Raw genomic sequence first — 71,887 nt, 5'->3', positions numbered from 1 at the left:
GATGAGCAAAGTGGAGCACAGAGAAGTTAGTTAATTTGCTCACAGTTACACAGCACATAAACGGCAGAGCTGGGATTTAAACTCAGAAAGTTTGTCTCCAGAGCCCACACTCTGGGCCTGGGCCGCTTCCCTTAAGTTTCCGGAAGCTGTCTGGGAGTCTGGTCTGTGCCCACTCCTGTCTCCTCCAGGTGGATCCTAGCTGAGGGAGGATAGGGGTATTTCTGCTCCTGACTCTGTCTACACCACCTCTCACTTGGACGCCCCTGCTCGGAACCTTCAGCTCATCAGCTTGTCTTTGCTCATTCCTGCCTAGGGTGGGTGGAATTCCTGGCAGCTTCTCAGGAAACCATCAGGGAGGCTCCAGCCCTCAGTGCCCAGGGGCCTTCCGCCCAGCCCACTCGGGGTGGGGTGGGGTGGGGCCGTGCAGGCCCAGGCAGAGCTGCTCCTCCTGCACGGCCCCCAGTTCTGCTGTGAGCCCATCTCCACTCTGTCCCCACTTCCACCTCTGCTCAGCTAGGGAGAGTGGGAAGAGCCCAGAGCGGAGGAGGGAGGAGCCCTTTATTCTTTTACCATCAAGACACAGGGAGGCGGATGTGCCCAGGCCACCTCCCTTGACTCTCCACCAGGGAAGTTTCCCTCTGCCATGTTTGCTGAGGGACAATACATTGAACACAGATGACCTTACCTGAGCAGCTACTTCTCGGGGCTCTCCGGACCCTGGCTTCTGGCAGCCGGCAGTCGACTCAGCAGGCAGCTGGAACTCATGTCAGACCAGAGAGGGTGTGTGGGGAAGCCTGTTCCTGGGATGGAGCCTGCAAGTCTCAGACAAGAGCCTGCAAGTCACAGACAGCCTAGGTGTGTCACTGGCCTAGGAAGAGGAGGAGCCGCACCGAGCATGGCCATTGGCTGGGGCCAGCCTCCCCAAATGGCCCAGAAACTTCACTCTTCCCAGGGTGCTGAGCCCAGAATCCCAGCATCTTCTCAGGAGAGAACCACCAGTCCATTCTCACCCTCTACTTGTCCCCCCAATCCCTGGCCTTGTGCGGGAGGAACCCGGAAATTCCCCACTGCTACTTCCTGGGGCTCCCTGCTCTCCAGACTCTCCTCTCTCTCTGGTTGCTCCTCAGTGGCCTCCATTTCACAGCTTCAGTCACCTCTGGAAATGCCGGGACTCCCAAACACTATCTCCAGCTTAAATGCTTTTGCTTCATCAATTGTCTTCACTTGAATGCCTTTTTCTCACCTTTCTCCTCATCTGGCTTACTCCTCCAAGAAGACTTTCCTGACTGGACTGTGCTGCTCCAGGTGGCCTCAGGTCCCATCTTTGGGCTCCCTTGGCCCTGAGCTTCCACATCATCAGACTGTATTGGAATAGCTGATCTTAATCAAGCTTTTCTAGGTAGACCTTTCTTCTGTTAAACGAACATAAAATGGACCAGCCCCTGACCCCAGGAACTCCTGCTTGACCTTGGTTATCATCTGATAAAGTCTAGTACTTGCACAGCCTCTTGTGACTGCAGAGAAATCATGGAACAGCTTCCCCGTTCCCTGCCATCCTGTTCTGCCAGAATCTAGTTCCATCTTTGTACCCCAACACTGAGTGCATGAGAGGCTGCATGGAGAGCCACCGTCTCTCCTGCACACACAGCCCCACCTTGCCCCAAATCATACTCGAGTCCATTCCCAAACTCTGCATGTATCACTGCCCTTCTACCCCACGGGGCTGCTCCCTATTCCCAACACCATACACATTGGCCTTTCCACTAACTCTTATTTAAAATTCAAGAATCATCACTGAGATACTGCTGTGTCCCGGGGCCTGTATTTCGTTCTGGGCTACACAGAAGAAGAGAGGATCAGAAGAAGATGGACACCATCTTCCAGCCTGGGGCGGACACACAGATGAGGGGCCCAGAGACACACTGATGTAAGCGGGTCCTTGGGGGCAATCTCCAGCAGGAAGAGGCTGGACTGCACAAGTCCTGTCCAGAGAAGGTGCCCTTCCCATTGGCTGGGAGAGGCATTTCAAGGAACTGCCTCAAGGCAAGGGACCTCTGCATTTGGGCCCCAAAACTCTGCATCTGAGCCCTCCACCCCCGCATCTGGAGTCTCATCCCCCTGGATTTGAATCTCACCTCCGCTACTTTTAGATTTGGCCCATCTCCCTGATTCTCTGCTGTCCAATGAGCCACGTCATGCCCGTGAGGTATCCTGAGAAGACGAAGAGTGTGATGCAGGGCAGCGACTGAGCACAGGCTGTGTGGCCTGAATCCCAGCTCCTTCCCTTCCTTCCCTTCAATGTTCCGTTTCTTATCTGGAAAGTGGGCCAGTAACATCGCCTACCTCGTTGGGTCGGTGTGCGGATCACCCCAGCCGACAGAGGTACAGTGCTAGGACAGTGCCGGGCACAAAGGAAATCCTTTCCACGACGACCTCTGAGATATGTGAACTGCCTGTGCATGCCTGGCACATGGCTAGTACTCACAAAAAACGACTTCCTCCTCCTTTCCTTATATCTGTTCTTTTTCCCTCTGAGGTGTAGGGAAGGCAGAGAAGGGAGGAGGAGAGAGATACATTCACCACAGAAAGATCCCATATGGATGGATGTTGTCTTTGGGTTAAAAAGGCAAAACCCAGACCAGGCAGTGACTGTTGGAGTGGCGGGGAGCACCCCAGGAGGGTTTCTTGTTAGTGATAGACATAGCCTGTTGGCCTAATTAACTCTAAGATGCCTTTTATCAGTAGTCACGTGGGGCTGGAATTCAATGGACAGTGTGTCCAAGAGCCACAAACACCACAGGTCCACAGCAAGCTCAACGTAGTCCCACATGTATACACTCTTACCCACGGGCCGCGCTATGGGCTTGGTGTTGCACACACATGGGCCAGTGCTTTGTTTTGTCGCTGCTGCACCCTTGGTTCCTGGACTGGTGCCTGGTACCCAGTTAGGCCTCCATTTATGTTTATTGAGTGGACGACGTATAAAACGCACACACCCTGCAAAGGGAGTCGTGGACATCTATCCCCCCTCCACGTTTTCCCCGAAAAACTATTGCCAAGTACGGGAGAGAGGAGACACACAAATGGATCCGGTGCAAGCTTATGAGAAGCACTGTGAGACATATAACAGAGAAGGGAGTGTCAGGATCTGCCAGAGGGAGACCCAGACCCAGACAAGGTGATGTGGAAGCTGGGTCTTGGTATTTAATGGTAGAGACTACAGTGATGGCCAGTATAGCGGTGCCATCAAGAGGAGATGAGGAGGAGAGGCCTTTGAGGCAGAGGGCACGGAGTGTGGAGAGGACCCCAGAGAAGGGCGGTCAGAGAGCTTTGGGGAGTTGCCTGGGGTGGGGAGTGGTGGGGGCGCAAAAGACAAAGTGCTTGGAAGGCCAGCAAGGACCTTTCGGACCATGAAAGACCTGGAACACTATGCTCAGGAGTTTGGGTTTATCCGTATGCAGAGGGAGGCTTGGGAGTAGGAAGGAAGCTCCCTGCTCAGATTGGTACAGTCGATTCTCATTATTCATAGTAGTTATGTTGTGTCAAGTCACCACAAACACTGAATTAGCAAATACTGAAACTTTGCCAGTGTGGGAAAAAAACCAGGGTTGGGTTCTTGCAAGCCTCTGGTTGCAACATTTGAGTCAACTGAGCAAACATGACCTTGTTTTATGTGTGTTTCTGTCCAAAGACACTTTATTTAATATACATTGTTGAATCATTAACATTGAACTCATGGCCAACAGCCTGAACAAAGCTCATCTAACACATGTACTTTCTCCCTAAGGCACACCACTGCCTTCCTGTGCTTAGGAACACCAGACGGCACTACAGCACTGTGCTTGGGGGCCAGTTTAAGTAGCAAAATCACCTTCTAAGAGCATAAAAATGTGACAAAGTGGCAATAAATCGACCCAAAATGGAACACTTGTTTACAGCATGATAGCCGCAACAAGAAGGCAGAGCGTCTGCCTTGTTCAACCTCGGCTGGGAACATGCTCGTTAGGTGACTCAAAATTTTCACTGCTCTGTGCATGTCCATGAATGACTGCAAAAGCACCACGAGTATTGATTTAAGAGTTAATACAAATAAATTTTAGTGAGTATACAAACTCTCGAACATGGAATCCATGAAAAATGAGTATCGACTGTATGTTTAGAAAGCTCTCTCTGTTCGAGAGAGAGGAGGTGTGTGAGTCCAGTGAGAAAGTTATTGCAATGATTTAGGCAGGAGATGAGCCCGAGGGATGGACCTGGGAAAGCTGGTAACTACAACTGGCGGTGTTTGGGGTCTGACGGCATGCAGGGGGAGACAGGAGGAGGACCCACGATGGTTCCCAGGTGGCTGGTTTTGGTGAGATGGCAGGTGATGGGTCTACTGATGAAAGTGAGTCATACAGGAGGAAAAGCAGGTTGTCCGAGGGAAGAGGGAAGGTGACGTATAGGGTCCTCCCAGATGTTTGAGAGTTAGCGAGTTCAGAGCAGCATGTGCTGAGTAGGAGTGTGTCGGGGACAGCCATGTGGGCTGTCCACAGTCAGCAGGTGGCAGCAATGGCTGGAGTCCTCAGCCCCAAGAAGGTGGTGGGAGCCACTGGAGTGGACGAGGCAGCTTAGGGAGACTGTACTGAGTGAGAAGAGAAGAGGGTACAAGCAGAGGTCTGGGGAGCACTGGCATTTTAGGAAGCAGGCAATAAAGAGTTGCCTGTGGAGGAGAAAGAACAACCAGGGACAGAGAAACCGGATCAGGGGGCGAGGGGCGGTGGTGTTGGAGGACGTAATGAAAAAGCCATCCAGGAAACCCACCTACAGAGAGGCCGGTTGAGGTCCCTGGTGACTTTTGCCAAAGTAAGTCAGCAGAGGGGTGGGGACAGAAGCAGACTGCACCTTTTCAGAAAGCTTGCAAGGGAGGGGGAGAGGCAGAGCAGTGGGCAGAGGGATCAGGGCTAAAGAAGAATTTACTTTTTCCAGGGAGTCAGAAAGAGATTCATAGACAGAAGGGAAGGAAACACAAGACTGCCATTCGTGCTCTCTATGTCCCCCCGATCCTCAGCCCAGGTATTTCTGACTCTTGTCATCGTCTTGAACATGTTCTGGCTCAGACTGACTCTTCCCTCAACCCCAGCTTGAGGAGAAGATCCTGGTCTTTCTGCTTCCTGCCTGTTCTCCCTGTTAATGGGTGTGGAGTTAATGGGAGTTGGATTCTCTCTGGAGACCAGCCCTCACCGCCAGGCTCCCTTCCGAATGCAGCAGGCCAAAGGCAGTACAGGCACGGGTACCCCTTTCCCTTCAGCCAACCATCAAAACTGCTGTTCCCAAAGGTGAGTAAACTTTTGGTTCTTGGGGACAAGATAAGTTGGCCTGTGGAGCCAAGGTGTTTCCCATTTACTTTACTCAGGAAGGGTAGAAAAGTGAATTGATGCCCTTCAAGGAATAGTCCTCAACCAATAACTGATGGAAGTTAGGGGATGCGTCTTCCAGCCTCCTCACCCTTCGGATGAGACAACCGTGAGGCCCATGTCCTCCTCCTCTTTCCCAGAGGTCCCCAGCAGGATTAAGCTCCGTTGCCCATGGAGGTAACTTGCTCCATTGCATATTCTTTATCAACTTCTTTCCCTTCTCTATCTTACTTCCCATCTCCATGCTGCTGTTTCTTGGGATCGTCTCCCAAATAAACAACTTAAATGCAAATCCACATCTCAGACTTGCCTTTTAGAAGAGCCCAAACTGAGATATCTCTTGTTTGAACAGACAGCAGTCTAATTTCCTGCAGAATTCTCCCATCCTTACTCTAACCACTCACATCTCTTCACAGAGCTTGCTCTCTCATTGACCGTTGATTGGCCCAGGGATAGGATTAGCCCCAAATTGAGCTCATCAGTTATACTTGCCTTGCTCAATTGATTGGCCCAATGTGACAATGTAATCCATGCTGATCTCCTAAGTGTCCTTCCCTGGGACTTTTGAACATAGGACAAAGCGAATGTCCATCGGATGATAAACACAGTGAGAAATGAGGCTCTCGACCGGCTGGCTGGTGGCCTGCTGTTCGGAAATACTGCTCTGCTGGATGAGACAAATGATTCTGGGACATTCAGAAAAGGAAGCAGAAATAAGACAGAAGCCAGTGAGTGCTTGGAAGGCATTCGTGTCTTGGACTCCATTTATCTTCGAAGTCCACTGACTTGTTTTCTTTCCTCGCATGCAGGTAAGCCACTATATTGTTCCTTTGCTTGAGCCTGCTTAATTTAGGTTTCTGTCACTTGCAACCAAGGATACTCTGTGTAACCTTGGATTTGCCATTTAACAGAGCCTAGTGCACAGTTTTTGGTGTTTAATAAGTATTTGCTGACTGGCTTACGCCCTCTGGGCCCCTCTTTCCTCCCTTGGGTGTTGGGGTCAACTATAACTACCTTACAGGTTGTTAAAAAGATAAATGAGAAAACGAAAGCGATTGGGTTTGTCAACTCTGAAGCATCGGACCCAAGGAAAGAGCTCAGTTAACTGGGGAGGGGAGGGAGGCATCTTGGGTGAGGTGCTCAGCACCCTGGCTGGGTCTGTGGGTGGACAGGGCTTGCAGCTGGTGGCCAGGGAGGGCTGCATGGGGATGGTGATGATGGGAGTGGAATGGGAGGAATGGCTTGGAGAGACTTTTTTTTTTTTCTTTTTTCTTTTGAGAGAATCAATAAAAAGGGCAGAGAAGGGAATGAATGTTTATTGACTTTGCTATGAGCATGCACTGGGCCCAGCTCCTTGCATACATCAGAGTACAAACTAGTGACCTGGAGGCAAATGTTTTGTTTGGCCTTCATGATGCTAAAGAAACACTTCAATTAATTGCCAACATATACAAATCTGGAGATTTCATGTGAAGACATGGTTGAGAGCTGCACTTGAAAAATTGGAAGTTCTGGCAAAATAGAGTATGCACCAATAGCTGGAGCGATGAACAGCTGCCCCTTTCGATGGGGCGTCCACTCTCCAGTTTGCCACAGAACCCACCGGGCCCCTTCACTCATATATGTGACTTGCCTGGCCCTTAGTCATTTGAGATTATAATCCTGGACATTTTCAACCAACCTTCCCAATATCCCTGCAAGGTGAGTACTCTTAACCCCATTTTACAGATGATAAAACCGAGTCAGAGGGGAAGTGATCTGCCCCAGGTCACACGGTTAGGGAATAATGGAGCTGGGTTGTAACTCAGTTCTTACTGACGCCAAAGCCCATTCTCTTGTCATAGCGTGGGGACTATTTAGCTGCATGTGTGGGGAGCAGGAGGAAGTGAAGAGCTTGTATCGTCGATGGGAAGTGGGAAGTGTCATGGATAGAGGCGGGGAAATTTTGGGGCAAGATAGTATAGTCAGATTGGGACATTGCCACTTTGAGGGACCACAGGCTATCCAGGTGAAGGGGCCAGCTCCCGGGTGACTTTTAGGTCATGGAACCTGGGCTGAAGTAAACAGAGAAACGGATGGTTGTGGCTGAGTAGCCAAGGGAGTGAGGCGAGAATGGTGTTGGCGTCTCACTGAGGGCCTGGGTGGCTGGTGCTTCGGAAGATTAGGAGTGGGGAAGGAGGGTGGGGGTGGGGTAGCAGGTCTGGTAGAGGGAACGGTGTGTCCAGGTTTGGGTTGTTGTTGGGTTTGAGGGCCTGTGAGATGTACCCAGGAAGATGTCCTAGAGAGAACTGGCTGAACAAAAGAGACCTCCTGGGTGGAGATAAAGCTGTGATGTTCAGGACAGACAAAAGGACCTAGGCCTGGGGGTGGGGGGTCGGGACCTTAGATTGGGGGGAGGCTGAAGAGATGCCCCCTACTCACTCTTTCTGAACTTTTACAAGCTAATGAGGATACCCAGGCTTCCTCACCCAGCAGGCCCCTCCGTAGTCGCCTTCCCTGGGGATGTTTGAGAGAAATGGATGAGAGCGAGGCAGGCAGGAAAGGAGGGAGGGAGAACTGGTTATAGCTTCCCTTTGTCTCCAAGTGGATAATTACACAGCAGTCTGAGCCCCAGGACAGGGCCGGGTGGGAAAATCCATAGAGACAACCTCTCAAAATTAATGAGACTTCAAGAGGTTGGAATGGAGGGAAGGCCATGGCGAAGAGAGGCTGAGGTGAGATGGACCGGAGATAGGAAGACACTGTTTCTGATGGAAAGCCTGAAATGCAGGGTCTGACACAGATGGAGAGAGATAGAGGGAAACAGCAAGGAAACTGAAGCCCAGAGAGGTTCAGTCACCTGCTCAGAGTCACACAGCAGTGAGGCTGGAATTTGGCCCCTGTCTGCCTCCAGAGTACCTGGCCTTAACTGACTCAGTGATTTGGCCTTTGTCTTCACTGGGAAGTCAGTGGGAGATGGGCTTGCAGTAAACTCTGGGTCAGTACCAAGGTAAGAGCATTGACTACTGGAGATGGTGAAGGAGGAAGAAGGAGCAAACACTACTTGCTCTTGAGGTCTCAGCTTGGTCTGGGACCCCTCCCCCACCGGAACCAAGGGCTTCGCCTTTGCCCCACCTGCAAACCTTCCTTATTCTATCTAGATCCTGTTGAAGGGTAATTGTCTCATTCTCATATCTGTTCTCTGCTCCCCCCGACCTTTACCCCAGGCCATGAGTCCCTGAGGGCAGGGCTGGGCCTGCAATGCCTCTATGCTGGCACAGAATGCTCAATAAATTTAACAATCAAGCAGAAAAGGGACATTAGTGGAATTGGAGTCTGAGCACATCCAGAGTTTGGTTTACAGTATTGTGCCGATGTTGATCCCTTGGTTTTGAGACACATGTCACGGTTATGCAAGATGTTAACCGTAGGAGAAGCTGGGTGCAGGGCACAAGGGAGCTCTCTGAACGGTATTTGTAATTTTTACATTATGCCCAAATAAATTTTTTAAAGAAAAACAACAACAGAGCGGACTCTAGCTGTCGTTTGGGGCAGGGAAGGGCGTTAATGAGGGCCGGGCAGAGTCAGGGCTGCAGAGGGGAGCTGGGGTGCAGAAGGCTGATGCAGGGGCTCCACAGCAGAATTCTCACCAGATGGGGCACACGAGGCTCGTGGCATCCAAGGCAGCCCAGTTAGGGCAGTATCACTCACTTAGGAACCCTGCTGGCCACCTGCTGCCAGGGCCCAGCCTGAGTCAAAACCGTTCTCATCCAGGATTCGGTTCAGCAGGAGGGTAGGGGTGAAGAGAAAAGCACCCAAAATATCCTGACAGTCTCTACCATTTACCTCACACCTATGATGTGCTGGCAGCCTCCTAAGCTGCTTCACATATGGTATCTATTTGAATTCTCACAAAATTCCATTTCTTGGAGTAGTCTGAGGCTCAGAGAGGTTAGGTAACTTGCCCAAGGTCACACAGTATGTTCTGGCCAGAGCTCTTCTGAGAGTCAGGATGGGAGACTTTTTCAAACACACTCCATGAGGGGACTTATGGTAGATTCAGCAAGGTCTGGGTCTCTGAGGACAGGAGCTGTTGGACCACCAGGCCTCCAATAGCCTGGAAATCAGGGCCGGCAGGATCGAGGTTGTCTCCAGGCCCCTCTCCCGATAGCTTCTTGGTCCTCTCATCTTGGCTCTTGCAGGCACTGCTGCTCTGTCCTCTCTGACACCTGGCCCTAAAGGTTGTTCTGTCCCCAGTACTTTGTGGCGACAGCTTCTCCTTTTGGCCTCTGTGCTTTTTCCTTTCAGTCTAGCTGAAGGAGCAACTGATTGACTGAGCTTCTTCCGTGAACTGGCCACCCTTGGGTCCAGATGGCTGTGGCCTGGGTGGGCAGGTCACACAGGCCAGTATGGTTCAATCTGCACTCTGCTGATGGACTGCTTGGGTTTAAATTCCCAGTTCCTCCCTATGTGACTGTGGGCAAGTCATTTCACCTTTCTGTGCTCTCAATTCATCATTGGAGGCAATTATAGTACACTCCTTATGTGGTTGCTATGAGGATTACGTGCCTGGAAATGTCTTAGGACAGTGCCTGGCACAGAGGAAGCACCCTCCTCCTGCTGCTTATTATTATTATTGTTATTGTTGTTGTTGTTGTTGTTATTATTATTATTATTATTATTATTATTTCCATGATAGAATATGGTGTGTCTACTTGGCAGGGGCACTGAGTGTGGCAAGCAGCGATGGACATGTCCTCTCCACCCAGCCAGTCCATGGACCATTGAGTCTAGCAATCTCACTCTTAACGTGTCTGCAATCCCATGTAAAGGACTTATCTTAAGGAAAAGGAGAGTCCAGGCTTCAGAATAAGGGTGTGTGTGTGTGTGTGTGTGTGTGTGTGTGTGTGTAAAGTAATTTTGACCCTTTCCTACCACTGCGACTGAGACTTTGGGCTATCGCCCTGCTTTGCCTCATCAGGGCACAGGGGATGTGTGGGCAATTGGTAGACTTTCAATGGAAAGGAGCTTTGTTCGAGTATCGTACATCTTCTAGGATTGTAGGGGACTCTTGCCAGATCTGTGTTAAGTTAGCAAGTAGGTGATAGGAAAGGAAGGCAGAAATTTCAGGGGAGAGGGGCAAAACCTGAAGTCCTTCTCCCATCCCCATCTGTGGAACACTTTTCCCAGCTCAAAGTCCCATCTGGAAGCCTCTCTGGACCCCAAGCTACTGAATGCACCAGTGGAGATCAGGGGAAAGAGAGACCAAGGTAGCTGGTAAGTGGGTGGCTCAGGCCTTCATATATCAGGTCCAGACAGGATGTGGGAAGAGAAAGAGAGGCCAAGAGAAAGCTTGTCCTACTATTCATGTAATCCAAAAAACAATGCAGTGAGGAGCTGTGATGATCGTCACCCTCATTTTACAGGTGAGCAACTTTTTCCTGTTCATTTTGAACATGCCAAGATTACGTCTACCCCAGGACCTTTGCACCTGCTCTTCCCGGTCTTCAGCCTTCTGACCTCGAATCTTCACAAGGCCAGTAAATTAATGCTGTCTTGCCATGTAACAAATTACCCCCAAATCTAGTAGCTTAAAATAACATATATTTATTATCTCAAAGAGTCAGTCGTTCAGAAATTTGAGAGGAGCTTCAGGCATATATTACGACTTTTATGAGGCTTAGGCACTTTTGCCTTTGTTGGCCCCTTCTTTCTTAAAAGAATGTAAAAGTTATATTTCATGATAAAGCATAAAAGGCATTGTGCCTTTTGCGTTGGTATAAAGATGGATACATTCATATTATATATTACATTTTCGTTGACTTGAAATCATTTCCCCCCCCTAATTCTAACAGAAATCGAGACATTTTTGTGGGTCCTAAAAGTATTGTGGGCCCTGGGCAGTGTGCCAGCTTTGTCTAGTGGATGAATTGGCCCTAAGTGGCTTTGCCAGGTAGTTTTTACTCAGAGTCTCTAATGTGACTGCAGTCAGGATGTTGGCATGGGGTGCGGTCATCTGAAGGCTTGCTTGAGACTGGAGGATCCACTTTCAAGATGGTGCACTGACCTAGCTGTTGGCAGGAGGCCTCAGCTCCCAGCCATGCAGGCTTTTCTGTGGAGCTGCTTGAGTGTCATGGCATGACTTCCGACTTCCCCTAGAGCGAGTGATCTATAAGAGAGACTGAGAGTCAGGAGGAATCCACAGTGCCTTTTATGCCCTATCATGGAAGTCATATATAGTCAATATACCATTACCTCTGCCATATTTTTTTCCTTAGAGCATGTCACTAAGTACAGCCTGAATTCAGGGGGTTATGAGGAGGGAAATTAGATTCTAGTGTTTGAAGGCAATGGATGTATTTTAAAATGATCACGCCTGGCTTTAGAGAGGCCATCCTTGACTACCAATTTCTCTCCCCGCTGCCATCCTCCTAGTGATCTCTAACACATCACCCAGTGTATCGCCCCTGAAACTACCTCATTCATTTATCTGGTTGTTCATCCGCACAATTAGATGGTTAGCTCCATGAGATGGGGATCTGGTCTGTCTGTTCGTTGCTATCGCCCCAGCGTCTAGCATAGTGCCAGACACCTATGAGTCTCTCGGTATTCAGGGAATGAATGAATGAGCAAACAAATGTGATGGTGGTGGTGGTGGTGGGAGAAGCAGGAACCATGTCGGGCAGGTGGTGGAGGGGGTATACGTGGACAGGCTGAAGTCGTCCTGGCGGTGTTCGTCCTGGGATGCTTCCCAAGGACACAGGGGTTTGGGAAAAGGAGAGAAAAGTGGAAAAGGGATGACAGGCTGCAGAAGCTGGCTGACCGGAGGGCGTGGGATTACTTTGTGGGCAGGAGCCTCAGATTACAGGGTCTAGGTGGGGAGCCAGACATAGGAACAGGTAATTTACTAAGTATTATGACCGATGCATAACAGAAGGGTGTTTAGGACCCATTAGGCTGGATTCTGATACTATCATCACTGATTGAGGCCCTCGCTTTTGGCTTGCCCCTTGACTGGACCTCACTCACCTTGGATGAGTCCTGGGGACATGGGCTCTGCCTCTGGGTTGCTGCAAGACTAGCTTACCTGCCTGTGCTGCTCCATTCAGCCTCTGGGCGGCAGCAGAGGTCCAGGTTTGCTATGTCTCCCCAACTCTTGCAGCCTCCACCATCGCAGCGGAGAATATCCTCTGCTGCCAGGTCTGGTTCTGCCGGGTTGGGTGGAGGGGCACTCAGGCTAAAGGTTTAGGGTGTCTACAGATCTTTCTGGAAGATGAGAGTGTGTGGGGGGAAGTTGGATGTGGGTGCAAAACTTGTCTGGGTTTTATGAGGGAGCTTAGACTTTTCCCTAAGGGCAATGGAAATGTCACAAAAACGTTTGAAGCAGGGAAGGAATACTATCAGATTTGTGGTTTTAGAAAGATCACTCTGGCTACAGGAGGAAGGATGATGGAAGCCGAAAGTCCCAACAGGAAGCTCTGGCAGTAGTCCAGATGGTTGAAGGCCAGGGTCTTCAAGGCCTCTAGGTAGATGATGGAAGGCTTCCTGGGGAACAGTATGGTAAGGGTGGTGCTGAACCCCACAATGAGCGTGCCACTGCTGTGGTGGCAGAGAGCTCAGGACAGGGCCCAGCCCAGACAGAAGAGGGGCATCCCCCATCCCACATAGACTGGCTTGCCACGAAGGGTGTTAGGGCTGCAGATCAGGATCAGAGGCCAGAGACCTACAACTGGAGCACGAGGTGAGGTTTTGACCTTGGCACCAGGTGAAACCTCTCACCAGACCTGGTTCAGAAGGACAGCTGGTGCCGTGGTATCTAAAGGCCATTCCCTCCTGTCCATGTGCCCCAAAGGTGCTATTGCCAGACATCAGGGAAAACGCAGGGAAGTTCGGAGGATTTGTTTGGACTTGGCCCTGATCTAGAGCTGACCAAAGTCCTATGCTTTCCCACCCAGGGCTGAATCCATGGGTCCCACCAACCCTCACGCCACCTGGCTCCAGGTTCTCTTCTAGGGCTAGTGTAATCACAGGTGGCCTTGTGCCCAGAGGCTGCAGTTGGGCTAGGCCTGGGCCTCCCAGGGCTCAGGGAAGGGGCGGATTCCGTCTTGCAAGCTCTTGCTGCAGATGATTGCTCTAGAAAGATTTGGGTTTGTCTCCTTCCTCTCTTCACATGGGCTATCACCTATGTCTGGAACATTCTCACATAGCTCCCTTGTACACGGCCAACTCCTCTTCATCTTTTATGTCTCAGTTTAAATATCGCTTCCTTAGAAAAAAAAAATAGTACCCCAATTATTCTCGCTCAGTGCATCCTTTGATTTTTCTATAGTGCATTTATTACAAGTTATTATACTTTTATTTTTGTATTTGTATTCATGCATGCGCACGTGTATATGTGTCTGTGTTAACATCCTGAGCTCTTGAGTAGACTGGAAGTTCCCTAGAGGCAGGGAACATTTCTCTTTTACTCATCATTGTATCCCCAGTCTCTAGCTTCCTGCCTAGGACACTGTAGGCTCTCCAAAAATATGTGTTGAATGAGAGAACGAAAGAAAGAAAGAAAGAAAGAAAGAGAGAGAGGGAGAGAGAAAGAAAAAGAAAGAAAAAAGAAAGAAGAGAGAAAGAAAAAAAGAAAGAAAGAAGAGAGAGAGAGGGGGAGAAAGGAAAGGAAGAAAGAAAGAAAGAAAAGAAAGGAAAAGAAAGAAAGAAAGAAAGAAAGAAAGAAAGGAAAGAAAGAAAGCAAGCAAGCAAGCGTGCATTACGGATGCCCCTGGGGACACCCTAGATGTGTTGAACATTCATAAAGCCACAGAGTAAACCTGGCATCTCCCTGGGTCATCAAATTTACTTGATGATAAGGAATTAGAAGCCTTATATTTACTTATTAATTGAATATTTTACGTTACAAAAGTAATATATCTTCCTTGTCAAAATTCAATCAATAGGTTTTTTTTTTTTTTAATTGAAACAAATGCTGACACATTATGGAGTAGAATGCAAAGCTTACCTCGTTTTTAAAGAGAAAATATGAGGCTTCAAAGGCATCTTGCGCTTAAGAGAGGCACGCGGTCCTGGCCCTTGCAGATCTGGAGTTGCGCCTGTGGATTGGGGATTGCGTGGTGGTGTATGAAACATCGTTGTCAGGCAATCGTGTCAGTGTTGTGGCTGCAAAGCCCTGGACGCTGACTCTCGCAGCGAGCCTGTGCCTGTCTGGACTCCAGAAGCAAGCGCCAGCCTCACTTACCGGCTGGATTCTGGGCAGGGCCTGGCGTAGAGTAGTTACTTGGGGGCAGGGGAATGTAGGGAGGCATCCTGGGGGTTATCAGGAAAGAAACCTCAAAGGAAAATCTTGCATGCAGCCCAAGGAAGAGTGTTCGCTTATTGAGAGGGGTCCTGTAACACGACAGCTGTTTCTGAGGTCCCCAGGGTCAGCACCTTCAGAGCTGCAGAGAACTAGGGTGCAATAAGAGGGGGTGCCACTGGGCTGGCTGGAGTGAGCAACATACAGCCAGTCTGGGAGACCAAGAATGAGCGAGCCATGGAGAATGACGGCATTACGTGCAAAATGTGTGGCACAGAGTGGAAGAAAGAACGTGGACCGCGTGTGGTTCCAGGTCCAAACTCTGCATATGCCACTTGGAATCATGTGACTTTGATCATGCACATTTTCTCTTTGAGCCTCAGTTTCTCCATCTGTATAAGGGGATCCTAATCTCCATCTTTAAAGGGGTTATGAGGGCTAGATTAGGACTTTGTTTCCTGCGCATTAGAATCACCCAGGTAGTGTTTAAAAAATACTGAAGCCTGGGCTTCAGCCCAGACAAATTAAATCAGAATCTCTGGGAGTAGTTCCCAGCATGTAGGATGCTTTAAAAGCACCCAGGTGATTCTCCGTGTGGCCGGAGGGGAGAGCCCTGTGATTGGTAATCTGACCACAGCCTTGTGTCCATCTTTAGCACAGGAAGCCGTGGCCATTTCCCAATTAATCCACAGCAGTCTTCTCAGGCTTTGTGGTCAGTCGACAAGCTGCTTTGTGCTTCTAATTGGGCAGCTCTTCTTTGCTGTTCACTCTGCATTTTCACTGGACCTGTCGGGAACAGGGGGCGGCAAGTGAAGTGCTCTCATGGGGATGCAGCTCCCTCCTGTTCAGTGGCCTCGGGTGTGACAGACAGACAGACACAGACTTACAGGGAGAGTGACACAGCTACAGAAAAGGCCCAGAGTAAGGGGTCCCCTTCCATTCCCACCTCCCGAGAAAGCCAGAGAGATTGGCTTAATGCTTGAACTTGACCTGCAGAAGCTCCCAGCCACCTGAAGGGGCTTATAGAAACACGGAATGCTGGTCCCCACTCCCAGAGTTTCGGATTCAGTCTCTCTGGGGTATTAAAAAAAATAAAAATAAAAACAAAGCAACACAGAAACTCAGTGATGCTTGTTAGGGCACTATAAGGCAGACTTTATTCAAGGGACAGGAGCTATCGTGACAGATATAGGGACCACTGCAACGGGATTTTGCGGTGAGGGAGAGAGATTGAGTTCAACTCCGAATACAGCGTGGCCAAGTGAGACTTTATTGAAAAGGAGAGGGGTGGGGGTCAGGGGATGGAAAGTCGGTGAGAGAAAGCATCTGGGGTAATGGGGGTCCTGGCTAAACCAACATAGTGGGATTCTTGCTGAAGACAGGCTAGAGTGATCAGATATCACCTGGGGATATTGGAGGATGAGGAACTGATCAGATATTGAAGGTGATCAGATACCGAGGGTGGAGAATTCTGGCTGAACTGAATTAACAGGATTCTTACTAAGGCTGGACAATGATGAGATGAACATGGAAATCAAAGCCTAGTTGAGAGAGAGCTCAGAGGAGCTGGAGGGGAATTTGGTGCAGCAGGAATCTCTGTTGGGGTGGGGCCAAAAATGTGCTTTTTCTACCAAATCCCCAAAATAATGCTACTGGCCCCAAGGTTACACTTTGAGAATTGCTGGCTTAGAGAGAGGCCCAGAGAGAAGTCAGGCAGACAGGCAGGCAGATAGACAGACAGACAGAATCTGAGACAGAGAAACCTAGATGCACATGGCTCCCGTCCCATTCACACATACTCATAGCGAGAGAGAGAGAGAGAGAGAGAGAGAGAGAGAGAGAGAGAGAGAGAGAGAGAGAGAGAGAGAGAGAGAGAGGTGATAGCCAGCCAAGAGGCCCCATGGACATGCTCTGAGGCAGAGGTACTGAAAGGCCAAGAGACACAAATACATGTGTAAGCAGAGCCTGGTAGAGACAAGGACCCCCAAACACAGATCCAGGTAGGAAACCCCTCCCTGGCCTGTTGCCCGAGGTCAGAGAATGACCAGATACCCCAAGAAAGGAAGACCGACCCCTCCCCCAAAAGGGCAGACAGCACAAATGCAGAGAAGGAAAGGCAGGGATGCCTGCAAAGAGGTGGCAGTGCAGAGTGAGTGGGTGCAGGGGTCACCCTCCAGGGCGTGTCAGCTTTTGCTGGATCATTATGGATGTAGGAAATGTGATGGTTGTAAAACCTTTGATGTTTAAATTGGCCTGGGTGGGAGGGTTCACCCCATGTCATGACCTTTGGGAAGCGCGATATGAAGCCTTTATAAGCAATGGCTCCTCTTCTCTGTTCTCTTTTTGCCGGGATGGGACCTTGCTCTTCCACAGAAGGTTGGTGCCTGTTCCCTCCTCCAAGAAGCCTTCCTGATTACATTGCCATGGGACTCTTGTCTCCTGTCGAGCTCCGCAGCTCCTGCTTCTTAGGCTTTCTGTGGCTCTCTCAGGGCTTTGACACCTTGTTTCTGATGTGACCCTGGGTTAAGAATGTGACCCCTTTCTGGCCTTGGTGTTCCAATGTGTGAAATGTGGGTGAGAACTGGCTGAGTGACTCCTAGGGCTCTTTCCATTTGAAATAACTTCTTTTACTCCCTCTTTTCTAATTTTTTTGAATCACGTTCCCCTGTCTTTAAAACTTTCTTTGTGAGGCCCCTCAATATATATTTATTTATAAAATATGCACATCATAAGACATACATAAAATATAAATTAAAAGGATGAGACAAAAATACAAATAGAAGTTACAATATGTATGTACTTTTTTCTCTCCTAGGAGACCTCTGCTCTAGTCTGGAAGCTCCCTGAAGCCGTCTCTGTCTCCTGTAGCCCACGCAGGACTTTCTTGGCCCTGGGGAGACTGTTCCGTGATTTTTCCATAGTAACAGTATTAGAATATTTACTCAGTGCTCGCTATGAGGTAGGTACCAGCATTATCCCTGCTTCCCAGGAGGGGAGAATGAGACATAGACATGGAAAATAACTTGCCATTATCATGCAGCCAGTAAATGGCGTGGTTGGGATTTGAACCCAGGTCTGGCCACCAAACTCTCGGGCGACCAGTGGTGTTTCTGCCTCTGAGGTCTGGCCCGTGAGCTACATGCTCCCAGAAGGTGAAGATTATGCCATTTGTTTTCATTAGAAATGTTACTACTGCTGCTAAATATTCTTGAAGAACTTCCTGTAGCCTGTGCCAGGAGCTGTACCCACCTAATCTCATTTTCCCTTTCCCCAAACCCCTCGAGGTCAGCATGACTATTCTTAAAAAGCCTGACCCTGGGAGGCAGTGTCCTTCCCTGGGCCTGGCTGGGGGCACTCTCTGGCCACCCTGGCTGAGTTGGAAGGTGCAATTTATCCATAAATACATGAAGAGATGCATCAAGTTGCCCTAGAAACTAGACTCTAGTTAAGTGCCTGAAAAGTAATTATAAACTCCAGAATATCTTTCAGCCAAGCAGGTGGCTGGAAAATTAGAAATCTATTTCTGAGACACCTTCTGCTTTCCAGAAAGGCTGAGGTTACGTTTCAGGCAGGGCCTAGTGCTGGTGGCCCCCGCGGAGTGTGTGTGGACATGCGTGCATGTGTGTGAGTGTGTGTGTGTGTGTGTGTGTGTGTGTGAGTGTGTGTGTGTGTGGGCGGGGTGCGGCAGCGAGGGGAGATGCCAGTCTGGGGGCGTAGCGGTGGCTCTCTCCCTTCCTTGGCGCTCCCTGCAGTACGGATGTGGCAAACGCCTCCTCTCCGGTGTCACCCCCGAGAGCTGGGTTGCTAGGACACCGGAGCTGAGGAGATGCCAGCTGATTTGCCAAACAATTTTTCTTCCAATTACGAATAATTAGACAAAGAGAGAAAGTGTGCACTTGGGTGATGGCAGACAGGCTTGGAGCTCAGGGACCCTGAGGAGCCATCAGGGCTTTGTGGTTGAGGATGGCCAGAAGTGTTGTTCTTGAAAAGGAGTCTCTCTCTGGACCCAGAGCACCCACTCTGGGAGGGAGAAAGAGAACTCGCATTATTATGTGTCTACGCACATCAGATGTCATGCCCACTGCTGTGCAAGCACGATCCTCTTTCACGATCACAACAAACCTGGAAGAGTGACGAGCATCTTATGCTGTGATGGCTTCACTGCATGCCGGCCATGCCGGGCTCCTCCGGTTCCCTAACTTCTTGGGATCCTTGCACGTGCTCTTTCTTCTGCCTGGACGCTCTCGCTCCTCCTCTCTGCTTGGTCGGCTCTTTCTTATCCTTTGGGTGACTGCTCTTATTATCCAAAGTAGGACCCCTCCTCTGCTTTCTCCCCCTTGCTAATTTCCTTTATGGTGCTGATCACAGCTAGATATTATTGTCTGTTCACTAGTTTTCTCTCCTGTCCTCCTAGCTAGAATGTCAGATTCGTGGAGATAAGGGACAGCGTGTGTCTCACTCACTGCATAATTCCTGGCACATAAAAGACTCTCAATACCTATTTGTTGAATGAATGAAAGAATAAATTAGGATCTCTGTATTATTGAAAGGAAGCCAAGGCTGAATGGATCTAAGGTTCTTCCCTAAGGTCTGCAGCTAGGAAGTGGTAGATCCAGGCCTTGGTGCCATGTTGACCTTACTCCCATGCTGGTTCTCGTCTGGTAGCATTAGGCTGCCTTTGTCCTTACCCCTCTCCAGAGAGGCCTGCTGCATCTCATGATCCACCCCCCGCCCCCAACAAAAGGAAGGCCACGGGGTCTCCTGTAATCCTTTGATTTCTGGATTCTAAATGATGACTATGTGGCAATACAGGGTAGTGGTCCATGGAGTCAGTCTACCTGGCTTCAAATTCCAGATCTGCTATTTACCAGCTTTGTGGTGCTGGGCCTCAGTGTTCCCATCAGTGATACGGGGATAGCAGCAAACCTTATTTTATGAGGCTGTTATGAGGATTTAGTGAGATAATACATGTGAAAAGTTTAGAACGGTGCCTGGCACAATGGAAGTACCTCCAACGATCTGAGTTCTAGAAGAAGCAGGGGCGACAAACTGCTCGCTTGTGTGTCTGCGAAATATCAGGGACCAGATCCTGCAGGCCTTTAGGTCTCTGACATTAATTATTCAGCCTGGTGTCTGAAGCACCAGATTCTTAACAGATCCACTCTTGGGAAGATGAGAGAGATTACCAGATGTGGAAAAGCCTAATACGGTGTCTGGTGGATAGTAGCTGTTCAGTAAATGACAGTTGAGTGACTCTTGAGATAGCCAGGCTGAATATCCAGCTGATTTGAAATTCTCCACTTAGGGGTACCATAGGCTCCTCAAATGCAATGATGAAAATAGCTACTGAGCAGTCTCTTTTGTGTCAGGCATTGAATTATTTCTATATATCATTCTGCATTTGATTGTAAGCTCCATGGAGGTAGAGTCATTTGTAGTCTCTTTCAAGGGCATAGTTGGCATTCAATATACATTGGTTCGATGAATTAAAGACCTCATTTAATCTTCCCAATAACTTTTTAAGATAGATATTATCATCCCCATTTTATGGAAACCAAAGTTAAGAAAGGATAGGTTACCTTTTCAAGGTCACGAGTTAGCAATGACCAAGGCCTGTGCTTTTAACCGCCACTCTCTGTTGCTCCCCAAACACTAGAATTAACCCCTTATCCCCTCTCCCCCTCTTTCTGCTGCCACTGCTAAAAAAATAGAAAAGTGAACTACAAGAACCGAGCCCTGTGTCCCCTCCTATATCTTACCTTAATGAATGGCCCCATAGCAATAACCTGCTTCTACCCTTGCCCCTCTCCACTCAGCACTGAGTGACATTAAAAAAAACAAACCTGTCAGGTTACATCACTTCCCTGCTCCATTGGTTCCCTGTTACCTTGGGATAATCTCTAAACTCATCGGCACGGCCTGTCAGGTCTGTCTGATGTAGTAACTGTCCTCTTCCCTGACCTCAGCTACCTTTCTTCTCTTTGCTAACTTGCTCACTCTTCTCCAGCCATCCTTCTGTTTTCAAGCTCACCAAGGTCATTCCCACCTCAGGGCTTTTGCAACTACAGTGCCTGTGGTATATGGGGTGGATTAAAAATGACCACAGATTATCTGCCCCTCCTCCCACTGAGAGATGGAGTCTTTTTCTCTGCCCCCTTGAATCTGGATTGACCTACGATTGTTTTGACCAATAACATGTAGAAGAAATGATGCAGTGCCAGTTCTGCGCTAACAGCTTCTGCTTCCTTTTGGATCTCAGTTGCCATACTGTGAGGAAGCCCAAGCAGCCTTGCAGAGGTCTAAGTGGGGGTTAATTTTCACACTCAGCTAACAGCCTCAGATGAGCTTCTAGTTGACAGACAGCTAGATTAACTTGCCAGGCCGTAAGGAATTATATCCTTCAGCCACAGTTGGGCCATCTGAACTGATGCTATATAAAGCAGAATTCCCACTGAGCTCTGCCAAAATTGCAAAATAGGGGGCAAATAAATGATGTTGTTTTAAGCCATTAGGTTTTGGGGTGGATTGTCATGGAGCAAATATTAAACCATACAGTTGAAGATGCTCTTCTTCTAGATTTTTACCTGGCTAGCTTGTCATCTTTCTAGCCACCTCCTCAGAGAGGTTTTTCCTAACCATTAAATCTGAAGTAGCCATTCCCTACAACTAAAGACTTTCTATCATGTCACCCTTTCTTATTTTGTTCATGTACTTTTAATTATTTGAAATTACCCATCTGTTTACTCATTTATTATCTGTCTCTTCCAACTAGGATGAGATGCTCCAGGAGAGAGGACTTTATCCACCAGTGTCTAGAGCAGTGCCTGCACATAGTAGGCCTTCAATAAATCTTTGTTGAATTAATCACCCTCATATCTGTTATAGATTATGTATTAGTCTCCTATTGTTGTTGTGACAAATTACCACAAATTTTGTGGCTTAAAACAACAACTGTATTATCTTACAATTGAAGAGGTCAGGAGTCTAAAATGGGTGAGCAGGCTGTGTTCCTTCTGGAGGCTCCTGGGGAAAATCTTTTCCTTGCCTTTTCTAGCTTCTACAGGCTTTTCACATTCCTTGTCCTGTGGGCTTACATCACTCTAACCTCTGCTTCTGTCATCACAACTTCTCTTTTTCTCTGACTCTGATCCTCTTGCCTCCCTCTTATAAGGATCCTTATGATTAGACTAGGTCCATCTGGATAATCCAGGGTAATCCCCCCATCTCAAGATCCTTAACTTAATCACATCTGCAAAGTCTCTTTTGCCTTGAAAGTAACATTCACACATCCCAGAGGTTAAAATGTGGATATCTTTGGAGGCTGTTATCCTGTCTACCACTGGCCTGATGCCCATCTGTCTTTTTCAATGATTTACTCTCTTTCTGCCTCCTTTCTCCTTCTCACCCAACTGTCCTACATACCTGGTTTCACAATATTGAGGGATGGCCTCAGTAGACAAGCCGTAGGTTCTCTTCCCAAACAGCTCTTGCTCATGAAATCTGGGAGTGATGAGGGGATTCTAAGACTTTTCAGAATTTAATATTCTGGCGTTCTGGTACACTGCATTGTTGTTAAGTACTGAAATGCAGGCAATTTTTGTTAGTATACCAATATTATTTCAATATTTAAAAAAATCTGAATCATGGATGTCTGAAGCCTACCCAGAGAGTTACACGACAATTAAGATTTCCAACTGAACAAAGGAGCACTCATTCAGAAAGTGTTCTGAGTATTTCTCAGCCCTCTATGAGACCCATTCAAGATTTCTTATTGCAGTTTTAATTCCCACACCCTAGATAATAATGAGGATGAGTGGCTGAGCGTCTTTCCCCATATTTTTGTCATTTGTATTATCTTCAGTGCCCTTCTGGGTCTCTGATGGAAACTGGCTAGAATCAGAGTGAGGAGTGGGGATGGTTGGGTACAGAGGATTTTAAAGAAAATGCGAAAAAGATTTGGAAAGGGGATTTAGGGGAGAAGAGAGGGCAAAGGTGTAGTGGGGTTCTCCAGACCCGATTCCTAGCATTCTTCTGCTCGTTACCAGTTTATTTAACAAACTCATGTAAAACTTAACATTTTCCAGGCTCCATTCTAAGCACTTTAAAAATATTAACTAATTTACTCCCCAAACAACTCATTGAAACAGGTATTGCCATCATTCTTTCTTTGCAGACAAGGGCATAGAGAAGACAAATAACTTAATCAAGGTCACCCAGCCACGAAGGAGCAGATACTGTTTTGTGCCTGATGGCTAAATTTCTTCCAATCTCCCCTCTTTCTTCCTCCTGAGCCAGCTGCTTCCTTATGGGACCCGCTACTTCCTTTCTAATGATTTATTTTGTCTAGAATCTCCTTCCCTATCCTCCTATATGGAGAGACTCAAACCAGAAGGACCAAAGCAGCTGAGTCATGGACCCTGCCCCACCTTCAGTGGAAGACATTTTAGGACCACATGTGGATTTCATATCATAGCTTGTTTTTAATCAAATATTGGTATGAGTTCTAGTCTTTCAATAGCATGTAAACTAATTATAGCGACACCACCATTGATTGTTTTGCTCTAGAACTGCAGCCACTGGGCTAGAATCAGAGCCTTAGTTAATCATTACGCCATCTGGGCAGCAACCTGGAACACCCATTTATAAAGAATTTCAGACATTGCTAGAATAAACTGAAGCTTCCACACAAGACTGTATATAGCTGGCAGAGTATATATGAGTCCTACTTCTGCTATGGTAGGCAACACCCTCCAAGAGAGCACTGTGCAGCATCTTTGATGTACATGCTGTTTTTTTACTCTGTAAAATATGTATAATTATGCATATTTTACAGTTGAGGAAATTGAGGCTCAGAGATGTTCAGCAAGCTACCTAAAACCACAGCTAGTAAGGGAGGAGCTGGGTGTAAACCTAGGATTGCCTGGGTCCAAGGTTTGTGCTTTTAATGGAGTCACACTGCTGCATCCACAGAAATGGATGGAGAAGGGCCTTGATGAGGATATGGCCTGGGACACTTCCTCCTCTCCTCCCATCTCATAGTCAGGATAGGGTAGAAGTTTCAGCAAACTCAGGTCTGTGGCCAAGAAAGACCCAACTGTCATCAAGGTACAGGCTTTGAGCTGGGGGAAAAGGGAAAAGGAAGGATGACAAGCAGTCTTCAAGAAAGAGGTGGCATTTGAATGGGGTCTTTGATATGTAAAAGGGCATATCCCCTTTCATGACTGTGTGCATATGCGTGAGTTCATTCAGTAAATATTTCCTGAGCTTGTACTGTGTGTGCCAGACCCCATGCCGGTCACAGAGTTCTGTTAGTGAGTAGAGTAGACATTGCCCTGCTCTCTCAAAGCTACAGCCTAGAGAAGTACCGTCCAAGAGAACTTCTTGCGATGGTGGAAACATTCGTGCTGTGCTGTAAAATAGCCATGAGCCACATGTGGCTAATGAGCACTTGAAACGGACCTAGTATGATTGAGGAACTGAATATTTGGTTTTATTTGATTTTAGTTAATTTAAATTTAAATAGCCACCTGTGGCTACTCTATTGGACAGTGCTGGCTTAGAGGGGAAGACAGACAATAAACATAAAGAAATTGTTTGTGGTGGCAAGTGCTACGTAGGAAACACGATACAGTGGGTTGAGAATAATGAGGAGTATCCTGTTTAGATAATCAGGGAAGACCTCTCTGAGGAGATGACTTTTCAGTAGAGACCTAGAGGGTGTGTGTGGGCCATAGAAAGAGTCAGGGGAAGAGCTTCCCTGGCAAAGGGAGCAGTATATGAGAAGGCCCTGAAGGAGGAAGGGATTGGCATGCTTGAGACCATGAAAGGAGGCCAATGTGGTGAGATTTGGCAGGGATGGGGAGCTGTGCAAGATGAGGTCTGATATGAGACTGCTAGAGGTCCGATCACGTAGACTCGTAGGCTTGGATAAGTAGTCTGCATTTGATTTAAAGAGCCACGGAAGCCACCGAACAATCTTTTGCTCCAGGCTGCCAAGTGAAAGATGGATTGTAGGTGGCATCAGTGGAAACGAGGCCATCAGGGAGGGGGCTATAGCAGTGGGGCAGATGAGGGACGGTGCCATGGAGTAGAATGATGGCTTCAGAGATGAGAGAAATGATGGGCTTTACGAATGGCCTGGATGTGGAGCAGGGAGGAAGATTGTGGAATCAAGGACGATGAGTGGGTTTTTGGCTGAGCCACTGGGCAAATTATGTCACTATTTTCAAGAGAAGAGAAACTTAAAAAAAATTAAGAGTCCAGGCTGTCGGATGGTCACCCAGATGATCGTCGAAGTCGGTAGGAAGGCTGAATGTTTATTTAATTATGTTGCATCTCTGTGGGCTGCGTATGTATACGCACTCCATGTGGGCGGTGTGCATTCATGTTTGTGCACATCTTTGCTTTGGGTAAAGTAAGTGCATATATTTGGTATGAGATGAGTGTATATGCATATGAATGTCTATATTTTGCATGAGTGTATATGAATGTGCAGACGTATCCATGTGGATATGGTGGGATCAGTGTGTGTGAGTGTGTGTCTGTGTGTGGGATGAGAATGTCTGTTTCCGATCCAGGGTGAACCTGGACCTGGTTCTAGCTATGTGAGATGTGTATAAATAAGGAGGTGTGTGTGTATCTGCATGTGTGCAGGGTGAAAGTGTGGAATGTCCGTGGGGTGACTATGTGTGCAAATCTGTGTGCATGTGTGGGTGCTGCGGGTATGTATATTTACGCATAAGGGTGAGGCTGAATGAAGTTGCATATCTCTTCCTATATGAGTGTGTGTGCAGGGTCTGTATATCACATCTATTTGGGGTACCATGTACACGGATCTGTATGTGTCTATCTATGGGTAGAGTGCATGCACATATGTGCACAGGTGAAGGGGTGTGGTTCAGGGAGGGGGTCTATGGATGTGTGTGCCCATCTGTGTGTGGGGAATGTACCTGCTTGTGCCCTTTGGGGCTCCCTTGTCCACAAGTCACAGAGGCAGCAGCTTGCAGACTGTGTTATGACATGTTTATAGGTCTCTCAACCTTAATGCATTTTAAATTTCCAACCCAAGGTGATCCTGGTGAACTGCAGAGCCATTTGTTTCTTGCTCTGCTTTAAAAAGAAACTTTCCAGAGTAAGATCCCCCTGCCTCCAGCGAGGCAGTCCCACCTGATTTGTTAGGACTCCTGATGGAAGGAAGATACAGACCTGGGTTCCAAAGTCATGCCCAGGGGCATTGACAATGAGTTGGAGAGAGGGGCTCTGTGAGTGTGGAGGAGAAAGGTGTAGGGCCTGAGGTGGTAATGGGAATGATGAGGTGCGAAGAACCCCACCCCCTCCTCACTGCGGCAGGCCCAGGAGTAGAGGATTGCTCATCCAGTCTCCTCGCATACCCTCTTTCTCTTTCTCTACTGTCTCTCTGAGGATTTGCATTTGGCCCTCTACTTCTGACACCACACACTGTCCCCAGGCAACTTAACCCCTAACTGCCTTGAGGCACCTCCTGGAACCATAAATCCCTTCTCAAGTCATTCTGGGCACTCCAAGGATACCTCACGTGCCTTTGATAACCATAAAGTTCCACCACTTCTTTCTTGTCCCTATTAGAGCCCCAAATGTCAGTTGTGCCCCCTAGGCTGATGAGGTCATGACTGCTGTGCCACTGTGTGTGCTGAAGGCCCCAAGGGACTGCTGCTGACTCAGCTCAGCCATGCAGGGAGGGAAGAAGCAGCTCCTCAGACTTCGTCTTGTGTTTATGGAGACTGCCTCTTACCGGTCTTAGGCGTGAGGCCACTGGGGTTGTGCTGAGGCATCAGGTGACAGCAGAGCTGTGCCAGAATCGCCTCTACCCTCATTTTCGAACCAAGCTCTGGGCCTCAATTGTTTCTTCCTTTAGGATGCGTTTTCCCTGCAGGCTCCTTTCATCCATCACGTCACAGCTCCTGGTGGGCCTGCCTCGCCCTCCTGCAGGCATGCCTGAATCCACAGAGATTGGATGCACAGAGATTGGACTCTGTCTGCGACCCCTAAATCCTTTGATACCATCTGTCTTGTGATCTTACTTTCCAGCCACTGGGGTCTCATTCGAAACAGGTTTTTATTATAAGTTTTTCCAGTCTTGAATAGGGTCTGGGGGCAGGAGCTGCGGCTTGAGTCTGCTGGCTGTAGGGGTCTCTTTCTTGACCATTGGTCAGCCACAAACTTGAAGGACCCCACACTCTGACCTAAGATAAGCTTCCCATTGGGTTTCCTTAACATCCTGTTGGTGCCATGGGGCTTCCCAGGGTAGACCTTGTCATGTCCCTTGGACTTCTCCCAGTAGGAATTCTGTCTATGTACCCAGCTCAGTAAGAGGGCAGGAAAATCCTCCACAAGGACCCGTGGGTGCTCCTTCTGGAAACCTAAAGCATCTTAAGGCTGATTTGGTGACTTAAAAAAATAGCTTATTGTTTTGGTAAAAATGCAGTATCAAATCACTGTGGAGAGAGGCAGGATAGCTTAATGGCTAAGAACATGTTCTCTGGAGCCTGACTGCCTGGTTTGGCTCCTGCCTTTGCCACTTACTGGCCGTGTGACTGTGGGCAAGCTGTTTGACCCCATGTGCCTCAGTGGTCCTGTCCTCTAAAATGGAGATAATTATAGTATCCACTTCATAAGGTCGTTATGAGGATATGGTGAGTTAACATAGGTAAGGGATTTACAGCAGTCCACAGCGCAGAGTAGATATAGGCCTCACGTCATTATTAAACATTTTAACAGTGCCGAAGAAAGGAAAATTCATACCAAATGCTGCCACCCAGGGGATCTTCTTACAGCCATCTCTCCTTGGGCCATAGTTTTATATAAATGTGATTTACGATATATATATAGTTCAAATACGTTTCTCCCCCATTTAACCATATGTCTTAGAGATTTTTCCATATCAGTCCATATAGATCTACTTCAATCTTTGAAAACTAGTATTTATGAGCAATGATTTATTTGCCTAATCTATTGTTGACTTGTGGGCATGAGGTTTGTTTTCAGTTTTTCACTATACAAACAACGCCGTGTGTACCTGCTTATGCATATGTCTTATTGCATTTGGGCTGTTATCTCCTTGGACTAAATCCTAGAAATGAGAATGCTGGGTCAAAGAATAGGCACCTTTTACATTTTGATACATGTGGCCAAGCTGCCCTTTTGAAAGATTGTACCAATTACATTCTGTGTATCCATGACGTCTTCCTGTTGAACCTTTTTCATTTTGTTTCTGGGTCTCCCACCTGATTTACTCTATGCCCCAGGTGAGGTCACCTGAATGCAGAAGGCAGTTGGGTGAACACATTATTTTTATTAGTCCATGAGATCATGGGCTGAAAGGAAGCATTGTCATCGATGGTACTTCCTGAGGGTGGCTGAGGAGGGGTACGGTGCAGCTGCCGCAGCTCTTCCTGAAGCAGAAAGGGTGAACCATGAAGCATGAGGAAGCCTGTTGAAAAAGTGACTTTGATGAATGTTAAGCATTGTTCTCTCCAGGCTGCATATGGAAGCAGCCTGGTTGATATGACCTGATTTTTCATGTGAGCAGAGGCTTCGAGTGGCATATTGCCCTTTGCAAAGATGGCTGCAACCCCAGCTCACATTGCATATGCTTGTGCACAATGGGACCTTGTCATGCTCCATCAAGAGGTGGAATCTAATTCCTTTTCTCTTGAATCTGGGCCGCCTTGGGACTGCTTTAACCAAGACAGTCTGGTGCAAGTGATGCTCTTACCAACTTGTTGAACCACAAATTTGGGGGCAAAATAAAATGATGATTGCTTTATGTCACTAAGTTTTGGGGTAATTTGTTATACAACTATGATATTAGAACATTTAGCCACTGTGTATTGGGAAAGACAGTCCAGTGAAGTGCAGCAATCTTCGACCTTAAGGTACCTGAGAATCAACTGGGGGCTTTCATTAGTAATGCAGATTCTTGGGATCCACCTCCAGAGGTTCTGATTCATTAGACTTGGTGTGAGGTTGGACCATCTGCATTTTCAAATGAGCGATCCAGGACATTCTGACATAGTTGGTAATGAATCAAAAAACTTTGTCAAATGGGTTAAGAGCAAGAGACTAAGATTTGAATTCTGATTCTGGGGCTACAGTCTCTCTGTGCTGTCATTCCTCACCTGTAAAGTGGGAGCAATTATGGTTTCTACTTCATGGCGGTATTGAAGGCATTAAAAGAGATTATGGCTGTAGTGCTTATGCCTGACACGTAATAAACCTGGAGGAGATGGCGACAGCCAATATAGCGTAGTGGGACAGGAGCCTTAAGCTGGGCTCGCTTCTCCCCTGCCCTTGGACATTAAATGAAACATGTTGTGTTTTGTTATGTTTAACTAGGAATGAGGTCCAGAGTTTTAATCATATTCTCGAAGGGTCCTTTATCTAAAGAAGGTTGAGGATGCTCAAGAGAACTTTTTAGCTGCTTGACTCGGCTCCCAGGAGTCCTTTTTCTTTCCAACTGGAGCCTCTTGGCTGTACCCTGTGGGTTAGCTTTATCCCAGAGCACAAAAGGGAGACTTTAAGGCATCTCAATTTCACTATCTGGGACTCAATGAGAGGACAAGGTGGTTGGAACAGCATGAGCTAAGACATATCTGGAGGTAAGATTGAACTGGAATTTATGGGGGACAGTAAGCTAATATTAAGAAAAAGAAGCAGTTGGGGGTATGATCATAAACTATTTAGAATGTTGGGTTAGGGAGTCGGGACTGAGGATGTAAGATGCCATGACAAATTCTGAACAAGGAAATACAGGACCACTACTGTGATTCAGTAAGATGTCTCTGGATGGTGGTTAGGGAAGAAATTGGGCTGGTTGTTAAGGGAAGGTAAGAACTCTGGCTGCAAGGACGAGCTCTGATGTTCCTACCCAGGAGTTCTCCAAGAGCTTGTCATAGCTGACTGCTTCTGTCTGCCTCCTCCGCCCAGGTGTGCAGGGTGATAGAAGAGCAGGGGGCTCCATTTTTTAGGCTGAACACTAAAGCCAGGTGGAGGCGTAGCAGAGGGATAATGAAACTCCTGGTGTGTCCTTGGGAAAGCACACTTTCTCTGTTGGCCTCAGGCTCTCCTATTACTAAAGTGAGGGTTTTCGAGATCTAGGTGGGTTTGTGACAGCTTTGACTTGCTACTTCAATACTTGCTGTTATAGAGAGGGCAGCATGCACATTTTTACTATTGTGCCAATGCTGCCTCGAGTGCTGTGTTGAGCTTGGTTCTGAGGTGCAGTCTAGGCTCACTTTTGACACCTTTGGGTGAAACGAATTTATTTTTGTGATAGATTACCGATGTTTGCCCTGATTGGGACATGGGCAGTGACAGCATGCCCATTCATGTAGAAATTTTAGATTCGCACAGCATGGCTTCAATTGTTCATGTTAACACCACCATAATTTTTGCTTTGTCTATGTACTACCTTGATCATTAACTTAATTTAAAATTGATGAATATGTCTTAAAATTAATTTATTTTAAAATTATATTGATTATTTACATGATTGTGAATCAAGATTGTTAAAAAAGATATATGCAGGGGGTAGTCGAATTTTTATTTTCTAGCCCTTCCCTCTTATTCTTATCCTTTCCTCCCAAAGGTAGTCATTTTCATTTATTTTTGGTTTACCTTTCTATTGTTTTTCTGAAAGTTATGTAATGCATTAATATATTTCTAAACTGTCTTTAGATCAACAAAAGGATCAACACATACTTATTTACTCCAATTTTTTAAAGTAACATTTTATTGATGTATAATGACTATACCGAAAAGCACACAAATCTAAGTGTACAGTTCCATGAAATAAAAAATTGGAAACTCTGAGAGTGAATATATCCACCTAACCCCCTCTCAGATTAAGAAAGAGAACATTGCCAGTTATCCACAGACGCTGCTCGTATGTCATGTTTGTGAGGTGTTTGGGCATCTTCTTTTGTGAAGTGCCTGTTTAAGTATTTGGCTCATTTTTCAATTGTGCAGTCTGTCTTTTTACAATTGGTTTGTAGGGCTTCTTGATATATTCTGAAAGTGAATCTTGTTGATTATAAATATTGCAACCATTTTCTACTCTGCTTTTTTTTTTCTTCCCTCTCTTGATGGTATCTTTTGATAAACAGAAGTTCTTAATTTTAAAGTAGCCTGGTTTCTCAATCTTTTCCTATATGATTAGTAATAATTTGTTCTGTTTAAGAAACATTTGCACCACAAGTCATGAAGAGATTCTCCCATGTTTATCATCTAGAAGCTCTATTGTTTTATCTTTAACACTTAAATACCATGAACTGATTTTTGTATAGGGAAGAAAGGTCTAAATTACATTTTCTCCATGTAGATATCCTGCAGATCCAGTGTCATTTATTGAAAAGACAATCTTCTTTCCCTGCACTGCAGGAATCCCATTTAAAAATTTTTGAGTTATCAATCGAATCATTGGTTTGATATATACTAATTTATTTTTCTTCTATGCTATCTTCTAGAGGGTTTTATAGTTTTGTATTTCACATTTAGATCTGTGATCCATTTCGAGTTAATTTTTATGAAGTGTATAATGGCTGTTTCTAGATTTATTTATTTTTGTATGTGGATGTCCAGTTGCCTCAGCACCATTTGTTAAAACTAATTTATTTTTGTGATATAGGTTAAAATAAACATATATTTATGAAAACAAGAAATGCTTAATCTGCTTTAAACCACTTGAAATCATCTTACATTCCATGCTTTAGGAAATCCCACAGTGGGATGTTGAGATGACAGCAGTAAATAAGAGAGGGTTTTCTGTAGAAGTAAGTTAAAAAAAAAAAACCCTTAAGTCTTTATTATATAAGAAATTCATATTTGTTTTAGAAACAATAGAAGATACAGATAAACATAAGTAAGTAAATAAAAGTCAGCTATAATCCTCCTCCTCAGAGGTAGGCACTGCTGCTACTTGGTGTGTTCTTTTCTGGCCATTTTCCCTCCTACAGACATATACAGTATCTTATAAAAAGGGAGTAATAAAATACATACAGTCCTGTGCTCATAAGTTTTACTTGATATGTTCCCAACAGCTCTTCATGTCCATAAGTCATATTTTTTCCATAATCATTTTAATAGATGTTGATGCATAAAATGCTAACTGGTCCCTACTTCTCCCCCACTCCTAACTGCAGATTCTATCCCCCTCTTTAATCTTCTGCCTTCCAGACTTAATGGTACACACTACCATGGCTTAAGAAATAAAGTCAAAGGCCTCTGTGTTACCTTTATGATTGCATTCCCTCTTCTGCCTCTGAGTAACTATATTCTAGACTGAGTGCTTCTCCCTTCTCATGCATGCGTATATTGTCATTACTATATCCATATGTATTTATTAATAATGTACAGTATTGCTTCGTAGGCTTAAAACTTTATATGTAATAATATTCTACTATAAACATCCTTTTGTATATTGTTTTCTTCACTCAAAATGATGCTTCTAAGTTTTATCTAATTGCTATATATAAATTTCATATATTTATTTTAACTGTTGTCTAGTATTCCATTATACGAGTATACCATAATTGACATTCATTTGCAACTAATAGTAAAAACAAAAAACGATGCTACCTTCTTGTGTAATCTGTAAGAATTTCTTTGGATTTCATACCCAGAACTAGAATTACAGGTTTGAAGTGTGATATATCTTTACCTTTACTAGGTGTTGCCCGCCAAATTGCTCTATACCCTGGTTATATAAACTTATAATTCTGTCAGCAATGTGTGAAATTTCTTGTTGCTTTACATCTTAACTAACCCTTGATATTTTTACATTTATAATTTTTATCCATCTGATGGGTGTGAAATGGCATCTACATTAGCTGAGACCCAGTTAGGAAATCAGACACCGCACAAGGTATTTCAAGCAGAGGGAATTCAATATAGGGAATTGGTTGCCTAGGTTTTGAGATACTGATAGAGCAAGAAGGGAACATGGAGGTGATCCAGCACTAATAGCTGAAGGAAGCATGTACCCTCCAAAGCTAAAAGAGCCAAAGAAAAGATGAGGGGAACACTAAAATCTAGGACCTCAGAGAAAGGGTTTGGGGTATTCAAACCTTGGAAGAAAGGATGTCATCAGCTGCTGCTGGTATCTTGGAGGAATCTGAAGATGCTGGATTTTAGAGGAAGAAAGTGGAGGCTGGAGCCAGCTTCTGCTGCTGCTAGAGTGGTGCTGGCAGGAAAGGAAGAAACAGGAGCTTAGTCCTTTTTGCCTCACCCCGCCTTCCAATTCTCCTTGAGTATCTGTCATTGCTGGAACCTAACAGGAAGCCAGCTGGTCCTGGAGTCTGGGAAGTGAAGTGTGCAGAGTCCTGGCCCCAACAATGGAGCAGAATCTGGAAAGGTGGATTCAGGCAGAGAGACATTAGGTAAGTAACTCGCATAGCATCTCATTGTGTGTATATTACATCTAAGTTTTTTCCATTTCTATGTGTGGCTAGCTATTTGAAACAGTGCTCCACAACATCCTTGCACATACATTTTCCTTAGAATTAGTTTCTGGAAGTAGGATTAAAGAGTCAAAGAATATGCATATTTTTAAGGTTTTTGATTCAGGCTGACAAAATTGCTGGAGGAGTAGATTTTGAAGGAAAGGGAGTCCCTCCCATGGTATATTCCTGGAAACCACATCATAGAGCAGATGGTAATAGAAAAGATTGCCTTTCTACACTGAAATGCTATATCATCTAGGGATTGCTTTCTGCCCAAGGAATGAATGCCGGGAGACTGTAGTTCTAACTATCCTATGTCAGAAAAAGAGAGATATGACTTCTATATAACATATACTACTTATATTAGCCTCTGAATTTTGTCAAAGAGATATAAATATCCATTTCCCATTGACCACAGAAAAACCACAGGGAATTATAAGTTGTGTCCACACAATTAGAGCACACAAAAATATAATTTCATAGCATCATTCTTGCAATTTACCTCCAAATGATATATCTTTACACTAAGTGCTCAGTATTTAATTAACTGTGAATTTGCTGACTTAATTGGGCTGATGGGGCCAGGAGTGTGTGTGGTGAGTCTGGAGGGGCAGGCCGAGAGGCCAGGGCTGGTGCGGGGTAGAGAGGGAGGTAAGAGTCTGAGTTTAGGAGGGTGGGGGAAGTGGAGACCAGTTAGCACATTTGCAGTTCTGGAGAAGTGCAGGGAACAGAAGGTACAGTGGAAGGAGGGAAGTTTGAGGTGAAGGTGGGGCAGTGCTGAAGAAAAACCTCACCTGCATTACAGTATAACTAAGACTACTCTACCTGGCTCAGATTCTTTGGCCTGTGTCTCTGCTCAGCTCTGTTGAGAGCATGAATCCCTAATCAGATGATTGCAATCATGAGACTCCCCACCAGCAGGTAATCAAGAGGACAGAGGTCATGTCCATTGGGTCTGGTATCCATCTCTAAGGGAGCTGCCTCTGCCATGCTCATCTTAGAGCTGGGTCCTGCAGAAGGAAGCTGGATGTGGCACTGGCTTTAACTGGGTAGTATGACAAATTCGGATTGATATAGGTCTTGAAGAAAGCTCTTGAAGACGTCTCTACCTCTTGACACTTTCTAAAATGTATGTCCAGGTCAGTTAGGAGGATGACTCCAAAACCTTCTCCAGCCCTGTCTCCTCTCTGAATGGCCTAGCTAGATATCCCATAGGGGGCAGGAACTGCCTGTTTAGTATACCATGATATACTCAACACCCCATGCAGTACTTAGCACAGGTATTTAAGAGGTGCTGATTGGATGAAGGATGGAGTTCTAAAGCAAAACACATCACTTTCCACTTGGAAAGAGTTCATCTCCGGGCTGCCTTATCTGTCATTAATTTCACCATCATTGTTGTCAAATTGTCCTTCATCTTCCTGCTTCTCACATCCCATTGGTCAACAAGTGCTATTCGTTTTACCCCAGCAATATCTCTCGAACCCATGATCTCCTCTTTACCATTACCCACTGCCCTAAATTAGTCTTTTCTGTACTTTGTGCTATCTTCTACTTCCTGATCTAAAATCTGCCATAGTTCGCTATTGCCTTCAACAAAAATTTCTTAGCTTGGTCTTCAAGGTCCACCACTGGCTCCATCATCCTTTTGTCTGTATCATCCATTTCTCTTCTGTGTGTCTCTTGCTCCCACCAAGCTGTTCATCAAAACTATCCTGGGTTTACCTGTCCTTAAATCTGGGCTCATACCTCTTGTTTGTACTCTCCTCTCTTCATTGGATGATCCTGGATTTGATCATCTCTCCTTCCACTGAGTTGAGAATCAGATAGAACTCACACGGTAAGACCCACTCTATGTTGGTGTTGTATATCGGGTGCTGGTGATAAAACTGAGGCTCTGGTATGCTCAGGGATGGTCAAAGTCACACAGCTACCACTTAATGGATATGTTCTATGTTTTGGGTATTCTTCTTGGTGTTTTACATGCTTTCTCCATAATCTTTCCGATAAACCTACAACATGTCATTCAAATGAGGATATAGCATTAAAGGATTCCACACCAGCTGTGGTCATTGCCAGACATAACTACTGGAAGAAACTGGCTCAGTGGATGGAGTAAGTTATTACTAGGATGACAGCAGCTTAGAGGATGTAAGGGGTCACCTCGTGGATGCTGGGTCCCTGGGGAAGGTGAGAGGAAGGAAAGGGGAGATGTAGGGCAACCCCCTCCCTCCATTTATGTCAAATTATTTCTCTACTGATGGGAGCTGAGATAAAATCTGGATATTCAAATGGTGCTGTGCCTCTAACTGTATGTAAGAAACACCTGAGTTGCTTTTCAAGTAGAACCTGGGGTTCTGCATTTCTAACAAGCTTGCAGGTAATGTTGATGCCTCTGGGTCCCACACTTTGAGTAGCAAAAGTGGAGGAAAGTTCAACCTATGGCAGTCTGTGACTGGGTCTGGGGTGCTCTGTGGCTGGGGTCCAGAATCAGTCCATGCTTGGGAAATTGGTCCAGTCCATAACTGGAGAATTGTGAAGTTGGCCAGACTTTTGACTTTGACCAACACTGCATCTGTTCTCCAACACTTTAGCCATGAGTCAAATAAAGGGAGTGAAGGAGAGAAAAAAGATTTCTCTGGAGGTAAAGGTGAGAATGCAGGTCAGATAAGGGGAAGGATTTCTGAGCCATCGGGATTGGTTAGTTCTTGAGGAGTTGCCCTATATCCTGGGAAGTGTTTAGATGGAAGAATCACCTCGTTTTCTGTAGAGATAATTTCTCCTCCTTCCTCTCTGGCTTTCCTCCTTTGACAAGGATATAAGATTACTGTCACATCTGGGGGTTTTGTCCTTAAGGCCTAATGGCCAAAAATATATCTGTTTTGGGGTGGCAGTACAGAATGGAGAAGGGAATGGTTGTTTTAGACTAGGAAAGAAAAAAGACAAAGTAAAGGAAACTAACATGCATTGACCTCCTACTTTACACAAGGCACTATGCCAGGTGTTTCTATGTAAGCCCACTGTTTGATCTTCCCAACAACATGTAAAATATGTTTAGATAAAGAAACAAAGGCTCATAGGAGCTAAGACACATATCCATGGTCACTTGAGTGTTAGAGCCAGGCCTGTAATTTCAAAAACCCTGGCCACCTCCTGGATTTTAGTAAGATGAGTTCCAGCTGAACACAATGCATCTGAGGGGCCTCTGGTGCAGCGGGAGGAAACGCTCAGGTGCAGTGGCTGAAGTCCTAGGCTGGCGATACAATAGAGTCACACAGCTACCGCAGAAACTACTCTCTTCTTCATCCTCAGAAAGCAGAACCCCCCACTTTTAGCTGGACTCAGCCACCTAGAATAAAGACTATGCTTCCCAACCTTCCGTGAGGCTGGGCGTGGTCATGTGTTAGGTTGCCTTTGGTGAGGAGGGAGGGGAAGTCATCCTTGCCTGCCTTTGTCACTCTTTGCTCCTTTCTCCTTCCTATTGACTAGAATAAGGATGTGAACATTAAACAGCTGTTTGGCGCCATGAGGCAGTAGGAGTCTGAGTCCCTGCCAAACTCGTCTGGACCTGTAGAGTCTATACCCATAAGAGACATGAACTTCTGTCTTATCTAAGCCACTGTTAATGTATTTCTTTTTCTGTAAGCTGAAATTAATCTTCAAAAATGGAAAGGCCAAGGACATATTCTTCATCCGGTGCTGTGGTTCTCAAACCCAGTTGCACATGACAGTGCTTGGGCCTTCCTAGGATCAGCTGAATGAGAGTTGTTGGAGGGCAGACCTGGGCTTTGGTGTTTTAAATTTTGTAGATGATTCACCACGTGCAGCCACTTATCTGGAGGAATCAGAAAGGATGTAGGGAGGTGATGTTCATAAAGGTTGGAGGAGAACCAGGAAAGTGACCTGTGGAGCCAAAGGAGAAGAGGGTTTGCTGCCATGGTTTGTCCTCAGCCAGAGGGCAGGGGAGTCAGCCTTTTTCTGACATGGTTTTAGGCCATGGGGCCATGAGATAAAACCCAATTCTGGGCTCTGATAGTGCTAAGCCAAGCAGAGCTGATTATTAAATATCCAGGGATACAGCTTCTGATAGAGATATAGGTGAGCTGCCCCCACCTTCCATCCCCAGGACAGCTTGCTAACAGGATCCTGTTGTGGCTGCAAATGAATTTTCCATGATCCCTAACTCTTTGATTCAAGCAGCCATCCCTGGAGAGGAGCCCTTAGGGAGAGCGTCCAGTCCATCCAGATTTTCTGACTGCTGCCTAGACCACCTTTCATGTCTCCCCGAATTATTAAGTTGACTACTGGATGCTTAGAATGTCTCAAGTTCAAAGACTAGCAGGCTGGAACCAGACATCTAAGGGACCCTTGGGCACCTTAACAGGAGGAACATTAAGACGTGGCAGCTTGGCTTATCAGGAGACTGGATAGGGATCAGAAGGAATACGTTTTATTCTGTGAGCTGCAGAGCACAGGAATTGGTCTTCTGATGTCGGGCCTATTGGTGGGTCCAAGTTTTGTGGCAGTTTCTTGGCCATGCAGCTTGGATGGGAGGGAGTGAAGTGCAGCGGTTTGGATGTATGCTCCCTGGAGCTTCTGGGGTCAGTGGGACGGGGATGTCTGGGTGCGTGATTGGGGCACGGAGGAAATTGAGCAGGGCATCCTGCCCCTGCTCCATTGGAAGCTCTGCTTTTCATTGTTTTATAAATTGGAGTTCTCACCAATGTCACGTTTTATTTTTATTTTTTTAAAGAAAAGGTTTTTATTGCTTAAAAAACATCTTCAATGCGGTGGCAAGTTTTGGAGCGAGAAAAACTGAAGTTTGGGTCTAAGATCTGACTGACTAGCTGTGTGACTTAGGTATATACTTGGGTGTATCACTTAACCTCTTTGAGCTTGTTATCTGTAAAATGGGATCATAAAGTCTTCCTAATGGTGATGTTCAGAAGACCAAATGAGAGAATGTATGAGAAGGTCCTAGAATGGGGCTTGGCATGAAGATGTTTGTGATGGAATAAGTCATTTGTTTTCAAAAGAATTTCTTTCAGAGAGAGTAATTGTGACCTAGAACTTGAGAGCCTATTGTGGCAAGAACTGAGGGCAGGTTCTCATTTATCTCTCAGGACAAATCCTTGAGGGCATGATGATTCTGTCCATCCCATTTCCAACTTCAGATGAAAAACAGGCTCATGGCCTTGCAGGTAATTCACAGCAGAATTGGAATTCTAGCAGAGACAAAGGGTCAGGAGTCAGGGTCTCAGTGCCACTAACTCATTTGTTTTTCCTACAAATATCTATTGAACCCCTTGGTACATGCCAGGCACATCCTAGATGAGGGACCCTTGTCATTGGAGGTGTGTGCCAGGAACCACTTGGCATGACATTCTAGGTCTGTCCCAATATGGCCCTTGCCTTTCTTTCTAGGTTTTTTCCTGCCACTTCCCTTTTATACACTATGATCTGGAATCACCATGTCCTTTCAGCTCACAAACCCTTGAACCTACTGTTCCGTCAGGAATTCCCTGGCTTCCCCTCTCCACCTGGAAAACTCCTATTCATTTGCCAAGGTCTAATGTCACCTGCTCTGGGAAGTCCTTGCTCACTCCATGACAAATATTATTTTTTATTATTTGCAGAATTAAATTTCCATTACATTTCAGTTTCTGAATGTTTAAATAACTTCCCTAAGCTTATACAGCTGGTTACTTTCTGAGTCAGGATTTGAACTTGGGACTTTCTGACACCAAAGCCAATGAAGGTAATGAAGCCAAGGAAGCCCCTGGAAAACACTGCTGCTAAAGTTAGTGGTTCCTTCTCTGAGCTCTCAGGGCACCACTGCTCTGTTGTGGAACTCATCACACTTAATTTTATTCACTTGCTGATGAGATTTCTAGGAGAAATGCTGTATAGGAGTCATTATGACTTTTCAGCAAAGAATCATCAGTGTAGATAATAACAAAGGTAATTAATATGCCTGGTTCTGGGGTAACCTCTCAATTTTTATTGTATCATTTATTTCTTATGACAATCCATGAGACAGTGATTATTTTTGCTCTTCCCATTTCACGGTCAGACCAACTGAGGCTTAGAGAGTTGAAACCACTTGTCCAAGTCCCAGAGCTAAAAGAGGCTGAGTTGGAATTCAGACTCGGTCTGGCTTATTCCAGAGCCTATGGTCTTAAATGCTGTCTCACCCTGCTTCTCCTGACATGTTCTGTCAGATCTTGAGGTGGTGCTGGGGGCACAGAGACAAGTGTCACACACCTCTTACCCCCAAGGAGCTCATAGTCAAGAGGGGAAGACAGACATCCTGTCATGAATAGATAATCACAACGCATGCTATAATGCAGGTAGCTCAGAAGAAAGAATGAATAATTCATCAAACAGGGAGAGTGCTAGGGAAAGATTTCATAGAAGAGGGGATACCTGAACAGGGTTTTGATGGTTAAATAAGAGTTTTCTGAGAAACAAGGAGGTGGAAGAATGTTCCAGTCAGAGAGAGTAGTATATATATTGAGAAAAAGAGAGAGTGTGTGTGTCTGAGTTGTAGGAAAACTCTGAGTGTTCTGAAATTTCACCCCACCTGTTTTTTCTCACCACAGCAGGCTCTGCTAAAAGATGTGGAGTCACAGCTGCAGACAGCTGGTTGTGCCTGCCCTGCTGGAGTTCTCATTTCTTTTCTTGCACCTGTCTGCTTAGAAAGGAACAGGTGGGCTGTGAAGCTCTGTAGGACTCTTCTCAGTACTGGGGCTGGAAGAAAAATGGTGGAGACAGCCACTCATGTCATCAGAGTACCACACCTGCTTCCACCCCTCAGTTGTGCAGCTCAGCTCTCAGCTCCCAGCAGTGGGAGGAGAGACCAGGGAGCATGCATGACCAAGACCCTTGTAGGTTGTGTAGAGGCAGGGCCCTGAGGGCAGGTTCTAGAGGTGGAGAACAGGTCTTCCAGTGTCTTCTTGGCAGCAGAGAAAATAGTAGAGTCTGGGGTCTGGCTGGCTCAGTTAATGTCTGTCTTCCCCTAGTCTCCTTAAGCTCTAGATAGAGCCTGTAGGCCCTGTCTGTCAAGCCCTTGAGCTCACCCTGACCAGCCTGGCTCTGAATGCAGAGCCCAGCATCGCAGTGGAGGTGGGCTGGTAGTTGTGCTTCCCTGAATACAGCATCTGAGAGCTGGGGGACCCTGGGCACCCAGGGCCCACAAGTCCAGTTGCTCCCCTCACTGTAGGTGCCCAGGCCCATTACTGGTTCCTGGTTTTACCTGTTCTTTTCCACTAGGATAAGGCCTTAACATCCAGCTTCACTTTTGGAAGTAAGGCCACATCTAGGGGCTATTCCTGGTCCCTGATCCCTCCTGAAGTTTGGGAACCTGCTTCACCCAGGAAGGTCCCACCCTGCCCCACCTAGATACTCCCAACCCTACCTTTGTATCATGTGCTGAATAGGCTCTGAGGTGCAACTGGATTAGACTCAATTTGGCCAAAAGGCTTTGGATCTATCTAGTAATTTGGGATCCAAGCTGACCACTGCTCAGCCACCTGCAAGGCAGGGTCCAGCCCCTGGCCTGGTTCTCCCTCCCCCTCAGTCTCATATATGTGTGTCTGAGTACACGTGCGAGTCAGTGGTCGTGTTGCGGTGGCTGATAAGACTGTGTCAGTGTGCATGTTTGTTCATAGAGGCCATCACATGTAGTTGCGCATGGTGTGCTGTAGTCTGACCCTATGTCCATCGTGAACATGAACATGCCTGCTGTGCCTGGAAGGGGCTCAGTATGCATGACATTCATGTACACATGTATGTGTCTATCTACAGATACATGCAGATATCTCCAATATGTATGTACACACAAATACACACTTATGTGTATGTGGCTAGCTAAGAATGCTCCTGAGCGTCCGTGTCTGAGATAGGCCTTTTGCCCATTCTGAAAGGAAAGGGGACACAGGTCTAGTCTTCCTTCTGGTAGTCCCACTGGGGACTGGGCTGGCTTGTGACCAAGGCATGGAACTGAGTGGCCTCAGAGCCTCCTGGAATCTGTATGTCTAACACTCTGAGACTTCCCCAGCTCTCCCTTGTCCTGTTGCTCTGGCTTTGAGTACTTTAAGATTATCTGATGCCCCGGCCCAGCCCCCATCTCTTTCCTTTGGAAAGTGTGTACCTGAAAAAGGTATGACAGTCAGCCCCTCCCATGTTCAGTCTGGACAGTGATGCCCACCATTCTGGAGACTCCCACTGTGGCCTGCATAGGCCCTTCTCCACCGCTAACTTCCTGGCTGTTCCCTCTGTGCTCTGAGGGGCCCAAGAACAGGGTCCTGGCCTCGTGTGGCTATCCTGAGGCCCAGGTTGTCCAGAGGACTTGGGACTGCTTGGAGGCACTCCACCACGGGCTGTGTCTGGGTGCATGTCCAGAGCTTCCCATTCCCAACAAATTTCATGATGGGCAGGAGGAACACTTTTGGGGAAATTACCAATTTAAATAGGAAATGCAAGCAATTTGGACAGAACCCCAGGACAGCAGTTTGAGAGCTCATTCTCTGCCCCGTGGGGGTTTGATTACAACCAACTTGGCTGATAATGTGCAGAGAGGGCCAGAAAAATGGTTTCCAAGGAAACTCAGATCTTTCTATGCCTGTTCTGACTCAGGTGGGAGCCAGGGCTGGTCAGGAAATCAGAGGTGCTCATCACCACTAGGCTCCCTGTTCTCTGTGAGCCAACTGCCCACTCTTGCCTTCTTCTACTCCAACCCTACACCCCTATCTGGCCTGCACTTTCATTTCTGTCCACAATGGTTGTTTCCCTCCTTATTTCTATCTGCTCCCACAATCTATTTATCTCAGCCTTTGTAAAGATTTAAACATTTGGAAAAGTTTGCAAACAGTACAAAAATGGATACTAATGGCTACTATTCATATAGCATCTACTGTATTCCAGAAAGGTCATAGGATTCACTTTTATTTCCATCTTCACAGCAACCCCGTGATAGAGAGGATATTATGTGTTCATAAAATCCCCTTACCTCTTTCTCCTGCAACTACATTTCCCAGCCACCCTTGTTATCAGGTTGAGTCATGTGACTGAGTTCTGGCCAATGGAATGTGGTAGGAGTAACATACCACTTTTGTGTCTGTTACCTAAAAATATCATATGATGTTCCCCACACTTGCTCGCTCTTTTTCCATGTAGTCTGCTAAAACAGAAAATCCAGTGGAGCACTATGAGCCTTAGGGGATGGCGGAGCCACTGGATTGAATTCCTGCACAATTTTGTATAGTAAGCTCCTGGTCCCTGCGTTAGACTGTAACATGTTTGTTAGGTCACTGAGGGTTTTGAACATTATCTATTAAGCAGTTGCCTTGCCTGAAATAGGGGTATTCGTGTCCCTGTTTTTCCAGAGAGGAAACAGATTCAGAGATGCTAAATCACTTGCCAAGGTCACACAGCAAGTAAGTGGCAAATCTGAGATTTGAGCCCAGGTTAGGTCTTTTCTACTATACTAGGCTAGGAGGGTGACTCTCCTGTATAGAAGTTGCATAGGCCTTTGTCTGTCTTTGAGGAGTAACAGAAAGAAAGACACAGAGTCAGGACTAAGAGATAGAGAGGGAGGGAGCAGGTGGAGGGCAGGCGTGTGGAGTGGCACATCATAGCAGCCACGAGAGGTAGAGTTTCAAGGAAGGGGTGGTCAATTGTGTCTAATGAGACCCGGGCATGTGGAGGAGGAAGAGGGCTGAGAAAAAGACCATTAGATTTAACAACCTCAGTGACAGATTCAGCTGAGTGATGGGGCAGACGCCAGATTGCAGGGGGTTTCAGAAGAACCTGGTGGTTGTATTGACGAAAGGAAGGAGAGAAATAAAGGGATAGTTTTAAGCGGAGGTCAGGCTAGGGGAAGGAATTTTGAGAAGAAAGTCAGTGACTAGGAGGAGATTAAAAATGAAAAAGGGAATCATGACCTACATAATGCAAAGCACCTGACTGTGATGATTTCTGCGTGGTTCTAGTGTGCATTTCCAGAGTTCGGCCGATGGGCCAGGAAGCAGGGAGGGGATGGGGCTGGACACAGCATGCAGTCATGCTGCATTAACTGGGCTGTGAGGCCATCTCCTGTGTGGGCAAAGGCGTGGCGGCTGAAGTGTTGTGAGCCCGAAATTCTTCAAGGTTGTCTAAGATTATCCATTTTCTCCCTCTATATTAAAGTTTTAAAATTTTCTTCTTATCTCTTTCATGTTCCCCTTCTCCCCTCCCAGTTTTATAAAGGTATAATTGGCAAATAAAATTATAACATATTTAAAATGTACAATGTGATGATTTGATGTGCATATATATTGTAAAAGGATTCCCACAATCAATTTAATTAACACATCCATCACCTGGCATATTTATCTTTTTTTAATGAGAATTCTTAAGATCTACTGTCTTAGCAAATTTTAATTATATAGTACAGCATTATCAATTACAGTCACCATGCATATATTAGATCCTTAGACTTTATTCATAAGATTATCCATTTGACTTGGTTACAACATTCATGCAGGTGAGTCTAGATGATAAACTTGAGGCGTAGAGAGGTAGTCGCCTGTAGCATCTACCACAACTTCCTGGTACCTAGTGCCAGAGCATGCTGTGTCCCCAAATGTTTATGCTTTCCCAGGCTCCCTTGCAGCTAGGTGTAACATATACTCAGTTCTTGCCAAAAGGATGTGTGCAACTTGCTTCTAGATCACATCCATATATGGAAGCTGTTTGTATTGAACATTGGAAAGTGAAACCCCTCTCCGTGGACTGGAGTGCAGAAATGCCAGTGATGAGCCAGTTGTAGTTATATGGACAAAGGTAAGACCCTATGGGGTGGTTGAGCAACCAGACAGAAGGAACCTGCATCCTTTGAGACCTCATGGATCATCTCTCCTTCTGGACTGTCATGTAGGAGAGAAATGAATTTCCATTTTATTGAAGCCTCTGTATTTATGAGTCTCATTCTGAAAGCAGCTTGGCCTGCCACTTAATTACTATTCCTATTTTGTCCCTATTTATTTCTATAATGTTCTTCACTATTCAGCAGTTGCCTCATCCCTCCTCTCTTATTTCTTTATTTTTCTTCTCTCCCCATTTCTCTGGCCATATTCTTTCAGTCTCCTCCCCGCAATCAGAACTTCACTTTCTCTCTACTCCTTTGTTTTCTTTAGATCTCTCCCAATGCCAGAATTTCCCAGAGTTCTGTCCTTGACCCTGCTCATCTTCCCTTTCCACATTCCATGTGCTTTCCTTGGTCAGTTTCATCTATATTCTCAGTTGATATCACATTTGGTGCCATTGGATCTGTATCTCCAGCTTGACCTCTTTCCTGAGCTTCAGATGGGAGCTCACCCTGGAGATGCTGTGTCACACAACTAGAACCAAGGGGTTCTATGTACTGGGTCACATCAATTCAACTTCTCCATATTGGTTAGGAAGCTTGTGCCTTTATGTAGCAGAAAATTGTATTCGAAGTGGCTTAAGCAATAAGAAAATGTATTGGGTCACATAAGAGAATAGGGTGAGCTTCTGGGTGGCTTGATTCCAGTGGCTCTATGAGTTCATCCAGGGTCCAGGTGTTTCAATCTCTCCATTCTACTCTTTTCCCAGAAGTGCCACATCCCCAGCCGCCTGAGTTGGAAGAGTTTCCTTGTTCTCATTAGGAGAGCATTCCTCTCCTAACTGTTGAATAAAAATGCTTTCCTATGGTCCAAATGGGTCAACTTATGGCTTTAACACCAATAAGTCACAAGGTGAATGCTATGTGATCATTGGCTTAGACCCATGTTCCAAATTAGTCATTGGCAAGGGTCATGGCCTTATCATGAATAAGTTATATGGGTCAGGGCCCTTTTTGGATCTGGTATGACTTCCTCAGACTGCATTTCTGTGATAGATGGAAGAGGAGTTAAGTGCATGTTGGGCAGTCAATTACAATGTCAACTCCAATATCAAAATCAAAACTCATTGTGTCTACTCATTTCCTTCAATCCATTCCTTCCTCCTGTACTTACTGTTTCAGCCAATGGTCCCACCATTGACTCAACTACTCTAACCAGAGACCAGAGTCATCCTTGACTTTCTCTCTGTTGCCTCCATCAGTGGTTTACTCAGTCACCAAGACCCAGCACTTTTATCATTTGTGATCTCCTTTCATATTTACTATCACTACTCTAGCAGTTTTCTAATTGGTTTCCTTTCTCCAGTCTCAACACCCTCCAATCTACCTTCACTGCCACTACCAGAACGAATGTTCTTACATGCAAACCTGATCTTCTTTTGTCACACCCTCCATTGCTTAAACCCTTCAATGGCTCCACATTATTTACAGGATAAAATTCAACCTCTCCCCAGTGTTTGGGGGCTCTGCAGGATTTAGAGAACATTATCTCAGCTATGAAGGGACTGAAGCTAATATTGGTATGTACTCGTGTCAGTAAATTATGAACTAAACAGAATGCTGCATGGTGTGCTTGCATGTGTGCAAGAGCCCACAGAAACTATGAGTGATGTAGGCTGTGAGCCCGGGTGCAGTGGGGAGTCAATAGGAGGTAGCCTGAAGTTTGACAAGGCTCAGGATTTATACAGGCTCAGTGGGTTGTTCAGTGGGTAGCTGGTTCTTAAAGAACTTTGGTTCAGAAGTTAGATGGTCAGTATTCAGTTAGAATCTTGACATTGCTTTTTGCCACCTCGAATAAGCTGTTGAACAACCCAGTCTCAGTACCTTTCTGTCCAAGTGAAGGGTGTCAGGTAACCCACCTCAAAGACTGTTGTGAGAATTTGATGAGCTGATGCCTGTAGAGCACTTAGCATGTAGTAAATATTGATATTATTATTACTTGATTGAATTCTAATATATTACTAATATTTAAAACATTAAAAGATGTTTTATTAGCACAAACTTATTATATAAGAAGATGAATTAATATTTTCTCTGAAATACAAATACAAGTTTTCCTATGGATTGATTTCAGAGTGTTAAAATTTGAGATGGGACAGCTAAGTGTGATTTTTTTAAATGTACGTTATTAATTTAAAGAGTTAAAATCCATGCAAATGAAATTAAAACCAAACATTTAGGAAACCCCTAGAACACTTCTGAGGAGGTGTAGGTTCCATGGAACATATTTTAAAAACCATGGATCTAGCCCATGTCGCTATTGAGTACCTGACACTGACCTGTCCAAACTCAGATGTCCTGCAAGTGTAAGATACATGTAGCACTTCGAAAAGTTAGTATAAAAAAGGTAAAATCTCATTAATAAATTTTTATATTGGCCATATATTGAAATTGAGATCTGTTGGGATAAATATATATATTATTAATACTAATATTATCTGTTTTTTTAATCTTATAAAATGTGACTACTAGACAATTTACCATTAGATATGTAGCTCCTATTATATTGGTACTGAACAGGGCTGACCTAGGCTTCCTTTAGCACTACCTCCTTCTCAGCTCCAGAATTCACTGCCTCTCTTCCTGCCTTGCTCTTTTAAACTAGCTTCAAGGATCTCCAGCAACCACTTTTTGCTCTGCACATCTTGCGGATAACCTTTGGCCAGAGGGCTTCAGTTCTGCTCTGGGATCTGTGAATTCTCAATTAGAATTTCCTTGGCCCCTTTTGCTACCTCCCAGGGGTGGAGCTGAGGCTCAGGACCACAGCCCAATGTCCCTGGAGACTTCATTAGAGCCAGTTCCTGGGTGCAGAACTCAGCAGAACCTTTTGTTGAGCAGGGGTTGCGGGATGCAGGGCAAAGTACAGTTTCTGTGTCTCTGGGAATCCTACTCCCCAAAAACCTTCTCTTAGATTTCCATTCCGTGGTGGTGATCAGTGTAGTGGCGTGCGATGGAGAGATCATGGACCTTGGGATCAGAGAGGCTCTGATTCCAGCTCCCCCTTACTATTTATGCGACACTTGGATGGCATCTAGATAGATCCCTTTGTTCTTCAATATCCACTTCTGTGAAATGGGGCAATACCAGCCTCTGAGAGAGATCAGTTGACTTCAGCGGGACCATGCATGAAAACTGCCTCACCTAGTGTCTGGCAACACTCGCTGGATCTTGATCCTCTCCTTTTCTATGTTTCGCGGAGTAAGTTTTGGTAAAGGAGAAAGGGAGAGCAGGCAGACTGAAAGGGCTCAGAACGGAAAGGACAAGCCACCAAAGAAAAACTTACCAGCTGCTTACTTTTGCCCAGAGCTAGTCCTGAGGGAGGAGACAGAACGGGGGCTGCTCAGAGCTCCAGTTTAATGAAGAACTGGGCCTACTCTGCTGCTGTCACCATTGATTTTTTGTTTCAGGCAGCTTGCAAGCTGCCCTAGGAATCAATGTCGGAAGGTGAAAATAAATTTCTAAAATTAGCCTGGAATATACAGCAAGAAAAACCTTTTGTGTGACAAATTGTAATGAAGTAAACACCTGAGAAGGTATCAGGATGAAGAAGGCAGGGGACGGGCAGCACCCCCGAGCTCACTGCCTCAGATGGGGGAATGCGTCCCCATATGGAACGGTCCCATCTGTTGAGAAATGCCTGCAATCCGTCAGTACACAGATGTCCGCACAGCACATTCCGGCACCTTATGGGTTCTAGTATGCAGTCTTCAAACTCGTAATAAGGCCATGCAAACAGCTGACTTTGGGTAGGTGAGGAAGCGGGGCTATGCATGTGTACCCTGCCGGTGGTCCTACAAATCATTTGTCTTGCCAAAGGGTTTGTAAGTGCCAGGAAACCATTTAGATTTTTGGCCAGGTTACTCTGCTGAGCAGAGTCAGATGTGATTGTTTGCACTGGGTTAGGAATCCCAGACACAAAAGTTTCCTGCTCACTTTTCCTGATGATGTGTCTGAGGACTATATACCTTACTGTTTGCACTGAGCACTCTCACAGAAGCCCAAGTGCCTGTCTTATTCTGCAGTCTTCCCACATTGCTACGACTGACAAATTATAGGAAGAAAGGAAATGAATGATGGATTTCAGGAGGACCATTTTGTGCCAGAAGACATCCTCCCGGGATCCATCTCCCAGACAGTGGTGTTATATCGGAAGAGCTTCAAGAAAAGTCGTGTAAAGGGGGAGGACATTCATCCTGGCTCTTGTGACTCAGAGATAGTAGAGATGAGTTGAACAACCCTGAGTTCCCCCATCCTAAGACGTCTCTGGGATGTTCTAGCACAACTAAGTGTCTGGGTTAGAAGTTTCTTAGTCTGCTTGCTCTGGGGCTGGGAAATCATCGCAATGTATAGCAACTGGAAGAACTTGAGTTTAAGGCCCCAAATCTGCTAGAGGAGCTGGTCATTAATTGGGCAAAGACATCGAATAATTTCCTTTTGCAAAGCAAACTCCGAGGAAATAACCAAGCAGGAAAACAAACATTTGAATTCTCAAGTTTGTAGCTAACTACATTGTAAATATAAAATGTTGGAAAGAACCAAATGAACAACTTCTGAGCCTTGAGTAAGCAGCCTAATAGCATGATAGCATCATGGGGTGCTATGTAGAGCCTCAAGGTGAAGCAACTAGGGTGAGAGGTTATGAACTGGAAGGGGTATAGGGTGATCTGTCCACTTGGACTGCAGTTGGGTTCAATGAGGACATGGACAAAGAAAAAATGAGTCATGATGAAAATAATCGGGACCTTATAGACATTAATTACAAATTCCATGTAGACCAAAAATTCATTGTTTAAAAGGGCCCTTGGTGGTAATCTGGTTTAACCCTTCATCTCACTAATTAGTTAATTCAATCAATAACTTTTTGAGCATGTGCTTTTTGAGCCAACCCAAAGTTCTGACCCTCAATGCCTTCAAAGTTCAGAGCACAACGCCTTTCGGTGGCTGTGGCATCCACTGGAATACCTGCGCCAGGGAGACCGCCACTTTCTGAGGTCAGTGCTACTCCATCTCAGGACCTCAGCAACTGGGAGCTGAAATGCGCCTCTCTTGTTCCTTCCACGCTAAAGCTGGCTCTGCCCTCTGGGTTTGCACTGAACAGATCTCTCTCTCCTCCAAATAACCCATGTGTTTTCAAGATGGTAGAGGGTATTTAAAAGCCCCAATCCCAGCGTGCTAGCTTCAGTCACACCTAGAGGAAAGATGTGCTCAGAACTGGCTTCCCCTCTCCCAGTGCTGCAGATGACCTTGCTCTGCTGATCTGCTCTGGGGGCCCACTGCCATGGGCTCTCCTCCCCAAACAGAGATTTTCCTAAGGCATGACAGATACTTTGGCTGACCTCATGTGGCCTGGTACCCAAGGTGTGATAGATTTTTTAGGTCCTTTGGTTCTTGATGAGGAGCTGAACCAAGTCTCCCAGAGGCTGGGCTGGGTTGAAGTGGGAGGATGTGGCTAATTTTTAACATCAACCTGTGCTAACTTTCCTAGTTTTCTCTCCCAATCCAATCTCATGTTCTCTGATTTTCCCAATCCTGAGAGTTGAATTTTCTTCACCTATGAGAGAGGGTCTTAATTCTATAGTCTGGGATTCTAAAATTCAGTCCTAATGGTCCTAGCATTGTGCCTTCTGAATTTCTCCCAAGACGACTGGAGGGACCTTTAGTCAGTTAAAACCCCTGCTGGCCAGCCCTGACCTTAAGAATTCCCAGGGAAAGTCTGCTGGTAATGCCTCATGCTTAGCAGCACTATCAACACTTGCAAGGAAATTGTCTGTCTCCTTTTCTTGGGTCTAATGTCCTCAGCAAATTCTGATGCTGCTATTCACTAACTGTGACCTTGGGCAAGCTTCTCAGCCTCTCTGAAACTTGTCTGTAAAATGAACCTTGTCTAGAAAAACACACTGAATGAGACAACTGATTAAACGAACTTCCAGGCATACTAAGCACTCGTAGTGTTTACTCTCACCATCTATCACAAACTAAGTTGTTCTCTGTAAAGGGAAGTGCCTGGAATTAGACTCAAGCCCCCAGACTTGGCTGCGCCAAATGAGAGTAGGACTTATTTCTTCAGCTATTTAGACACTAGAATTCTACTGCATTAACTTTCTGAAACTTTCGAAAGCTTTACACAGTTACTGAGATCCCCAAGTCACTCCTAATACCACCTGGAAACTGCCACGTTTCCATTTTAGTGTGTATCTTTCTACGGCTTTTTCTCAATCCCTTTTAAAAAATAAAAATTGGCTCAATCTGCACATTCTGCTTTGTAACTTACTGTTTTTCATTTAATAATATTTTTTTGCATGTCATTCAATATATTCTTATGCCACTATTATTTTTAGTGGGTATATAGTTGTCGGTTGTATAGATGAACAATACTGACTGGACAATTAGATTGTTCCCAGTGTTATGCTATTATACATAATGCTGTGATGAACATCCCGGGTTATTCTTTTAGTGTCACAGCCATGTTGACTGTGTTGAGTTTTACTGAACTGTGATGACTGTTCAGAGTTTTATTAAAACCTGCTGTTGCTAAGTCCCATTGCTGTCCCGCCCACCTCAATTCTGTCCTTGAGCAGTTATTGTTTTGAAGCCAAGTTCAGGACCTGACATTTATCTTGTTTTATTTTATCTTATTAGATTCAGCCTATCAGTCCAGGCTGTCTAGAGCTGTCTGGATCCTGTTGATGTTTTTGCAATCTAATTTTTTTTTTAAATCAGCTATAAATTTGGTAAACAAGCCTTTTATATTTTCAACTTGGTCATTAATAAATATGTGGTACAGGTCAAAGTTGAGGCCAGAACTCTGTGGCTGGTCACCAGACAACTTCCTCTAGGTTCGATTAATACTCATGGGGTTCAACAAGTTACACACTCTCCTAATTGAACCAGCATTCAACTCACATCTTCCTGTAAGTTTTTAATAAAGTTCATAAAATGAAGTTGGACCAGATGGTTTTGACATCGAGATTCAGTCAAGGGGAACCATCCTCGGAAGCAGAAGCTCAAGTTCTGGATGAGAGTTGAGCTCCCCTTTCTTTATGTTTTAGTGGTGAGGGGCGGGGGCACTTTGCCACCTGGTCTACTCAGTGTTTTCTCAGTGATCCAGGCTTCGGGCTCCTCCAGGTTGCTGTCTCCCCCATCAGTCAGTAGTGCCCCTGGGGAAATAGCTGACAATATCAGCTGAGCCCAAGTAGGAATGAAATCCGGTGCTGAAGGAACCTAGCTAGGGAGTTGCATCTTTGAGTGCTGCATCAGAGTTTCAACCCTCACCCCACAAGTAGCACTGAGTGACAGACACCAGGGATATGGGAAATTACCCATGCCAGGCTTGTACCATCTGGGTGAGCAACCTGGCATTGATAGTGTGGTTCAGGGCCTGGCAGAAATCACAGACTCCAGTCTGGGTATTTATCAGCTGTGTGACTATGGGCAAATTCCTTCCCTTCCTCTGAGTCTCAGTGTCCTTATCCATTAAATGGGGATGAATATTATTTACTTTGTAGGAGCCAGTATGCAGATTTAATGAGACAAAGTGGAAATATGTGATATAGTGGAGGGAGACTGGTGACTAATGTCACCTGTCACAGAGGTACCTATCCCTGTATTACCATGTCCTTTAATCTCCTGGGTTCAAGTCTCTTCAAGGGTCCCCAGGGGCTTAAGACATCATCAGTCACATCTTTTCCCTGTTCCTCCTCCTCCTCTTTCAGTATATTAGGGGCTCTTGTATGAAACTCAGAACCCCTGCAGATGTCATGGAACAAAGAATTTTTGGGAAAGAGTGCAGCTTCATCAGGCCACAGGTAGCAGGCAGCTTGGAAACCAAAGCTTTTCAACTTTCAGCCTAAAACTTGCTCAAGCTACACAGCAGCCCAGTGTGACACTCTCCGGGTGGAGGAGGGCGGAGTTCATCATTGCTTCTGCCTGTCCAGTGATTTGGGCTAGTGGACCAGCTGGCTTCAGTCTGTGAGGTTTTGGCCCAGAGCTCTGGGCTGTTGTATCAGTTTGTACCTAATCCCCGTCCCCAGGTGTGCTATCAGCAGATTTCAAAGCTGCCTCCCATCTCTGTATTCTAGTCCATGTTAGAGACCTTCCTCCTCCGGGAGGAGGTTGCATTAATGAATTGCACAAATTTTGGAGTCACTGGGCTCTTATGTCTGCCTGCCATGGAAGTCTATACTGCCGGATTTATTCTTCTCTCTTTGAAGGGTAAAGACCATCACACTTGAGCTATCTCAACATTTCTCTAAATTTACCCAATACCTACTTCTTTCCTCCTGCTTCCTAGTCCAATGATTCATGTCAGTGTTCAGTGTACACCTACTATGTGCCTGTACTGTGGATGGCTCTGCACTGATGAACGAGGTCTCCCTTCTCTCCGAGTACATTAAGCCTGCTGCTCCTCACACAGTGCCTGCTGCACCCTGTGATCTAGATCAGAGTTGGTAAACTAGCCCAGAGCCAAATCTGGCCTGCTATCTGTGTTTGTAAATAAAGTTTTATTGTAATACAGCCACACTCACTCATTCATGCATTGTCTATGTTGCTTTTGCACCATAGTGACATTTGGGTAGTTGTGACAAGGACCGTATAGCATGCAAAGCTGAAAATATTTACTCTCTGGCCTTTAGCAGAAAAACTCTTCAGATTCCTGGGTTAGGTCCCACACCTTCCTGCCTCCCCCTGCTCCCGGGAACTCATACAATGGATAATCCTTTTTTCTGTGTCTTCAGCCTCTCCATCTCCATGGACTCCTTTGTCTGTTTGAGGTGGCTTGCCTGAATCCTACAAAATATCCCTCTCTGTGTGCCTTGTCAGACTTCTTGAAGGAGCTGCCTGCATGTACTGTCTTCACGACCTCCCTGTGGTGATACCCAAGGCGGTAGGGTGTCTGTCTTCCCAGGCACCTATGGCATTCTATAGGCGAAGCCTGGAAGCAGTAGGAGGGGCCTGCTGAGATCCTTCCTTCCCTGCGAGATGCCCAGCTCCTCACTCTTGCTTCTAGTCCTGCTATGCTCACCGGTGATGTGGGGAGCTGGAAAGGAAGCAAGATCATAAGGATGAAAGAACACAGGCTTGGGCATCAGACAAGTCCAAGGGATCCTGCACCTAGCTAGATTGTGACTTTGGGTTGGTCCCTTCACCTCGTTGAGCCTCTCGGTTTTCTCATCTCTACAACCCGGATGAGATGACCTGCCTCTGGGTCATCGGGACAATAAAAGTGCTCAGCTCTTGGTACTGAGGAGGCTCCCCCCCCACCTTTCCTCAGTTTCACTCGGGGAACCCACCCCCTTGGTCTCCTGAGGGTTGACAGAAGCCAGGAGGTACTGAGTAGAATACTGCAGGAGGTCCATGGCCTGGCCCATTCATGTGGACTGTGAATTCCCTACTGTGCCCCTCCCCAAGCTGGTTCTTTCTCTTCCTATGGACCAGGATGGGGGCTGCTAGTGAGTGTGCCCAGTGAATGGTGGGCTGCAGAAAGCTGATGGGCTTTCAGAGGCACAGGTGCTGGGTCCTGACAGAGGAAGCCAACCCAGTTGCTATGGAGAGAGAAACGTTATGCAGTTAACTTGTTTGACTGGAGGACTTGAGAAATACCCACGTCCCTCTGGGGCTTCAGAACCATCCATCACTCCAGAAAGGCTCCTTTCATGATGAGGGTTATCTATTTGGCTAATAAAACCGCAATCACAGTCCCTTACATACAGACAGCCCTTCCCTTTTTACACATTTAATGGAGCTCTCTTTGGTTTATAAGGAGCCTGAAGCTTCATTCTATTCAGCTCTGACTCTGCTGTCAAGACAGGCATTTGGGCACATACTGTGTGCTGGGAGCAGAGGGATGTGAGATGAGCCAACACAGCCCTTGCCTCATACAGGCTCTTTATTTCCTGCAAGATAAGCATGACCTCTGCCTTCTCCAGCTGAGGATGTGAAGGAGCAGGTTTCTGAGTAGAGAGGGGGTAGAGGTGGCCTTGGACAGGAGAAGGAACACCTTATCTGAGATGGGAAGGGAAGAGGCCAAGAAGGATGAAATTACAGGGGTAGTGTGAAAGGAACGAACGACAACTGTACATCTGCTTTGACCCAGGCACCGTTCCAGGCATTTGGCATATATCGATTCACTTATCACAGCAGAAGTCTTTGGTAGCAAGTGACAGAATCACAATGTAAACTGGCTTGGACAACGAGATGATTATTGGCTCAGGTGTCTAAATTGCAAGAAGGGCTGTGTTGACAGGACATTAATCTCTTTTTCATGCCACGTGGGAAAAGACCACCAACTGCTCCCAGCCTCACCATTTTGCTGCTCAGGAGAAATTTCACCCTTTTCCTGGCTGTACTTTGAAATATACGAGGAAGGACTCTGATTGGTTCAGAGCAAGTCATGCTCCCACTCCTTGACAATCACTGGCCAAGGGGAATATCATGTCAGAAGGTAGCTGGCAGCTCCCATTCCATCAAATATTAGAACTGGGATGTAAAGCAGGTGTCATTGTGTCTCGAAGGAGTGATGGTGGTGGTATTCATGCACCAAGTGGCCTTAGATAGCCATCTTAGATCTCTTCTGTTATTTATTTAATAAAACTTGATGAACACCAGTCATGTGCAGGCATTGTCTTACCATTGAAGTTTACTGTGACCAAGACACAAGTTACTACTCTCCCAGAGCTTGAGATTTAGTGAGGAGGGAGACAAGCAATAAACAAGGAAACAAAGAAATACAATTTCAGAGAGTATTAAGTGATGCGTAACCAAGAGAAGTAAAGTAGGCTAAAAAGATTAGAAAAGATGGGAGGAGGTCCTAGTTTATATGGAGGTAATCATGGAAGGCCTTTTTGAGAACTGTCTGTGGGTAAATGAGTCGTACCAAGACCCTGCAGAGAGAACAGCATGTGAATATGCCCTGAGGTGGGGATGAGCTTGGTGTGTTCCAAGAATAGCCAAAAGACGATGATGCTGGAGCAGCTCAGCCAAGGAGAGGGGAGCAACAGATGAAGTCAGAGCACACAGGGTCAGGCCACATAGGGCCACCTTTGCTGGCCATGGTGAGAAGTCTGGATGTTATTCTAAGTATGATAATATGCCATATTGACCCCTCTCTCATAGCTAGAGAAACTGAATTACAAGGAGGTGAACTTGCCCAAGAAGGAAGGTCTTACATGGTGGACTGTCTGTCTGGAGCCAAATCTTGTTTTCTTTCATCTAGACCACATGGCTTCCTGTAGTTAGCTATGGGAAAATTAAGAGGGGACGAGGAAAGAAACTGACCTGTTCTTTCTGAGAGATAGGACAGATGGTATTCTGAGAGTGAGGGGTAGGGATCGGTGGACTGGGCTGACAGGATGGGAAGGGTTAGCACAATTGTTGAGTAGAACAGGAGCACTAGACCAGGAGCGAACAGGGGGATTGCAGGGCAATGGTGAGCCCAGAAGAAGTAGGAGACTGTGAATTTGTAATGGAATGGATTAGCACAGCTATTTGATTTTCTCCAGCAGTATTTGGCAGGCAGCCAGCCTGGGATGGGAGCAGAAGGGAAGGAAGTATCCGTGAATAAAAAGTGGAGATTGGGATGGCAGATTCAGGGGCAGTGGAGGGTGCTGGTGAGGATGTGGTTGAAAAGACTTATATATATGGCAACCATGTATCTTGTTTTTCCTAGGGCTAGTCCAATATAGTGTTATTTTTTATTTTCAACAAAGGTGGTTACTTAAATTATTAATTTATTGAGATTTAGGTTTATACATTTGTAGGCTGTTATATAGAGAAAAAAATCATGATTATGGGCTGAGCTGCATCCTCTCCAAATTTGTGTGTTGAAGCCTTAACTCTTAGTACCTCAGAATGTGACTGTATTTGGAGATCAGGCCTTTAAAGAGGTGATTAAGTTAAAATGAGGTCATTAGGGTAAATCCTAATCCAATCTGAGAGATAAGAGAGGAAGTTGGACCCAAAGGAGAGACACCAGGGAAATGTATGCATAGATGAGCCCGTGAAGAGGAAGCAAGAAGACAGACATCTGTAAGCAAAGGAGAGAGGCCTCAGAAGAAATCGACTCTGCCCAAGCTTGATCTTGGACTTCCAGACTCTAGAACTGTGGGAAGAGAAGTTTCTGTTGTTTAAGCCAACCAGCCTGTGATGTGTTGTTAATTTGGTTATGACAGCTGAGCAGACTAATGCACTCATGAATCAGAGTTTGCTTTTTGGTTAGATTGTAACCTAACTTGGCCTGTAAGGCCCTGCTTGATCTGGGCCATGCCTACATTTCTATCCTGACATCTCCCTTTCCTGATACCTCTCATTCTCAGGATTCCAGCCACACAGCCTTAAACTTCCTTATTTTCTCACGGTCTTCGCCCATTCTGTTCCCTCTACTTAGAACATTCTTTTTCCAGATAACTCCTTGCTCTTTAGATTTCAGCTTAAATGCACCTTCATTAGGAAAGCTTTCTGTGACCCTGACACCTCCACTCACTGCCACCACCCCTCTAACTAGATCAACCCTCCTTTGTGTGTTGTCTTAGGTGTGTTCCTTGGGAAGCAGATGCTGAGACAGAGAATAGTGGCCGGGATGTTTACTGGAGAGCGCCTATGGGATCAATACCCATGGAAGAGGACGAAGGAGTTGAGCTTCGACGAGGTCAAAGTCCATCCCAGGAGGAGTATGGAGCTGGGATGGTCCTTCAGAGTTTCCATCTTGAGGCAACAGGGATGCAAGGACCAGTTATTGGAGGTGATTGCTTCCAGGGCAGGGTGTGACCTTTGTAGAGGTGGCTCTTAAAGGCCAAGAGCAATTCCTGGGGAAGATTCAGGTGAGAGCTGTTTGCATCTAACTCTCCCAGCAGTTGGGGGAATAAGTGCTTTGGTCCTGAAGGGAGGTCTGGGGGCACACCACAGCATCCACTGCATATGTTCTCACCTCTCCTCATAGCGCACATCAGTTGCGAGTTGATATTATTTTATTCATTTTGCCTTCCCCACTAGCTTTAGAACAGAGGGCAGTTCCTTGGCAATAGCAGTGACACACCACTGGGCATAGAGGAAGGGAACGTGATGGATGCATATGTCGGGGGAGGATAGCCACGCCAGAGTTGGGAAGAGCAGGGATGTCAGGGAAATCCAGGAGGAAATGCTTGTGTGGACAGAAAGATTCGACATTGGTTATTATTCTGGGAAAAAAGGGAATGGAGCGAGACGGGAATGTTATTTCATTTGCCACCTGCTATGTGCCAGGCACTTTGCTATTTAATCCTTATAACAACCTTGGGACTAAGGATTGTTGCGGCTTGAAAGGGTTGATGAGAGGTCGACGTCTCTAAGAGAAGGCTGAGCGGTTGGCTGCTAAGAGGCCTCTGAGCCTGGCATCAACTTCGTGAGTTTATCACAGAATAAATATGGCCAGCTTCTGGCTCCTTGGGTTCCCCTTATCTCTGCTCCAGGCTAGGCATGCTGTCTCTGTTCACACGGTCTTGCCAACTGATTTAGTTAATTAGGTTTCTGCTTACTCAATTACTATCACCCCTCTGTCTTGTCTCCCTGTGACCATACCATGATTGGCATTTGGGGGTCTTCCCAAATTCTTTTGTCAAATTTTCAGGCCATCTCTTGGTTCATGCCAACAGATGGCATAGCTCATCCTTCTACATGGATTTTACTAACCTAAACCAGAAGGCATCTTTGTTTCCGGGTTGCACACTCACTCCTATGTGCTGCTTATAGGTATTATTACCGCATTGCTGAAGCTCAGAGAGATTAAGTCATTGGCCCAAGGTCATCTGGTCAGTAGAGTCAAGATTTGATGCCAGGTTTTCTGGCTCCCATGGCAAGGAATGGAGGGGTGGATAAAAGGCAGAAGGGCCACAGGTCAGGCTTGCACAGCCTTAGATTCAATGGGGCGTTCTGGGGAGGAAAGTATTTGTGAGCTTGTTCATAGGGTCTCCCAGTACTTGGTGGAAACAGTTGCAGCCAGCTCAGCCAGTAGCCACTGGATACTTTGAGTCATACCCGTGTTCTGCCAGAGCTGAGCCTCTGCTCTAGAAACTCCTAGCACTGAGCCTTTTTTGCTGGCCCCAGTGGGGAGCTGACTAGCACTACTGCCTGTGGTTGGGTAGGTTGAGTCTGGGGATGTGTGAGGGGCTGGACTTACTTTTCACCAACCTTCGCACCCTGGTGTGGGGCTGTCATAGTCTACAGGAAGAAGCACCTTCTTTCTACCATGAAGGGCACCATTTTGTAATTGCTCCACCTGGAAGGGGAGGCTTTTCCTAATTTGTACAAAGGCTCTCTGTGTTGTGACTCTGCCTTGCTCCTTTGTATATGCCAACTCACTTTCTGAGGTATAAACCCACCTTTTCGTACTTGACCGTGCCCCAGCAGGGCTCAATAGAAGCTACCTGGGCATCTCCATTGATCTGGGAGTATGCCGCAGTCAAACCCAGGAGTCAGCCTAGAGGGTTGTGCCAGGCATGCGTGCGCTCTGCAGACACTGCTTATACCTCCAGCTTTCTAGAAAGCCCTCTAGGCAGTCAGCACAAGGTCAAACACTTCTGTGCAGCGAGTCCCTGCAGGGGGATTTGTTCCGGGAAGGGAATTACATTTCAATTTGATTTAATTCAATGAGAATGACACCAAATTGATCAGCTGGTAAAATGCCATTTGATGGGCAGATCTGCTCTTTTCAAGTTAATAGGAACCACCAGAAAAATTAGTCTTGCTTTTTCAGACAGAACTGAAAGTTTTACCCATTTCCTTTGCCTTTTAAAAAGGGCTCAAATTCCCCAAAGGTGGAGAGCATTTTTCTGATAGCTCTGTTGATCTGGGCAAAGTGATTGGACCAGGCAACCAGTGAAGGCAATGCAAGTTCTGTATCAGTAAATGCATATATTTTAATTAACCACTTTGTACCAGACTTTTGCATGATCTTGAGAGATTTCCCAGATTCTTTGGGCCTCAGTCTTGCCATCTGTAGAATGGACACGCAGTCTCCCTTGGTCCAGCTCTGGGTGACCCTCTTTGGTGCAACAGTGTGAAGAATAATCATGGCTCCACAGTGACCACAGCCATTGTCCCAACAATCACAATCACTAATGTTACTTCTGAGCAGTTACTATGTCCTAGGCACTATTAATTACAAGTTTCATATGCATTTTATCACATAATCATTGTTATAATTTGTGAGAGAGAAGGAAACTTTCCTCTACTCTTAAGGTTCTTTTGGCTGGTCTAATAATCAAATAGACATGAGACAGACTAATAAAAGAAAATAACCAAATTTAATTACATACACATATGGGAATTCCAAATACATGAGAGAGTCAGAGACCCTACATACATCAAATATTCAAAGACAGAAAGTTAAAATGAGGTGTATATGGTATTCTGAGCTAAGGATGAAGTAAGGTGCCTCGGGGACTTCAAAGGGTCATTGCAGGAAGATAAGAAGAGCACATGTTTTATAGTTAGAAGTTTTCTCTGCCCTATAGATAGGTCAAAGAAAGATTATCTCTGATAATCTCTTATTACAGCCAAAGCCCTTAATTCAAATTCTTCTAGGTAGTTAAAGGGGGAGAGTTTCTCTAGAGCTCACAGGGTCTTGGTTATATGTAACTCAAAATAATCCATATACCACAGAGGTATGTCTTGGGGTGATGTGCTCTGAACCCCTAGAAATTTTATCATACAGTAATTCTTCTATTGTGCTTATTTTGATTTGTTGCAATGTCATAGACGTATTAGGAAAAATTTTGAGGGTAACATTAGCTTTGCATTTGGTTATGTGTGATTTCCTGTTGGAGAAACACCAGGTGAGCCCGCTACTGCACTCAGTTAAAACAAGCCATGTGGGAATGAATACTCATGGCACAAGCATGCATACCTCAAAGCTTACCGGGCTCCTCAGTTCGCGGTATGTCACGTGTGTCATGAGGCAGACATCGAGGGCTAGAACTTTCCTTCTCATTTCTGACAACCTTCCTTCCTCTACTTCCCAGGAACTCACAAGCTGCAACCCTTCTGACACTGGCCTCCACAATCAAACTAACGGTCTTTTTTTTTTCAAGGTAAAGTGTTATGCTTTTGGTAGTGTTTATGTGTATCTTAACTACTTAACGTGTGAAACGGTGCTACTCTTTTTATTAGGTTGCTTTTGATTTCTTACTGTGTCACCAGTGAAGTTTTTGAGTGTCATGACCTAACTTCATGGTTCCATCGGCCCTGTGGGTTTTGGGAAGTGGTGATTTCTTTTATTTTTAATTTAAAAAATTGTGGTAAAATACACATAACAAAATTTACGATCTTACCCATTTCTAAGTACTATACAGTTCACTAGTATTTAGTGCATTCACATTGTTGTGCTACCATAACTACCACCCATTCACAGAACTTTTTTTTCATACTACAAAACTGAAATTCTGTATCCATTAAATACCAGCTCCCCATTTCTTCCCCTGCCCCCAGCTCCTGGCAACCACCACTATACTTTCTGTCTATGAATTAAACCATTCTAAGTGTCTCATAAGAGTGGAATCATAAAGGATTTGCCCTTTGTGAATGGCTTATTTCATTTAGTATAATGTGTTCAAGTTTCATCCATGTTGTAGTATGTGTCAGAATTTCCCTCTTTTTAAAGGTCGAATGATATTCCATTGTATGTATAGACCACACGTTGTTTATCCATAGTCTGTAGTGTTTTCCAACACTAAAAACCAATTCTCCAATTCTGTGGATACCAGCTGGGTGTCCAACAATTCAATTCAGTTCCGACATGGACTCCCCAGAGTTAGCTCAAACCCACAGCTTAGGGGCTCAGTCCCAGCAGCCAGCCCTCACTTCAGATGCCAGTCACACATCCCTGGCTTTATACTTCTGACTGATCTGCTGCACATTGGCTCCCTCTTAAGATTTGCTAGAATGGCCCACAGAACCCAGGAAAGTACTTTAATTACATATCTACTGGTTTATTGTAAAGGGTACAACTCAGGAACAGCCAAATAGAAGAGATGCACAGGGCAAGGTATGGGGTTGGGGCATGGAAACTCCATGTGTCCACCAGCCCAGCAGCTCATCAAATCTTGTTGTCAAGAATTTTTCTAGAGCTTAATCTCCAGCTTTCCTCGCTTCCTTCAAAGTTGGAGGTGGAGCTAAAAGTTCCAATTCTCTAATCACTTGGTCTTTTTGGCGACCAGTCCCATCCTGAGACAATCTTAAGGGCTCCATTCTAAATCGCCTTATTAAAATAATCTGCATAAACTCAGGTATGACTGAGAGGGGCTTATTATGAATAATGAAAGACTCTCCTATGGCTCAAGAAATCTTGAGGGTTTTAGGAACTCTGTGCCAGGAACAAGGATATTTTTATATTATATCATACATAGCGGTGGTGCTTTTTAGACATGCATGTTACATTATGGTAGAACTGACTGTACTGTTATTTCTCCATTTTGCATGTGAGGAAACTGAGGACCAGGGAGGTTAGGTGACTTTCCAAACTAGTGTTCCAGCTAATAAATGCTAATGAATGGGAGATCCAGGATTCAAACCCAGGCCTTGCTGATTCCATATCTTGTGCCTCAAACACTGTTACCCTGCTTCTTTTATTTCGTGGATTGTCACCAATCCAGATGACAATGATTACAAATCAGTTTGGTTATTAATTTCCTGTTGTTAACAGGAAGCTACAGTGCCTGAAATCTCTGCTGCACCATCGGGAATTTTTAATAAAAATGAGGAATTTCCAGGGGTTTCTGTGTATTGCATATGTGTAAGAGCAAGGAGAAAAATTACTATTTAAAAACAGAAATGCCTCCAGCCACTTTTACACTCCAGGTTGAGGTAAGAAGGGTGCCTGACGAAAGCAAAGCTGTTCTTTTGTTTAAGAAAACACTATAAATAGGCTTTTTTGATTATTCATGGGAAGGCTCACTCTGCACTCCTACCTCATATAGTCTGGAAGGAGGAAGTTTTATCAGGAGCGAAATTGCTTTACAAATAAACTAGAGTGAATCAGAGAAATGTCCATTGGCAGCTTGTGAGAAATGGAGTTTTCAGAGCCTTGCAAGACTCAGGGAAAAGAGGAGATGAAAGAAAGTTTATGGTAGGAAAATGAAGTGCCTCCAAACAGGGCAGCAGGTTTCAGCTCCAGAAGAATGATGACTCATGACAAATTCCATGTTGGGCCAGCTGAGGAATGCTGAGATGACTACTCAGCTTCAAATGTTTTCAGTGGTGTGCTGTTTTGCACTCTCCCTTACCCTCAGGAAGTCAGTTACTTGCAGCAGGCTCAGGTTGGCTATGCCTTAGGGCGTGCAGGTAGAGGCGCTGGGTTCCTGAGAGGTAAAAGGTACAGGACAGCAGGGGCCGGCGGTGGGAGACGGGAGGCCTTCAGAACTGGGTTGAGAGCAAGAAGTGACTAGGAGAGTGGATGCAACCCTGAAAATGAAAGAAAATATTAGGGAGAAGCCTGTCCTTCCCCCCAGATATCTGGGATAGAGGCTGAGGTTATTTTTGTGGATAATAGAGAAAAGACACAAGGCATTACCTTCTGGGGAGCTAGCCCCGAGGGGTGGTCCTGTATCCGGCCCTGCCTGGGCTATATGCCCTACTTTTGCACCTTAAGGGTGAGTGCTTCATAATAACAAACACAGTCAGGACCCCTTATGGTTGGTTATATTTTGCGCATCTCCAGGGTGTCGTTTTCGCAGGCCGATGTCCTTCTCAAAGTTGTTTTCTTAGTTTTGAAAAGTTAGTACGACCACTTTACCAAAGACGGCAGTAAAGCGATGTGAGCAAGGGACCACTTTGTCTAATGTGCCCGAAGCGGTCATCTGGGCTTACGACAGGACTGTACAGCTGCTCTTTTTTTGCTTAATATATACCTTGCCCTCCATGCATATTATCTGTTAAAATCCTCAAAACAACCTTATAAGGTTGTCTTTGTCCAGTTTTCACAGAGGAAGAAAGAGAGGCTTGAAAGACTCAAGGTCACACAGGTAGGAAATGGCAGGGCTAGAATGTGAACCAGGATTTATCTGTCTCTCAAAATTGTGCTTGGCTTGTGACCACAGTGACTTCTACCTTTGCCCTTGAAAAAGACTGATGGCTTCTTAGATCCATCTTTCCGCCTAGAATGTCCCTCTGCAAGGCCAGGGGGTCTTATGCTTGGGGGCTGCATCAGAGTCACCCAGAAGGTTCATTAAAGCAGATTGCTGGCCTCTTCCCCGCCCCCCGTCTCTCCGCGGAGTCTGAGAATTTGCAGTTCTAACAAGTTCTCAGGTGACCAGAGTGGCTGCTCTGAGGACTACAGTTGAGAAGCACTGTGCTAGGCTGATCTTCTTACTGGGTAATCTAAGCATTGTCCCCAAGTCCCATGGTGTGCTCTACTATTCTCCTACAGCCAAGGATCCACCTTGTGTAGGACTCGATTTGTCATTGTAGGGGAGGTTCTTTCAGACTGGTCTGATGATTAAATAGACACGAGACAGATTAACAAGAGAAAATCACCAAATTTAATACATGTGTAAGTATGAGAACCCTGTATACACGGGAGAGTCAGAGACCCCACATGCAGGAGAGCTAAAGATGAGGTAAGGCACCTTGGGGCCTCAGAAGGTCATTGTAGGGACAGCACATGTTCAATAATTAGTAGTTTGCCCTGCTATTTAAGTAGGTCAAAAAAGGTTATCAGATAATCTCTTATTATGGGCAAGTCCCCTAATTCACGTTTTTCTAGGTAGTTAAGGAAAGAGTAGAAGTTTCTCTTGATCTTGCAGCTAAAGAAGCCTTTAGCTCAAAACAATCTGCATACCACAGAAGCATATCTTGAGGTGACTCGTTCTTAACCCCCACATCATCCTCTCAGCTTTGGTTCTAGATATCTGTCCTGTCATCTTGGCCAGCTCCCCAGCCCTGTCTGGGCCTGGCTAGGTCTGGTCTTGGGGCTGTCCCTTCTTCCCGATGGGAGCATCCACACCTTCTGTGGCTTAGGCTACACATCAATGCCACTGAGACCCGATGGGCTTGAAGGGGTGGAAAATAGGCTCTGGGAGCTGAAACAGGTCCTGGATGATGCTGGCCTTATCTGCTCCCTCCCTCTGAGAGCCAGTGTGAAGCTTGGGGGTGGGTACTGACTCAGGGGTTCAAATGTTTTCTACAGCAGCTCAGTGGCTCCTTTCCTCCCCCTGCCTTGCACAGATAGCTTTCACCTCGGAAACAAACAGGTTGGAATTCTAAGCAGAGAGAAAAAACATCTTAATATATCAAGTGTCTTTCAGTGGTGGTTTAAACGGCCTGAGAGACAGACTGTCAAAGGCAGTCCCTGGACATCCAGACCAATATGCCTCTGCTCCTGATGCCTGTCTCTTGTCTCCACAGCTTGCAGAGGAGCGGAACTGTGGGATGTGTGAGTATGTGAGTGTGTGCATGAGTGGGGAGCGGTACCTTTCGTACAGGAGGAAGCTAAGGAGCAGGTGCGGAGGTCTTGCCTGTAAGACTCTGTGTGGCAAGGGTGGGGACAGGCAGACTGGGTACCGGGGCTGGAGAGACTCTCGCAACAACCCCATGAGGTGGGGACTGTCATTATTTTGTTTTACAGAACTGCAAGCACAGGCACATTAAGTCACTTGCTTGAAGTTACATAGGTGGTAAGTGGCATGGATGAGATTCGAACAGACACATCACCAAAGACTGTATGCGAATGGCAAATGAACACATGAAATGATGTTCCGCATTATTAGTCATCGAGGACGTGTAAATTAAAGCCACAATGAGATACCACTGCACACCCACTAGAATGGCTAACATGAAAAAAAAAAAACTGACTGTATCAAATGTTGGCAAGGATACGGTGGGACTGGAACTCTCATACACTGCTGGTGGGAAAGCAAAAGGTCCAACTACTGTGGAAAACAATTTGGCAGACTCCTAAAAAGTAAACATATACTTCTCACGGGAACTGCTATTCCCAGGTTTTACCCAACGGAAAAGAAAGCATGTATCTACACAGAGACTTACACATGAGTGCTCCGAGCAGCTTTCTTTGTAAAAGCCCCAAACTGGATTGACAACCTAAACATCAGTCAACAGGCGAGTTGATAAACAAATAGTGGTAAACTCATATAGTGGAATAATACTAAGTAATATTGATATGTGCAACCACATGGATATATCTCAAAACAGTTATGCTGAGTGAAAGAAGCCGGAAATAAAAGAGTACACATTGTATGATTCCATTTATATAAACTTCTGGAAAATACAAGCTAATCTATAGTGACAGAAAGCAGATCAGTGGTTGCCTAGAGATCGGGTAACGAGGACTGGGGAGTGCCTGGAAGAGATATCACAAAGGGCACAAGAAAATGTTTGAGGGGGATGGAGTTGTTTATTATCTTGATTGTGGTGACGTTTCAGGGGTGAATACATATGTCCAAACTTATCAAGTGGTGCATTTTAAACATGTGCAGTGTATTGTATGTCGGTTATACATTCATAAAGCTGTTAATAATTTTTAAAAAACCCGGGCAGCAGACTGTCTCTAGAGCTGGCATTCTAATTTATCCCATTCTATTTTTTCAGCTATGCATTACAGAACAGGGCCGACTACGTGTTTGTCCTGGGTAGATAAAACAGCAATCAGTTCTGTGCTGGATACTTTATATCATTAATCCTCTCATTCGTCAGTCCTCTTCAGACAGGTCCTTTTTGATTTTGCCTGTTTAATGGATATAAAATAGAGAAATTAAGGACATACTAAAGGTCACATGGGTGGGACATGGGAGCCGGGCAGAGCCCTCCCTCTTCACCATGGACATGATATTCGACCTCTCAAGAAGGGAGGCAAAAGGAACAGCAAATTCAATGGCGTCCAGAAGCTTTGATCAGAGTCTAAGAGCAGGAGATTTCTCCTCTGCAGGCATCAAACTAGACCTCTACGAGTCCCTTCAGTCTGGTGTCCAATGAGTCTGTGAAATGAAAACAACTTCTGTTCCTTAAAGGGTCAGCTGTCTATGTGGACTCTTTCGCCTGCGTTTTACAGACAGACCTGGTTCTGCCATTTATCTAGCCTGTGACCTGTGAGCAGCTCACCTCTCTGGGCCTCTATTTTCTCCTCTGTAGAATGGCAACAATTACACAGAATTTCTAGGGTTCGGAAAAAAAGGATTCAATAAATTAAGGGATACAAAGTATCCCTTAAAAGAGCAGACTTTATAACTACTGCTTTAGACACTGACGAACCCTAAAAAAAGTTTGATTGTTTGTTTTGGTATTTCATAGCTCACTACCTGCCCCAGATGAGATCTATTTTTTTTTTAAATTGAGGTAAAATATACATGATGTGAATTTACCATTTTTATCCTTGTTAAGTGTACAATTCAGTAGCAATGAGTACATTCATGATGTTGTGTGACCATCACCATTATCCATTTCCGGAATGTTTTTGTCATCCAAACAGAAACTCTGAACTCCGTACCCATTAAACTGTAACTCCCATTTCCCCGCCTCCCACCCAGCCCCTTGGTGGGGGGTTGGTTACTGCTCTTCTACTCTGTGTCTATGCATTTGCTTAGTCTAGGTACCTCATGTAAGCGGAACCATACAGTACCCAAATGGGATCTTCAGCCCCACTTTAACTCCCACTTTTTGTGTGTTTGTTTTGGGGAGCAGAGGTGGTAGGAGATGGGACTTTGGAGACTGCCTCGTAGATACTGGAGCCCACAGTTTCCAGAGTGGAAGTTGGGGTGGTGGGGAGCCCTCTGCTGGGACAGGACCAGGCTCTCTCTGTGAGTCTGGACGTGGCATCTGCTTCTGGCCAATGACTGTGGTTGCACACAGGTTGTTTCTGTGCATCCTGTTGAACTGGATCTGAGGTTTGCAAATCATATTTAGCAGATGCCTCAAGAGTTCTGCAAATGATTGATTTGGATTTCACGGAATAATTTAAAAATGGCTGTGAACATAGCCACTTGAATATATTTCAAATCAATGCACTAATTGTGCAGATTGTACAGCTCTTAGATGGAAGGGGTCCTAAGATCTTTGTTTAACTAGATGGAATCCTAAGATTGCAGGAAAGCATTTGGGAAACGTCTACCATTTGCAATAACTTCCCTGGGTGATTAGAGGGTTCCTATAAAGCGTAGAAATTAATTGGCCATTGAGGTGGATGCCTGTGGCAAAATGTATTTTCAAAAGATGTCTATAATAATATCTCCCATCCCACATGTTCATATAATGTGACTGTTCCGGGTCGAATTGTGTCCCTTAAAATTCATATGTTCAAGTCCTGACCTCCATCACCTCATAATGTGACCTCATTTGGAAATAGAGTCATTGCAGATGGAATTAGTTAAGATGAGGTCGTACTGGTGTAGGGTGGGACCCTAGTCCCATATAACAAAAGGGAAAATTTGGACACCTATGTGAAAATGGTGGAGATGGGGGTGATGCCTTTATAAGCCAGGGAGTGCCAAAGGTTGCCAGCAAACCACCAGAAGCACAGAACAGATTCATCCTCACAGCCCTTAGAAGGCACCGACCCTGCTGACCCCTTGGTCTTGGATGCCCAGCCTCCAGAGCTGTGAGACAGTGTGCTTCTGTTGTTTGAGCCGCCCAGTCTGTGGCAGATGGCAGCCCTAGCAAACAAATGCGGTGACCTGGACACCACTCTCGTTTAGAGGTGAAGTCGATGTCCCCTCCCTTAGCAAATGGGTGGCTTCTGAGATTGGACAAGTGGAGTACAGACGTGACACCCTGTGACTCCTGAAGCTAGGCCAGAAAAGGCGATAAAGCTTCTGCCTGGCTTGTTGGAATATTTGCATTTGAAGACTTCAGTCACCACGCAAGCGCTCACATTTGGCTGCCCAGTCCCCTGTGGTTTTGGGATGTGTAACAGGCGATTGGATCTCTACAACATGGCAGGGGAGCTTTGGGGGTGGGGAGGAGGGCGTAGGAGTGGGGAAGCAGCCTGGGCCTGGTGGTAACATGGTGGGCCCCAAAAGGCAAGAATGAGCTCTTGTTTTTCGAAAGCCTTGTCGAATCCACTATAAATTAGACACGACACCATTTCCGGAGGAGAGTACTAGAAGGGCATCTGCAGGTAGGCGACTGGTTCTGTTTTCCCACTGGGAAACTGGATAATCATGGACAATCCAAACTGGAGAAGGGTCAGGGGATGGGAGGCCCCCTCTCTCAGGGAGGTCTGTCGATGGCGTGGGCTGAGAGGCAGCCTCACGCTGAGTCCCCAGACACGCTCTCTGCTCCCCTGCGTGCTCTCTGTGCAGAACCTTCACTCCGGTGCCATCACTTAGCCTCGGCGTTTTATGGAGTCCCTCCTCCGTGCTGAGCACTTCGCCCGCGTTATCTCATTCAGTCCTTGCACGGCTCTGCCAAACAGATTTTATTGCCTTTCTACTCTACCAGTCACATCTCAGTAAGGATCAATTAACCAAATTAATCCTGTAAGCAATCTCAGTAGCACCATGAACAGTTCAGGCGAAAGAGCCGACTTTAACTACTGCGGGGGGAAGACCAGCCCCTGTAAGGAAGAGGTGACTGTAACCGGAGTTTAAGAGGGTTGTAAAATGCTGAAATCCGCTAAGCTCTGGAATGGAAATTCTTTCAATGTATATTAGGCTTTGAATCACAGGGGTGGCAGGAGACTGGTACCTGTGGTTCCCTTGACAACCGCCTTCTGATTGGAAGGAGCCTGAGTACAGAGAGGAGGGCTGCTGAGAAGGCCTGCTCGGCTCACCGATAAGTAGGCAGGAAACAGTTAAAAGCAGCCATCCAGTGGGGCTCCGGAGGCACAGGGTTTTTTTTTTTTTTCCTTTCTTTTTATCAACCTACCAAGATTTTGGGAGGGATTATTGATAACAGGAAAATAGCATGGAATGGCTGGCTTCTGAGAAGCCCTTGGGTTAGAAAGAAAGTTGTTCTCTTTCCACTCAAAGCTTAGAAGTCTTCCAAATCCTCTTCTTCTGCAGCACAAGAATGAAGAAATCAGGCAAAGGCATCCCCAAGAGTTTCCACACACACGCGCAAACTTAGCGAAGAATTCTGAGCAGAGGCATAGACGAAGCATTTGCATGAACCCCTTCCAGTAGAGGGAAGGATAAAAGGAGATAGGGCTACAGAAACACCAAGGGCGAAGACTTCATCTGGAAGTCCAGCTTGTAGTCAGGTGTTGATAGAGTCTGAGAATTCGCAATAGCCCCGATTCAGGGCTGTTCAATCTGAGCAATAAGGACCAAAGCAAAAGCTCACATAATGCTGACCTTGCACCAGGCTCCCTTCTAAGTTTTTCATGTATGTGTGCTCGTTTTAATTCTCACAACAATTATACAAGGTGAGTTCTATTGTTGTCCCTTTTATAGATGGAGACCTTGGGACACAGGACACTGGACCACAGACACACGTCTGGTGAGTACCAGAGCTAGGATTCAGACCCAGGTTGTTTCAGTGTGGACCAGCATGGGGTACAGAGGAGAATCCACTGAAGGGGTAGGATCTGGGGCAAGAAAGAAGTGACCCTGGACAGTGCTAGGCCAGAGACACTTTTCTCAGCCACATCTAAGCCTGGCTGTGGTTGTGTTTTATTCTGGCTGATGCGGCACCCAGAGGGATCCCTCTTCAGGGTGGCTCCTGGCTTGTTCTGAAACGAGATCCGATAATGGCATTCCCCTCCGTGAAAGCATCCCTTGCCTAGGATAAAGTGCAGACTTCTCGGCCTGTCCTATGAAGCTTTCCCTATCAGATGCATTCTACTTGCATCGCTCCTCACTTGTATTCAAAATGCTAAGTTTCTCAAGTGTCCCTCTTCCCATGGCAGAGTCAAGCATGCCTGACCCCATCTGCCTGACGGTTGCTCTTGCCAGGCGAAGCCACCTCTGTGATGAGTACTTTAAAGAGAAGCACGTCTCTTCCATAGCACCAATGGATAATCACAGATCTAACCAACGCGAGAACATAAAGTTGCAATAACCATAAACTTCGATAATAATTTTAAAATGAGAAAACAAGTGATGAGTTCTAGACATTGAACATGTATACATTAATTATGCAACAGGCCCTCACGTACTATAAAGCATGCATGAAGTAAAAAACTCAACTACACTGTAAATTGGATATAAAATGGATACATTAGGAGACAGAATGGTGCAGAGGAAAGTCAAATCTCTCCTCTGCCACCCCTGGCTGTGTGACTTTGGGCAAATAAACCTCTCTAAGCCTCAGTTTCCTTAACAATAAAGAGGAAATAATAATAACGTTTAGGACATGGTGGTGTAATGAGAATTAAATGAGATAATATGTATCAGGCTCCAAGCAGAGTCCTTTGCTTTACTCTTCCTACCCAGTAGGAGATATTAAATAACAATTAACAGCAACTTTTCTTACTTTTAGCGTGATATTTATGAGTTCTTTAGATGAGAAGTTGGAACAGAGGTCATCTTTCCCTGTGTGACATTCACATTCTTTCCACGTTCTTGAAGACACCCAAACTCTTTCTATGGACTTAGAGATGCTTAAAATTTTTCTAGGTGCTTAGACCGAGGATTCTGTAGATGCGGTTCTTGGCCCACACGGGGCCTATTGACAGGGTGCAGATCGATCTAAAAATCTAAGTTCTTATTTTTTTTCGTTTTGCCTTTTTAAAAAAAGAGACAAGTGCTGTGTGAAAGTCTACAGACTTTTGTTTTCATATAACACTGAGGGTTACTTACTGAGTGAATTATTAAAGGTAACCAAAAATCATTATTTAAAAAAATTTTATCCATCAATTGATTGATTATAACCCCCGCGCCGCCCCCCCCCCTAAACCTTCTAGGTCCTTTTGCTTAAAAAAAATTTTAAAAACTCACAACTTTATTGAAATATAATTTACATACCATGTAATCTACCCACTTAAAGTGTGCAATTCAATGGTTTTTAGTTTATTCACGCATATCAAAAAAATCTTAATCTGGTTTCTCCCAATTTATTAATATCATAGAACTACCCAAACCTCATCTCCCCTCTGGCAAGTGGGAACAGGTGGGGAGGTAAGGGCTGGGTCTGTCACGCCAGCTAAGGGAGTATGTTAAGTAAGATATTACACATTTTCAGACCCTTTTGCTTTGGAGCTGTTTTGAAAAGTAATCTGAAATCCCCATTTTAGCCACTAGGTGTCAGGCTCAAGGATTGGCAGTCTTGCCACTTAAGGAGCTCTGCTGTGTGCCAGGCCTGGCATTGATGCTTGGCAGGTAAATGTGATCAACAGAAGAATGGAGGGAAAAATTAGGGCTCATGGAATGATTAGAGGCTTGATGTTTCCTATGTTTACTTGGCCCGGGCTTGAAAAATTGCTTCACATTTGCTTAGGTATTTGGCAAAAAATTGGAATCCTTTCTCCCACCTTTTTAAATTTTTATTTCAACACATTTTGAGGGCTACTCTGTGTTAGGAACTGAGCTAGAAGTGGAGGATACAGAGATGAACAAGGTATAGCAGGTCCTTTCCTTTAAGGAGCTCATACTAGTGGGAGGAGGGAAATTGCAAAGAGAATAGCATGTCACAGATGACAAATACTAAGAAAGTGGGGAGCACAGGGGGTGCTGAGGGTCAGGGGAGAGCTTATAATGTAAACATAACAACAAAAACAGCAATAACAACACTTCTTGCCTTTTGGGGAGGGTTACATGTTCCAAATGCTTTCATAGACAGGCTATTATTTAAAACATATTTATTGAGCACTATGCTAGGCAAGAAGATACAACAGTGAAAATTAATGTGGGTGCTATTATTTATGCTTTGCATATCCTAGACACTGTGCTTTTTTTTTTTAAATATGTATATTATC

At 45.6% G+C, this 71,887-nt stretch overlaps 1 protein-coding gene and 1 long non-coding RNA gene across 3 annotated transcripts in view; one reads left to right on the top strand and one right to left on the bottom strand.

Moving 5' to 3' along the window:
* The window catches only part of GJB5 (gap junction protein beta 5), a 2,952-nt gene extending 2,190 nt beyond the window's left edge, over window positions 1-762 (bottom strand). The window contains exon 1 of the mRNA XM_016147300.2: window positions 686-762. The gene's annotated coding sequence lies outside the window, so the exon portion shown is untranslated. The remainder of the gene's footprint in view (window positions 1-685) is intronic.
* A 16,740-nt stretch (window positions 763-17,502) lies between these two features.
* Window positions 17,503-64,860, top strand: LOC118611354. Of its 2 annotated transcripts, XR_004954240.1 has the most exons (4): window positions 17,503-17,635; window positions 56,586-56,873; window positions 60,051-60,119; window positions 64,429-64,860. It is a non-coding gene; the product is annotated as an uncharacterized LOC118611354 (long non-coding RNA). The 2 variants fall into 2 exon arrangements; XR_004954239.1 differs by lacking the exon at window positions 17,503-17,635 and having other exon boundaries at window positions 56,484-56,873.
* Window positions 64,861-71,887: the final 7,027 nt, after the last annotated feature.

This window comes from Rousettus aegyptiacus, unplaced genomic scaffold, assembly GCF_014176215.1.
Source record: "Rousettus aegyptiacus isolate mRouAeg1 unplaced genomic scaffold, mRouAeg1.p scaffold_m13_p_1, whole genome shotgun sequence".
In the NCBI taxonomy this organism is placed as follows: Eukaryota; Metazoa; Chordata; class Mammalia; order Chiroptera; family Pteropodidae; genus Rousettus; species Rousettus aegyptiacus.
Note: the sequence above shows the minus strand (reverse complement) of the source record. Positions and strands in the feature narration are given on the sequence as shown.